Source organism: Juglans regia, chromosome 11, assembly GCF_001411555.2.
Source record: "Juglans regia cultivar Chandler chromosome 11, Walnut 2.0, whole genome shotgun sequence".
NCBI classification, from domain to species: domain Eukaryota; kingdom Viridiplantae; phylum Streptophyta; class Magnoliopsida; order Fagales; family Juglandaceae; genus Juglans; species Juglans regia.
In genome coordinates, this window is record NC_049911.1 from 27,679,741 (window position 1) to 27,748,407 (window position 68,667).

The 68,667-nt window shown below is 37.0% G+C and overlaps 9 protein-coding genes and 1 pseudogene across 9 annotated transcripts in view; 4 read left to right on the forward strand and 6 right to left on the reverse strand.

Moving 5' to 3' along the window:
- Nucleotides 1-3,367: 3,367 nt before the first annotated feature.
- Nucleotides 3,368-6,897, reverse strand: LOC109016026 (U-box domain-containing protein 15-like). The gene is made up of 4 exons (XM_035695514.1): nt 6,278-6,897; nt 6,044-6,160; nt 5,019-5,444; nt 3,368-4,777 (listed from the first exon to the last, which is right to left on the reverse strand). The coding sequence occupies exons 1-4, from the start codon at nt 6,626-6,628 to the stop codon at nt 3,722-3,724; spliced, it is 1,950 nt and encodes a 649-aa protein (XP_035551407.1). The 5' UTR covers nt 6,629-6,897; the 3' UTR covers nt 3,368-3,721.
- Nucleotides 6,898-8,658: 1,761 nt separating this feature from the next.
- LOC118343855 (cyclin-B2-4-like) lies at nt 8,659-17,847 on the forward strand. Its single transcript, XM_035683101.1, has 4 exons — nt 8,659-8,890; nt 9,122-9,180; nt 9,273-9,408; nt 17,487-17,847. Exons 2-4 carry the CDS (start codon nt 9,126-9,128, stop codon nt 17,530-17,532), a joined length of 237 nt encoding a protein of 78 aa, XP_035538994.1. The 5' UTR covers nt 8,659-8,890; nt 9,122-9,125; the 3' UTR covers nt 17,533-17,847.
- Nucleotides 17,848-27,348: 9,501 nt separating this feature from the next.
- Nucleotides 27,349-33,047, forward strand: LOC109002934 (BTB/POZ domain-containing protein At2g30600). Its single transcript, XM_018980861.2, has 12 exons — nt 27,349-28,210; nt 28,335-28,664; nt 29,304-29,534; nt 29,901-30,062; nt 30,600-30,812; nt 30,909-30,956; nt 31,073-31,131; nt 31,481-31,613; nt 31,751-31,825; nt 31,907-31,987; nt 32,525-32,593; nt 32,695-33,047. Exons 1-12 carry the CDS (start codon nt 27,413-27,415, stop codon nt 32,911-32,913), a joined length of 2,418 nt encoding a protein of 805 aa, XP_018836406.1. The 5' UTR covers nt 27,349-27,412; the 3' UTR covers nt 32,914-33,047.
- Nucleotides 33,048-33,130: 83 nt separating this feature from the next.
- On the reverse strand, nt 33,131-35,732 carry LOC109002935 (small nuclear ribonucleoprotein SmD3b). The gene is made up of 5 exons (XM_018980864.2): nt 35,471-35,732; nt 34,462-34,514; nt 34,277-34,343; nt 34,135-34,191; nt 33,131-33,558 (listed from the first exon to the last, which is right to left on the reverse strand). The coding sequence occupies exons 1-5, from the start codon at nt 35,627-35,629 to the stop codon at nt 33,496-33,498; spliced, it is 399 nt and encodes a 132-aa protein (XP_018836409.1). The 5' UTR covers nt 35,630-35,732; the 3' UTR covers nt 33,131-33,495.
- Nucleotides 35,733-36,858: 1,126 nt separating this feature from the next.
- On the forward strand, nt 36,859-43,992 carry LOC109002933 (1,4-alpha-glucan-branching enzyme 1, chloroplastic/amyloplastic-like). The gene is made up of 14 exons (XM_018980860.2): nt 36,859-36,990; nt 37,463-37,579; nt 37,771-37,981; nt 38,476-38,545; nt 38,640-38,909; nt 39,207-40,113; nt 40,599-40,715; nt 41,012-41,074; nt 41,307-41,414; nt 41,882-41,983; nt 42,441-42,508; nt 42,635-42,716; nt 42,836-42,952; nt 43,581-43,992. Exons 1-14 carry the CDS (start codon nt 36,925-36,927, stop codon nt 43,758-43,760), a joined length of 2,478 nt encoding a protein of 825 aa, XP_018836405.2. The 5' UTR covers nt 36,859-36,924; the 3' UTR covers nt 43,761-43,992.
- A 1,216-nt stretch (nt 43,993-45,208) lies between these two features.
- On the forward strand, nt 45,209-48,112 carry LOC109002931 (dolichol-phosphate mannosyltransferase subunit 1). The gene is made up of 8 exons (XM_018980858.2): nt 45,209-45,359; nt 45,530-45,629; nt 45,733-45,766; nt 45,840-45,916; nt 46,353-46,378; nt 46,480-46,644; nt 46,767-46,881; nt 47,774-48,112. The coding sequence occupies exons 1-8, from the start codon at nt 45,265-45,267 to the stop codon at nt 47,876-47,878; spliced, it is 717 nt and encodes a 238-aa protein (XP_018836403.1). The 5' UTR covers nt 45,209-45,264; the 3' UTR covers nt 47,879-48,112.
- Nucleotides 48,113-49,608: 1,496 nt separating this feature from the next.
- LOC109002930 lies at nt 49,609-50,394 on the reverse strand (annotated as a pseudogene).
- LOC109002929 (alkane hydroxylase MAH1-like) lies at nt 50,394-51,092 on the reverse strand. Its single transcript, XM_018980856.2, has one exon. It carries the CDS (start codon nt 51,076-51,078, stop codon nt 50,398-50,400), a length of 681 nt encoding a protein of 226 aa, XP_018836401.2. The 5' UTR covers nt 51,079-51,092; the 3' UTR covers nt 50,394-50,397.
- Nucleotides 51,093-54,083: 2,991 nt separating this feature from the next.
- LOC109016445 lies at nt 54,084-55,333 on the reverse strand. Its single transcript, XM_018998857.2, has 2 exons — nt 54,962-55,333; nt 54,084-54,871 (listed from the first exon to the last, which is right to left on the reverse strand). Exons 1-2 carry the CDS (start codon nt 55,059-55,061, stop codon nt 54,336-54,338), a joined length of 636 nt encoding a protein of 211 aa, XP_018854402.1. The 5' UTR covers nt 55,062-55,333; the 3' UTR covers nt 54,084-54,335.
- A 5,610-nt stretch (nt 55,334-60,943) lies between these two features.
- LOC109002927 (pre-rRNA-processing protein TSR1 homolog) overlaps nt 60,944-68,667 on the reverse strand; it is a 9,396-nt gene continuing 1,672 nt past the window's right edge. The window contains exons 5-22 of the mRNA XM_018980855.2: nt 68,646-68,667; nt 67,816-67,866; nt 67,575-67,715; nt 67,344-67,466; nt 67,114-67,191; nt 66,782-66,874; nt 66,588-66,710; nt 65,377-65,460; nt 64,854-64,952; nt 64,526-64,720; nt 63,896-63,971; nt 63,329-63,432; nt 62,989-63,248; nt 62,808-62,894; nt 62,503-62,733; nt 61,786-61,864; nt 61,603-61,666; nt 60,944-61,432 (exon numbers count right to left, since the gene is read on the reverse strand). The exon at nt 68,646-68,667 is cut by the window's right edge and continues 110 nt beyond it. Coding sequence (XP_018836400.1) covers nt 61,314-61,432; nt 61,603-61,666; nt 61,786-61,864; nt 62,503-62,733; nt 62,808-62,894; nt 62,989-63,248; nt 63,329-63,432; nt 63,896-63,971; nt 64,526-64,720; nt 64,854-64,952; nt 65,377-65,460; nt 66,588-66,710; nt 66,782-66,874; nt 67,114-67,191; nt 67,344-67,466; nt 67,575-67,715; nt 67,816-67,866; nt 68,646-68,667 — 2,029 coding nt within the window. The 3' untranslated portion in view covers nt 60,944-61,313. The remainder of the gene's footprint in view (nt 61,433-61,602; nt 61,667-61,785; nt 61,865-62,502; nt 62,734-62,807; nt 62,895-62,988; nt 63,249-63,328; nt 63,433-63,895; nt 63,972-64,525; nt 64,721-64,853; nt 64,953-65,376; nt 65,461-66,587; nt 66,711-66,781; nt 66,875-67,113; nt 67,192-67,343; nt 67,467-67,574; nt 67,716-67,815; nt 67,867-68,645) is intronic.

The window sequence follows — 68,667 nt, forward strand, 5'->3', positions numbered from 1 at the left end:
TTAAATATTTTAAAAAAAATAAAAAAATTAATTCACTAATAATTATTTCTTTAATTATTAAATAAAAATTAAAAAATTGAAAAAAAAAAATACAATCGATCAAGATTATCTGTCATTTTCCTTATCTTTACCCTTTGTGTTTGGGGTTGGAATAATTGAGCGGACCCCACTCAACTAGGAAACGTATTGGTTGGAGAGTGAAATAATTCACTAATGGACCCCACTACTGCTTTTTTATTTTATTTATTTTCGTTTCGCTAACCTGTCCCAAACGGCAGAAATAAATACTCTAAAAATCTCTTGACCAATGTACGACAAGATTCACAGCGTCAGTAACCTTATCCTGCCCAGAAGACAAAGTCCAACCTTATCCTTTGATTTTTTTTTTTTTTTGGTGTTAAAAATATGGAGCGGGTCCCACTTTTAGACACGTACTGCTTTATTCTGGATTTTGAGAGATTTGTGGAGATAATGGAGAGGGTGGGGATTGAACTTGAAGGGCTGCTTGCTTATCGGTTGATTTTGGTGGTTAGCTGGAATTTCAAACCACGTGACAATGAGCCACTTGACTGGGTTTCAAGGCCCACTTGCTACTGTCTAGGTCATAACCAGGACAAATCATTGAATCCTGACTCCACCGATTCTCGTTCGTCTGTTTTCTTTCATTTCTTTTTCATTTTCAATACCAATATCACTCTTACGTTTTTGTCTAGATTAGATTCTCTACATTATATTTGAAGTTAAACTGATTTTTAGTTTTGTTTTTTAAATTGATGAGTTCGATTAATACTTTTTAAATTAAAAAATAATATTTGTAAATTTTGCACACTCTTTTAATAAAATTGATAAATTTAGAATTTACGTTAAATTTTTTTAAAAAAAAAAAAATACATGAGACTTACACGTTTTAAAATTATATATAATATTATTAAGTTATAATCTCATTTTGAACACGTACACTTTACTATTAAAGGCCTAAAGGGGAAAAAAAGAAAATATAGAAAATGAGATAAGAATGCCATAATCACTTTACTATTATCCTAAAGATAATCTGATCATTTGAAGCACTAAAAATAGAGTATACAGAGTTTCAAATAGATGCCAAATATAGAATGGTTAAATTGATTTTCCGTTTAACATATATGGATTTAGGCGATTAAGGATGCCATAATCATTTGAAGTTAGGTTACGATGAGATGTGACATCTGGCAAGGCGTGTTTTGGGAATAATATAAGGATCCACATTCTATACAATGCTAAATTAAGGGTGATATTGCCAACATATTGAGTTCTATCACTGTCAATCAATTGAGATTAAATAAATAAGACTAATGTTATATGTAATTTTAGAATTTGTAAATTTAATGTATTTTATTTAGAAAAGAAAAGTGAGGTTTCACTATTAAAATATAATTTTTTTATATAATTTTCAAATATTCTTAAAGGAAATAAAAATTGTATAAATAGTTTTTTAATAAAAATAATAATAATTACAGTTGTGAGTGTGTGAGTGTCGCGTAATTATTTAAAAAGAAATAAATATATATTATTTATATAAAAAAATTAATTTTTTAATAATAAATTTTATTTTTTTAAAAATAACTATATAATAATTACGCACATGACAACTCATTTATTTAACCAATCTCGAATATTCTCGACTTATGCCATGTTAAGATGCTTTTTTTCGGTTGCCGAGTCTAATCCCATCTTCTTATTTATTTTAGAAAAATTCTATCCTTAAATCTCATACACTACACATTATTTTTTTTTAATTTCTTTAATTTTATTATCTTATCAAATGTGTGGTATATAAATTATGAATAGAATAATTTAATTATTTTAAGAATAATAAAAGCAAAAAAAACTTTAAAAAAAATAAAAAAAATTATAATATATGATATATAGACTTATGAATAATAATACTCCTTATTTTATGACAAGGAGAGTTGGCGCACACCATCTAGCTAGTGCACTACTTTGTACAGACAAATTTGTAGCTAGCTAGCTACTGTCCAAATAGATCGAGAAACTTGCGTCCACTTGATGAGGTGTAGGGCCATTAAGCGTCGTTTGTATTATTAATTTCATCTCAACTTATTTTAATTCATCTCATTTTATTATTATAATTTTTTTAAATTTCTATAAAAAAATATAATAAATAATTTAATTTTTTTATTTTAAAATAAAATTTTTCAAATTTCTATATAAAATATAATAAATAATTTAATTTTTATTCTATTATTTACAAACTATTTCAATTCATTTCAAAATCTAAACCACTCTTTAAAGTGCCTGCCTACCCGACCCTACCTGCACTTGTGCATGGGCTTGGGCCTCCAACATGTACATTGTCTGATTGCAGTAGATATGTAATAATAATGACCCAAGAAAACAACATGCGCCTCTTTGACAGCTTCGAGATTGAAATATCTAACACAAAACAGATCTCGTATCCTTACACCGCTGCTGTCAGCTGATTCTCCGAGTCCAGACAAATTATAATTTCACTAGCCCCTACTACTACGTACCAAAAGAAGTAACGTCATAGCTCGATAAAACTTGGCGACCTGAAGATGAGGGATTTCAATTCAAAAGCTTCCTTCGTGTCTAACGGGCAGGCAGTACTGTGCAGTGAACCTAGCGCTTTTCGTGGTTCTATGCCAATATAGTAAATGTTTCTTTTCTCCAACTCCTCGACACATCTGCTAAGGTCTTGAACAAGAGATAAATGGCGAGGTACCGAAAAAATTATAAGCAACAGCAAACATATATAGTACTCTGATCAGAACTGAAAAAGAAGTAGATAGAATAGATAACGTTCTAAACCAGCATCACTGGCCCATCAAGTACTGCTGCTTCAGAAGCTTCCGCAGATATGAAGGTTTCATTTCCACAGGCGTAGTGATTCTCTGAACCTCGGATGCAGTACTAACATAGAAACAGATGGGTCTACATGTGGGGACAAGGTAACAAGAAAAGCTGTAGGGACTGGTGAAAATGCAGGTACATGGGATCTCATGCATACTTCTGGGCTACGTCCGGCCGATAATATAAAATTGTTCTCAATTCTTTTTAAAAAAGATCAGTTTTCGTTAAAACGTCTCTTGAACTGTTGTTCTGTTGGTGCAAAACATTGCAGTTGTAGGAAAAGAATGTCGCTAGCTGTGAATTATGATGTGCAGGATGACAATCAATGATCTCGATATATTACGTACATCCATGAGAGATAACATGAGAGTAATTTGAAGGGAATGAATGGTACTCTGCTGTCAAACGGGAGGAGGATGTCTTGTGAATCCCTGAGCGATAATATAAAACATTGTTACACACGATTTTGTCAAATATAAGAAATGCTACAAAAATAAAAAAGATAATTGTTTGATGTATAAGACTATAAAAGTTCTTAAGCCTCGTTTGTTTATACGACTCATCTCATCTCACCTAATTATTATATATTTTAGGCCTCTTTACTTCATATACATCACACCCTGAATAACAAATGCGAACAGCAATCATTCAATATGAACAAGGACACTTTAATCAAAGAAAAGCAAAAAATCATCAAATTGGAAAAGAACTACTGTGACTTTACGGAATATGTTCAATCTTCTTATCACTTCATATACATAACACACTGAATAACAAATGCTCTCTGCAGGCATTCATATGAACATGGGTACTTCAATCAAATAAAAGCTAAATAACCACATTGGAGATTCTATGGAATTTGTTCACTCTTGCTTATCAGCTGTAAAAATGTGTTTGCTTTCCTTTGAGCTCTATTGGTTCCACTCTTTGCAACCTCTGTCAAGTGCTCATATACTCCAAACTGAAGTGCTGCCAATATGAAATAAGAATTGTTTGATCCCAACTCAAGAAGAACTGATGTTGCACACTCCTTGTTCTTGGGGGTTCCATCTCGGATGAATTCGACAAGAGTTTCAATAAATGAGAGTTCTCCTATCTCTTGTCTTCCATCCGGATGTGATGCAAGAAGTAAGAAAATGGAAAGGGCCTCATCAACCATGCCCAAGTTTGTGTCCTTGAGTAACTGGAGTAAGGAGGGCACAATGCCAGCACTAATGGCCCTGGCCTTATTTGCTTGGTTGAGAGATAAATTGAAAAGTGCAGTGACTGCATCTTTTTTCCCTCTAATTGTCCCATTCTGCAACAGATCTACCAGTGGTGGAATGCCACCTGCTAACCCCACAGTTACTTTATTCTCATCCAGCATTGATAAGCTAAACAAAGCTGCTGCAGAGTTCTCTCTAGCCTCAATATTTCCTTTCTGCAAGACTTCTATTATAGATGGAATGGCTCCTTTTCTAGATATGAGTTTCTTATTAGTCTCATCAATGGATAAATTCAACAGAGCTGTTACAGCATGTTCTTGAATTTTAGAATCTGGATAGGACAGGATATGCACTAACGGCGGGATTCCTCCACTCTTAGCAATTATAACTCTGTTCTCGGGATTCTCTTTTGAGAGCATACGGATCTTCTTTACAGCCTTTCTCTGCACTTCCAACAGATTAGAATATAGGCTTTCAACCAAAGACATGACTTCCTCTTTGAGTTGTGCTGAGGAGTCCTCCTGGCACTCACAAATGTCTTTCTTAGGAAGCTGAAAATTGTTCTTCTCGCACCACTGCAAGATCAGATTTTTAAGAGCATAATTTGGTGCTAGTGATAGGTGAACCAGAGTTTGCCTTGTCTTCGGACAGGTCCGATGGTTGGCGTCGAACCACTTCTGTATGCTCTCTCTCTCGTATGTCTTTGATTAATAGCCAGAGAAACAAGGGTACAAAAATAGAAAATAAATATTAATTTCCATAAAATAAAAAAAAAAATGAATTCAACTGAATACAGCCCTTTTCTTCCTATCTACTTGTGCCACTTACATTCCATGTTATTGTGACTTATTGAATACTATTGGTTAACTGGTAAATTAAAGTATTCTACTTGCCCAAACAAAGAAAATGCGAATACAAGGGGATTAAACACTTAGAGATTACCTGTCCACTTGCAACAATAACAGGATCCGTCATTATCTCAAGTGTGATCGGGCAAAGGAACTCGTGAGGGATAATCAAAGATGTGCACTTCTCAAGCATTTTAGGCATTACAGGATCTTCAAGAACATTTGTGACTTCCATGCCTGCAACTTGTTTGAATTTGTTAAGAAGATCAATGATCTTTTGGGTAGTCTCTGCATTTTGCCTTCCTCTTTCTCTAACGAGGTTCCTCACAGCTATTGTCTCTATCTTAAGGTCCTCAATGGTATGCAGCGCCAGTTTATTTGCTAATCGTTCTATTATGGCACTGTCAGCATTCCGGTCATCCGTTTTAGAAAACACCACCATCATATCCATTGCTAGTTCTATGTCCTGTGTATCCGTTCGCTTCCTTGCTCTTCTAAGTTGCACGCTCATTAGCTCAATCTGAACCACAGCATAAGCACAAGTTTTAGAAATTTGAAGTGAAGAACAATATTATCTCACACAATGTTAAAAGAACTGGCTTAGATTATATAAACTTATGATCTACATCATTGCAATCAAACTACTTTGTTAAATCTCTTCAAACCCTTTCATGTCTTTGTATCTCTCAATTACATTTCAGTTCCCAACATTGAAAGCCTGTAAGGGCCTACAGAAGAAAAACAGGGGAAAAGAAGAAAGAAAAACCTTGACAATGCAAATATTCTGAACAGATGATCCTACATACTTCGAATGATTTATGTAGTTTTTTCAAGATTTTAGCTAAAGTATTAATTCAAAACGCAAATAATAGAAAATAAATTAACTTTTTCTATGTAAAATACATTCCATTGCCTTGTACAGAGTTCAGAACAGACGACAGATGAGCTACTTTTAAAATCATAACTAGTAGCCTATAAGCTATATGGCTAATTCTTCGAGAAGACCAAAGGCTCATAATTTCTCACCAAGCCAACAAAGATAAGAACGAGATGCATGCTATTACTTGACAGAATATAATTTCATATTTGGAAAAAAAGGGCGATGCTGATAGAAAATACCTGCTCTTTCATTTCATCCGAGACCTCAAGCGCCTCGCTAGGGAAACCATCCAAAGCTTGACTAAATTTTTCATAGACGGCATAAAATTTGACTGTGACCGCCTCGCTTTCCAATGCCTAAATTGACAACAAACCAGAATATATGAAAAAAATAACAGGAGAGAAAAAGGATCCCAATTATCTTGTTTACACCTTCTATGAAAGAAGATTCTCAAAAAGTTTCAAAGTCCTAACCAGATAGATCTTGCTACCCTCATTGCAGGTTTTCAATAATTTCTTTGCCATGAGAAAAGCCTTCTTCAAATTGCACAACCAAGCAACACCAGCCTCCGGAAGCGGCTTTTCGAGGTCCCTGATCTCTTCAAAAAGCGGCAACAAGACCTTCATGCGCCTAACAATACCGCAGCATTCTTTCCTCTGCGTCCTTCGGTAATCTCCAAACCGAGCCACTGATTCAACCACCCCCACTAGTTCTTCAACCACATCCAACTTGTCCGGTTGGTTCGAAGCGCCAAGCACGTTACCTTCCTCTACAATTTCCACTACCCCTCCTTCTCCCTCCTTTCGCTTTGCATCCATTGTCATGGATCTACAGCCAATGGACAACCCGGAAAGCTAGGGTTTCTGGGGTTTTTATATCAAGTACTCTGCCACTGAAGTAGATGTTCTAATTATTTTCCTTCCTTTCTACCACAGCATAATAATGGCCGTGGTCAGGAAGGTTGAGGGAAAGAGAAACGAGAAGAGAAAGAAAACCCTAACCCTAATATCCAGTGTGTAATTACAGGGCAGCGGTGCTTCTTTGGTGGGTGGTAAAGAAGGTTTTCGCGGGCTTTTCGGGTTTCTGTTCTTTTCGTGAGGAAATGCTTTCCGCGGAGCCTAAAATAGAAACCAACTTTTTTGAAAGGTTGTTAGCTAGTCTCGTTCCAACGGCTAGATAGTTCTGAGTAAATATGAGGCACTGAATCGTTAAAATTATTAAAGGATAATCCCTCGACACGTGAGACCAGTGTTAAAAATATAATTCACATTATTAAATTTATTTCTTTTTGTTAGTTTAGATTTTTGAGCAGTTTTAAATTACTTAAATAAAATATTACTCCAAACTAACGTTCACACAACATTTTAATATCTTCAAATTTCGGTGATCTTGCAATGCTAGCTTCCAACATGGGTAAGATACTAATTTTGGCATCGCATGGATGTTGATATGAGATGAGATGAAAAATCTATAAATAGTAACGAAATAATTTATAAATAGTAATGAAAAATCTATAAATAATAATAAAATATTTTAACTCAAACCATTTCATTACTATTCACAAATTTCTTATCTCTTCTTATTCCCCAAACATAATAAAATATTTTAATTCAAACCATGCCATTATTATTCATAGATTTATTATCTCATCCAATTTCTCAAACATCTTCTATTATTAAACTAGTTAAATGTAAAAAAAAAAAAATTATATTATCAAGTCAGTATGTAGAATACAATTAATAAAGTGCTAAGTAGAATACTCAATGTGTAATATATATCTCATGACAAAGCATAAGAAAACTATGTTCTTCACTTAGCTTGTATAATTCATGTACTTAAAGCCTAGGCAAGTTTGGACATTATGAGAATTCTCGAAATTTCTCATAATTACATTCTCAAACATCACTCAAATATAAAACACATTTTAATTTCAAATCTTTCATTAATCACTATCTAATCATTATTCAAATCAAAAAATCAATACAACTTTTACAAACTTTAAAATAGAAATTATATTTAAATAATTTTTTAACTTTATAATATTTTTATTCAACTTTTTATCTCTGATAATTTTCTGAAATTTAAGAAAATAACTTCACTCAAACTATTTTACTATTATTAACAAAATCTTAAAGAATTCCAAGTGTTCAAAGATGCCATTTATATCCTTCCAACATGTTCACCCAGGCAAAATATTTGTTGTATCAAATATATGGTTCCAGCCAAGGAACATGGGGGAGTGGATGGAACTATTCAAAGAAGGCAGAGAGCTAGGCTTAATGCATGGGTTGACAAGTAGTTACATAGAATAACCAAATTATCTGCAACCATATGATCAGATGGATTGGGTTTTGTTTAATTAATTTGTGGAGTTGAAATCATGACCATTTGGAATTGCAATTTCAAGCATTGTGATTGTATTTAAGCAGGTGATCATGAAGATAATCCATAGAAAAAACAACACTTTGAAATCCCAAGTACTGCTAATGATTTCAACAATTTAATTACTCATGCATGCATGCATTTTGGTTCAATTAGAACTAATTTCTCCTCCCGGACGTGGAAATTATGGGCATGCAAATTAACAAAAGGATATATCGCTTTTTTTTTTTTTTGACATCCGATATATCGCTTTTATTACGATCCTACCGGCCTTAAATATGGTACTGATGTGTGAGGGTGATACGAAAGTTTGAAAGCACATGACATGCGAAGGTAGCCGTTAAGGCGGACACGTGACAACGCAACTTTTCATCTGGGAGATCCGACGGCAACGATTCACTAGCCGTTATATTTAAAAATGGTATAGAGGACCAATGTCCGGACATATCCGCTGTTTCGGTCACAATTTCCCTCATGCGGTTCGTCCCTTTTTCCTCTAAAAGTTATTTTTCCTTTGTATTAACCCTTAAAAAGCTGAAGGGAGAGGGGGAGGGAGAGAGAGAGAGAGAGATCCTTCCGTGTCTCAATGGAGTTTTCTGAATAGTCTCTCTCTGTTTTTTTTTTTTTTTGAGTTTCAAGAAAGATCGTATTACGGCCAGAAAGGTGTACCATGATCATGATTTGGGATGTCTTCTGCTGGAAAGGTAATCCGTGAAGTTCTTGGTCTTTGTTATTGGTGTTTGCAATTTATGACCTGGTTATTGCTTTTTATCTCAGTTCTTGAGCGGTTTCTTTTCCCTTTCTTTTATTTGGTTTTCGATCGAGGGGCTTCAGTGCTCTTTTTCCTAACTCTGCGATTGGTGATTGGCATTATGGTCTGTGATTGTGATTGGATTCTGATTTTTTGTTATGGTGATTGCTCTTTTTATTAATAGAGAAATGGTTGGATCAGACGAGAACAATTCGGGCGTGATCGGACTCTCAAATCTTCAAGGTACTTGACCCAGATTTGATTTTAAAATTTACAAGTTTACACTGGAAACCCTGGTTTGATTTGTTTTTGCGTTTTTAACATGTGGAAATTAGAAGTTGGATTTCGTGCTGGAGGTGGAAAATGGGGTTTGGGCGTTGGACACAACCGGCGAGCGCTGAGCAGCATTGACCGGAATATAGTAGGAGCGCCTTCTTATCCTTGTGCTGTCAACAAAAATGTCTTTTCAGAGTAGGTTCTCATTCCCTAATGCATTTATGGTTGCTGTGGAAAAACTCGAATAAATGTCGTCTTTTGGTTACTTTACATAGTCGATCAATTCAATTTAAGTAGGAATTAGATGGAGGGGTGTCCACGTGGGGCTGACCCCCTACTGCTTGTAACGTATGGCTTGCATTACTGTCGTTTCACAACACAATTGAAGGCTGGCCAGCCGTGCAGAAGAGGACCTCCTCAATTGTGTTTTTGGTACCATTTGAAAAATAAAAAAAGATTCTTTCTTTTTGTTCTCTCTTGATAAAATACTTAGACTGTAGATTGATTAAGTGTTACTCTAGTTCCATACTACGTAGTACACTTTCACCACTAAGAGAAAACGCTTGGAGTTTAGCAATCTGGAAAAATTTGTGGAGCAATTCTTTAAGCTGAGCTTGAGGTACTTTTCTGCTGTGCATTCTAACATTGGTACCAGAGACAGGTTTTTTTTTGAATTGCTTCCAGTTTATTTTTTTTTTCTCGCATATGCTTGAGATTTGTATGGTGTATTTTTTTTTCATCCTTTTTTTTTTATCTGTTTAAAAAAAAAAAGGGCGCACTAGGCGGTGTGCGCAGCACCATCGTGGTGCAGCGCGCACCACTGCGGTGCAGCGCCCACCAGCGAGGTGCTGTGCTCACCACAGAGGCGCTGCGCCCACCACCGCGGTGCAACGCGCACCACCGCGGTGCAACACCCACCAGCGAGGTGCTGCGCGCGCGCACCAGCGAGGTGCAGCGCGCTGCACGCACCAATGAGGTGGTCGGCAGCACCCTACTGCTTGGACCGATCACTTCCGCCGCCTGCGGTGCTGCGTGGGAGGCTCCAGGGCGTGTTGCTGTGGAACGGCTACTGTTCACGTGAACAGTAGCCGATGGAGGAAGAAGATGACCATTAGATCATCTGACTTCCATGGGCTTGGGCCTCATGGCCCGGCCCACACTCTTTTTTTCTTTTTATGTCTCGGGCTGGGCTTGGCCCAATGTTTTTTTTTGGGCCATTCGGCCCTTCAGTGTTTTTAAAAAAAAAAAAAGAAAACTGGGCAATTTTTTTTAAAAGCCCAACTTTATCAAGCCCATTTTTTTTTAACAAAAAATAAAAAGGAGGGGATGAAATTTGCATGACTAATATATGGTAAGATATATTGTTATATTACATGTGATTTTTTATTTAATGTTTTAGATTAAATTTGATCACATGTGAATATATAGTTATATTCATGCTATTTTTTTTATTCCATTATGTTATATTATATGTGATCTTTTATTTAATTTGTTATATAAATGTGATTACATGTATATATATGAATTGAACATGTGGATATGTGATTATTTTATCATCTATGAATGTTTATACATTAGTCTTTATTGATAAAATAGAAAAATTTTCACTAAATAAGTCTTAGTTAGAATTGTCAGTGTAAATGATAGACTGAAAAAGAAATTGCAGTGACTCCAGTAAGAACTGTAAATGCACTGTATAGCCAAAAGACCACAGTGACCCCAGTAAGAACTGTAAATGCACTGATGGAATAAGAAAAATGGACTGTAATGGTCTTATATGAACCATCTTTGTAAACTGGCCCAACAGGTTACTGTGGTTGGAGTAGCTGTCCTTGTAGACTGGCCCAAAAGGTTACTGCGATTTTAGTAGGTTATGTCTTTACATGTGACTAGGACTAGATGACTACTTAATATAGTGGGAGTATGGTTGAGATTTATGATTAATTCTCCCATATTTTTTTTTGAATTTGCGCGGGAATTAGGTTAGAAATTTAATAATTGGATATTGTGGCGCAAGAGATGATTCTGAAGCCTAGCGACTTTTCGATCTTGCGACATGTCTAAATTATTTTTTTTCTAACTTGGATGGACGCGACAGATTTCTTAGGTGTGCGTGTAGTAATATCCCTTCTTTGCGTATTGTAGTGAAATGACATCCAAGAGTATAGTTGCCGATTTAAACAAAGGGGAGAAATTGGATGGGGAGAACTACGACATTTGGCATCGCAAGATCCAATATGTTTTAGATGAGCAAGAGGTCTTGGAGGCCTTATCTCACTCCCTTACTCAGCTCGGGGAAGGGACCTCGGAACAATACAAAATAGATCAACTAGCCTATACTCAATGGGCTAAGAAAAGTCGGTGCGCGCGTGTAATAATGTTAAGCACTAGGTTGCGTGGGTTAACCATGAGGTTTGACTCCTATAAGATGCGCTCTGACCACACGATGAAGCAGCATCTTAGGGCTATGTCAACCATGATCCGCGAACTTAAGTCGGCAGGAAACAACCCGACTGATGAACAGCAAGTCCAGGCAGTGATAAGATCACTGCCGAATTCTTGGGAGAATATGAGCCAGAACCTGACGTATAACGAGAATATCAAAGACATTGATGATGTCACGCGTCACTTGGAATTGGAGGCTGAGCGCCTAGAGGCTGCCAAGCCCAATCACACGGCCTATGTGGCTGATTCTGGTTCGCGTAAGGCATCAAGGCCTAAGCACAAGAAGTCCAAGAATGGAGTGATCCGCGAACTTAAGTCGGCAGGAAACAACCTGACTGATGAACAGCAAGTCCAGGATCACTGCCGAATTCTTGGGAGACTTTGATGATGTCTCGCGTCACTTGGAATTGGAGGCTGAGCGCCTAGAGGCTGCCAAGCCCAATCACACGGCCTATGTGGCTGATTCTGGTTCGCGTAAGGCATCAAGGCCTAAGCACAAGAAGTCCAAGAATGGAGTAGTTGCTGGACAAATTAAGAAGGTGTCAGGAACTTCTCAGCGCAACAAGAGGGGCAAGCGCGGGAAGAACAAGTCGAAATTAGAGTGCTTCAACTGTGGAAAGAATGACCACTTCGCTCGTGACTGCACTGAGCCGAAGAAGGTACACTCTGACTTTTCTCGCATTGTTTTTGTAACTAGCCATGTGATGGTTGCTCACTCCTATCATGTGTGGACTGTTGATTCAGGAGCGACCGAACACATAGCGCGAGACAGAGTCGGATTTGTTGAGTATCGCCGGATTCCAGTTGGGAGTCGTGATATCAAGGTGGGGAATGGAGCTAGCGTGGAGGTATTGGGACTTGGTATCTACAAGCTGGACTTGGGGTGGCCGCACTCTTTTCCTTCACAATGTGCTATACGCTCCGGAGATCCGACGAAACTTACTTTCTATTTATGTTTCTTTTCATTTGGGCCATGTGTTTTATGGCAATGCTTTTCTTCAAGACGGTTTTATGATTTTGAATTTGGAGTATTCAAATATAAATGAGTCTATTGCTTTTCTTTCTACATCTGATAATTTGGATTCATATAAATGGCATGCTAGGCTTGGCCATATAGGGCAAGATAGAATGACTAGGTTAGCTAGAGAATGCCACATGTGAACATTGTCTAATGGGAAAAGCTAAGAGAAAACCGTTTGGAAAAGCCACAAGGGCATCTTTTCCACTGCAATTAGTCCACTCAGACATCTGTGGTCCAATGAGTGTGAGGGCAAGACACGGAGGTGTCTACTTCATCACATTTATAGATGATTTTTCACGTTACGGTCATGTCTACTTAATCTCCCATAAGTCTGAAGCATTGGAATGCTTTAGGCGATATCTAAGAATGGTTGAGAATCAGTTAGACAAGAGTTTAAAAGCTTTAAGAACTGACCGAGGACGAGAATATCTCTCTGAGCAATTTAAAACGCTCTGTGATGAAAAAGGAATCAAAAGACAGTTGACGATGCCGAGTACGCCGCAGCAAAATGGCGTGGCGGAAAGGAGAAATCGAACACTGCATGAGATGGTTAGGTCAATGATGACGCAAGCAAACCTACCAATTTCTTTTTGGGGGGATGATGCACTTTTGATTGCTACCTACATTCTTAACCGAGTGCCCTCCAAATTAGTAACTTCCACCCCATATGAACTATGGACCGGCGAGAAACCCAATTTGAGTAACTTGCGGCCATGGGGTTCAACGGGTTTTGTTCACAACCTTTCTCATAAGTATGGGAAGTTAGGCCCTAGAGGGAAGAAGTGTATCTTTATAAGGTACTCAGAACACTCTAAAGGGTATGTATTAATAGGTGAACAATCTGATGGAAGTGTGACTGAGATTGAGTCACGAGATGTGGATTTCATTGAAGATCAGTTTCCAAGTAGAGGTGAGGTTGATAGGAGTTTAGAACTTCATGAGATTGTGGAACAAGACCAAGGAATTTAGTTGAGAATGAGGAAGAAATTCTTCAAGCTCCTACAAATTATTTGAATCCGAGTGGGAGTACATCACTTGTCAATCAATCACAACAATCTCAGCCGCGTAGAAGCACATGTGAAAGTATTACCCGTCGTCGTTTTGAGATTGAAGGGGAAGCTTTTATGGTAGCTCCGCATGATGATGACGAGCATAGGACAATTTATGAGGCTCCTCTGAAGATGAGAGGATGAAAGCTCTTAATGATGAGATTGAGTCTATGAAGACTAACCAGGTCTAGGATCTGGTTGATCTACCAATAGGGCATAAGACTATTGGGAACAAATGGGTTCTTAAGGTCAAACGCAAGTCGGATGGATTAATAGATAAGTACAAAGCTCGCTTAGTGGTGAAAGGATATACCCAACAAGAAGGTATAGACTATGAGGAGACTTTTTCACCAGTGGTGAGGTTTGCCTCAATTCGCCTGATTCTAGATATAGTAGCAAACATGGATTTGGAACTCTACCAGATGGACGTTAAGACAGTATTTCTCAATGGAGAACTAGATGAGGAGATCTATATGGATCAACCAACGGGTTTTGTGGTCAAAGGTCAAGAGCGCAAAGTGTGCATGCTCAAACGATCTATATATGGCCTAAAGCAATCATCTAGACAAATGGTACCTCAGATTCCATCGAGCCATTCTCTCGAATGGGTTTACGATGATCACAGATGATCATTATGTTTATGTCAAAAGGTCTAAGAAGAGTTTCATTATGTTGTCATTATATGTTGACGACATACTACTAGCTGGAAATAATAAAGGGTTGATAGTCGCCACAAAAGAGTGGTTATCCTTCAATTTTGAGATGAAGGATATGGGTGAGGCAGAATACATTCTGGGAGTTAAGATCTACAGAGATCGCTCAAAGAGACTTTTGTGTTTGTCTCAACAGACTTACATAAAAAAAGTCCTCGAGCGCTTCCTAATGAATGGATGTAAACCCATTAACACCCCTGTTGCAAGGAGCGAGAACTTGTCTAAAGTGATGTGTCCTAAGACTCAAAAATAAAAAGAAAAGATGGCTCGTGTCCCTTATGCTAATGCTGTGGGTAGTCTGATGTACGCAATGATGTGTACTGGGCCTGACATATGCTATGCAGTTGGCTTAGTGAGTAGATTCCAATCAAACCCCGAACTAGCTCACTGGAAAGCGGTCAAAAGGATTATGCGATATCTCAAGGGAACTGCGGACTATGTGCTTTGCTATCAGGGTTCAGATTTGCAGCTAAGATGTTATAGTGATGCCGATTGGGGCAGCGACCTAGATGAGCGCAAATCAACCACTGGGTATGTCTTTCTGCTCAACCAAGGCGCCATTACATGGAGTAGCAAGAAACAATCCTGTATAGCGTTATCTACCATGGAGGCAGAATACATAGCATGTTCTGCAGCAGTTCAAGAAGCTGTTTGGTTACGGAGGTTCCTCAAGCATTTAGATATTGGCACGGATACATCAGATCCGGTGACAATATTCTGCGATAGCATGGCAGCTCTCGCATATATGCTAAGGACTCAAAGTATCATGGAAGAACCAAACACATAGATATCAGATATCACTACATCATAGACATGATAGCGCAAAAGTAAGTGGTTCTGAAACATCTTTCTACAAGTCGCATGGTTGCTGATCCCTTAACGAAGCCTATAGCAAGAGATGTCTTTGAGGCTCATGTTAGGAATCTAGGACTGCGTAGACTATAAATGTAATTTGTGTTTCAAATAACATAAAGATGTAACATTTCTTTTGGGATATTAATACAATATGATTCAGTTCTTGTCTTTATCGTATTGTTTTTAATACACACACAAGATATGTCAACAGGCTTAGATCGGCTCACTCACACGAGCGATCGCCTCTAGCGCTTAAGTAGCGAGTAGAGATGAGACATTGTGTCTCTAGGTACTTGTCCAAAGGGATAAGTTGGTTGACACAAAGTTATGTCGCCTTAGTGAGAGCTAAGATGAGGTCCATTGATAGGACTATGCATGGGTTACCCCACCATCCATGTAGCCTGTAGTAAGCCAGATGCGAGTTCCTCTTTGACGCCTTGGAGACTTGCAAATTGAGGAATTCGGGTTAGACGCTTAAGGAGCTGCTAGACTGAGGTCTGTACGGTGTTGATATAGACATATGCTCTTTAAGAAAGAGAAATCCACCGTAGCATGTGTTTCATACTATATGTGCTTATACGACCATATGAGTAAGTGAGTAAAATGTTTCCCTCTTTCTCACTGTGTGAGTCTCATTTCTTAAAAAATGTCCTTTACTTTTAACTATGTCACGAGATGGAGGTTGTGATGTTTGCTACTTTGGCATGCTGTCTATGACCATGATTAATACGGTCTAAAGAGGTATTGTTGGGAAAGCAGTTCGACCAAAATTGAGTGATATGAGTGTAAAGGGAAGACTATTCAATATCGTATCTTCGATAGTGTTTGCTGACGTCATACAAATGACGCTACATCTCGGTAGCGGCTAAAGGTTGTGAACACATTGAAATATTTGGAGGTAGTCAAGCATTGTTCTGAGTTTTTAAACTCAAGAGGGTTCGAAAATGCTTGATCTTGATGCGATCGAATAAGTCTAGGACATGACCAGACACGTTAGGGATGTTACTATGCTGGTCTTCTCTGGGAGAGATTTGGTGTATGTACTCCCTCCTTTCTACAGATGTGCTTGGTGGTCGCACAACCTATTTATTTGTATGAACAAGATTGAGAACATTAGAGAGATGCTGACCTAGGGTCATGCCCAATGTGTGCGAGTGGGAGATATTAGATGGAGGGGCGCCCACGTTGGCCTTGGCCTTGGCCAGTCGTGCAGAGGAGGACTATATACCTCCTCAATTGTGTTTTTGGCACCATCTGAAAAATAGAAAAAAACTCTGTTTCTTTTTGTTCTCTCTTGATAAAATACTTAGGCTGTGGATTGATTAAGTGTTACTCTAGTTCCATACTACGTAGTACACTTTCACCACTAAGAGAAAACGCTTGGAGTTTAGCAATCTGGAAAAACTTGTGGAGCAATTCTTTAAGCTGAGCTTGAGGTACTTTTCCATTATGCATTCTAACAGTAGGAAAAATTGATGCATTACTCTAAGTTTGCAATAAAAGTTTGCAATAAAAGATCGTAGAATATAAAAACATGAAGTACTTCAAGACAAAGAAACTTAAATAAGACGATCTGCTTGGTCACCAGAAAAGATGCTGATCGCAATAAGAAACCCCCAATTCCGGCACATCGGCCAATTACAACATAAAGCTTAGTTATCCTCTTTAAAATGTATCTTAAAGTAAAAAGTGTTGAGCATATGGAGTCTAGCTGCTCGAGCGAACACAAGTCAGAGAGTTCGCTCAAAGATATCTCGACAGACTGCTCGAGCAAAGATAAGTCCGAGAGTTCGCTCGACACCGCTCGACACATGGCTCGAGTGAACACAAGTCAGAGAGTTCGCTCGAAGAGCCGCTCGACACATGGCTCGAGCAGTTGCGGAAAACAGGTTCGCTCGATGCGGGCTCGACACGCCGCTCGAGCGAACTTCACTAATTCTGTTTTGATTAGGGTTTCCGCCGCATGTCATATATATGATGTTGTTATTCTGGCTTGTACTGTGTAGAGTGAACAGTAGCCGTCCAAAACAATTGTATTGTGATTCCTCAAGAAATAAAAAATCCTCTGCAACTCCCGTGGATGTAGGCAATTTGCCGAACCACGTAAATATTGTGTCGTGTGTGATTGGTTGTTTTTTCCTGTGTTTGAATTTACTTTTTGTCATTGTTTTTCACAACAATTGGTATCAGAGCCAGGTTTGGGTCTGAGAATAAACGATGGCTGGAGAGGAAGTGAAGGTATCGGGGATCGAGAAGTTTGATGGCATGGATCATGGATACTGGAGGATGCAGATAGAGGATTACCTCTATGGGAAGAGACTTCATCTTCCATTATTGGGGATTAAGTCGGACTGCATGTCAGTTGCTGATTGGACCCTGTTGGATCGACAGGTTCTGGGGGTTATTCGTCTAACCCTGTCGAGATCCGTTACACACAACGTCATCAAGGAGAAGACGACTGCGGATCTCATAGTGGTTTTGTGAGGTATGTATGAAAAGCCATAAGCAAATAACAAGGTACATCTGATGAAAAAGTTATTTAATTTGAAGATGACAGATGGTACGTCTGTTGCACAACATCTGAATGATTTTAATACTATTACAAATCAATTGTTGTCTATTGAAATTGAATTTGATGATGAGATACGTGCACTGATACTATTGACATCACTGCCAAATAGTTAGGAAGCCATGAGAATGGCTGTCAGTAATTCTGCCGGTAAGTCAAAGTTGAAATATGATGATATCCGTGATTTGATTTTGGCCGAGGAGGTACGTAGGAGAGATTCCGGCGAAATCTCAGGTTCGAGTTCAGCACTGAATGTTGACTCTCGGGGAAGAGCACAAGATAGGAACTCAAATAGAGGTAAATCAAAATCAAAGAACAGGGGCAAGAGCAAGTCAAAGCTTGGTCAGCAGCCAACTTGCTGGAATTGTGGCAAAGGTGGCCACATAAAGAAAAATTGCAGAAATACCAAGAAGATCGAGAATGATTGTGCTAATGTGGTAACTGAAGAAGTACATGATGCACTATTACTTGCAGTTCATAGTCCAGTTGATGACTGGATACTTAATTCAGGGGCTTCATTCCATACATCTTCCCATCGGGAGATTATGCAGAACTATGTTGTAGGCGATTTTGGGAAGGTGTATTTGGCTGATGGCTGATGGAGAGGCTTTTAATGTAATAGGGATGAGAGACATTGACATTACACTCCCTAACAAGAACAAATGGACCTTGTAGAAGGTCAGACACATTCCTGAGTTGAAGAAGAATCTCATTTCTGTGGGGCAACTTGATGATTGTGGCCATTCAGTAGTGTTTTCAGATAGCACATGGAAGGTCACCAAAGGGGCATTGGTATTAGATCGTGGTAAGAAAACTGATACATTTTACATGACTACTGGTTTGAATAACACTATTGCTACTACCGTTGCAGAGAGCACAATAGATTTGTGGCATTGCAGGCTTGGCCATATGAGTCAGAAAGGCATGAAATAACTTCTGTCTAGAGGCAAGCTACCAGAACTGAAGTCAGTTGATCTCAGTATGTGTGAGAGTTGCATTATATGGAAACAAAAAAATGTTAGTTTCTTAAAGAGTGGCAGAACACTAAAGTTAGGGAGATTAGATCTTGTGCACACTGATGTGTGGGGACCTTCCCCAGTTGCATCCCTTGGAGGTAGGCCTGCTACCCGCATGGTGCGGGGCGGGGGGTGCCCTTCCCCGCACCCCGCCCCGGTGCCGGGGGGTGGGGGAAAAACCCCCATCCGCCCCGCCCCCCGCCATTATATTAAAAAAAATTTTTTTGATCTAGTAATATTTTTTTAGACCAAAAAAATATTTTTTTAGACCAAAATTATAATAAATTAAAATTTATAAATATAAAAAAATTTAAACTCATTAGAGTTAGATTTTGGATTGATTTGGCCTCCTAGGCCAATCCTTATATAGGAGACCAAGGCAATACAATAGTCATCCTTAAGTAATGTGGGACTTAGTAAAAAACAATCCAATGACTTGAATATAATTTTAAGTCTTTTATAAATTGTGTATATCTATATACAATATATTTATTTAATATATATAAATAAATTTTTTTTTTAATGTGGGGCGGGGGCGGGGCGAGGCCCCGCTGGGGTCATCCCGCCCCCCGCCCCCGCATGGGCGGAGCGGGTTAGCCCTCCCGCCCATGCGGGGGCGGGGCGGAAGCCGGGCGGGGCTGCGGGGGCGGGGCCTAAAACCTAAACCCAAACCTAAAACCTAAACCCTCAATCCTTAACCCAAAACCCTAAAAGCCTAAACCATAAAGCCTAAGACCTAACCCTAAACGCTAAAACCTAAAACCTTAAACCCTAAAACCTAAATCCGCTAACCCTTAAACCCCTAAAACCCTTAAACCCTATTCCTCTGAACTCCTAAACCCTAACCCTAAACCCTTAAACCCTAACCCTAAACCACTAATACCTAAACCCCTAATACCTAAACCTAAACCGTAAACTCTATGTTTCTTATGGGATAATTAACTTCTGAGGAATTGATTAACTCTTTTTGGTGGGGAGCTAATTAACTTCTTGTAGTGGGAGTTAATTAGCTACTTGCAACTTCCCCCACCCATGTTCAAATGGATTATGAGGTTATTCATTTACTAATATATCTCTCACTTGTCCACAATGGGTGCTGCCCATTGAAAATCTCTTCCCGATCTCTCAACCAATTATCCCTCCTACAAAAAATGAAGCGTGCGACTCAGATAAGGCAAATGGTAAGAGTAACTATATTAAGTTACCATCTAACTAACATAGTAGATCACTCGTGCCACAGACTGTTTGTGGTAGGATCCTTAATCACTGACGAGTTTATAACTAATTATCGACTTCGTATTATAATATATCGTCAAAATGACGTAATCGTACGAGCTATGAGTCATAAAATAACACTCATTGTCAACTCAATTAGACTAGACCGATCCCTAGATATATTCAACAAAATCGTATTATTCATGACCCTGAGATAACATGATAAAGTAGTGATATCAGGTTTTCATCTCATGACATGGTTCAATGGTATGGGAATTGATTGATTTATTGATCAATTAGAGCTCACATAGTAACGGAGCAGGAACCCATCTCTTACTCTTGAAGTCGCATTTCTTATGACTCTAGCGCTTATCTAAGATCTCACATTTTGCTTTAATCAGGTTTCAAAATACTTCATGTACGACACTTGTACGACTCTTGTAAGTTTCTTCTTGGCTACCAAACTAAGGCTTCTTTAAATTTATCTTAATTGCTCTCAAAGTACCAAAAAATATTTACTTGCTCTCTTTCGAAGCGCTAAAGTAATCAATGTTGCAGGGAGGTAAGTGTTGAACAGCTGAGTAGCCGGTCTGCTCTTCGCCATGACGGGGGACTGGGGTCGAGGTAAGTTGTCGGGCAGTCGAGAGATTGGACCTGCTCTCCCACGTGAGGGAGGGAGCCACCTGCCCACCTATTAACTCTCACGATAAGGTATGTTGCCGAACAGTTTGTGATTGGATTCGCTCCCGCCCGTTGACACCGAATGTAAGTACTGGGTCAGGCTGGTGCTGGTCCCACTCTTCATCATGGTGGAGGTCGGGGTAAGTTTCCGAGTAACCGAGAGGCTGAACCTGCTCTACGTCGCGGGAGGAATAAGATGACCTCATCCTTTAGGGCCTCGCAGAGAGGTAAGTTATCGAATAGTTTGGGACTAGAATGCTCCCACTTGTTAACGCTTGTGAGGAAGGTAAATATCGGGCAGCCGGGGGCAGGCCCAATCTCCACCGTGAGAGGGATAAGCAGCCTTTTAGGCTCAATCCATCCCTTTGGCTAGGCGAGACATAATTTATTCTTGAAAAGCAACACTTTCCATTAATAGAGTTTAGTTATAAAATTTTTAACAATAAAACTTTTGTAGATGCTCGATGTTTCAGGGGTGTGCAACTCATTCCCTTGGGAGTCTCAGAGCTAGTAAGAGCTCGGGCGGTTGTTGGCGGTGACCATGTAGGGGCCTTCCCACTAAGAGCCTAGTTTCCCTTCATCTCGAGTGGTCATCTCTGTCTATTTTAGCACGAGATCCCTTGTCTTGAATGTCCTTGGGCGTACCCATTTCCACATCGTTTCGGTCTCCTCTTGTTAATGATTGTCCGTACTTTTGCTTCAAGCTTGACCTCCTCCAACAAGTCAAGCTACTCTTCTAGTCGTTTGTTGTTGGAGTTTTGCTTTAAGTGTTGCACCTTATAGGTAGGAATCCCGACTTAGATCGGTGGCATCGACTCATGTTCGTAAGTGAGAGTGAAAGATGTTTCTCTCGTCGGGGTCCTCACCGTGATTTGATATGCCCATAAAACTTCAGGGAGTTCCTCTGCCCAGGTGCCCTTTCTGTCGTTGAGCTTCTTTTCGAGTATTCACATCAGTGTCTTGTTGGTCGCCTCCACCTGCCTGTTGGACTAATGATGTCCTAGAGATGAGTATCGAAATTTGATCCCCAGTTCTCGGCACCAATCTTGGTAGTGGTCAGAGTCAAATTGTCTTCCATTATTCGATATGATGATACGAGAGATGCCAAATCTGTAAATTACAGTCTTCCATAAGAAACATGTGATGTTGTTCCATGATTATTGTCAACGCCTCGATCTCTACCCCACTTAGTGAAGTTGTCCACCGCTACTACTACAAATCTTACCCCTCATTGGCCCTTAGGAAATGACCCACTAGGTCAATTCCCCACTGAGCGAAGGGTCGTAGTGATGTGATCGACATCAGTTCCTCCGGTTGGCAATGAGGCACTTTGGAGTATATTTCCTATATTTTCGCATGTACTCCTTGGCATCCTGGAGGGCGCGAGGCTAGTAGTATCTCGCCTTAATTACTTTGTCTGCCACCTTTCCCCTAGAGTGGTCGTCGCAGATTCCCTCGTGTACTCCTGTTAACACGTATTGGGCCTCTTCGAATGAGACGTACCTCATGAGAGGTGTGGAGTACCCCCTTCTATACAGGATGCCCTCGAGTAGAGTGTAACATGCTGCTCTGTTTCTGATCTTTCTAGCTTCCCATTTGTTGTCGGGTAACTCGTTGGCATCTATGTACTTGATAATATTTAACACCCATTCTAGAGCTCCCGGCTTTACTTCTACAATTTCAATTCTCACGACGGGTATCTCGACAGTCCTGATCACCGTTTTTTCTGGCAAAAGAGAATCTTCTTGCCCAGATGTTGCTCACGCCAACTTATCTGTCTGCCTTCTGATTCTCGGCACTTGTTTGATCTAAAAGTATCTAAAGTGTCCACGTTCGCCTTCTATCAGTGTTAGATACTTTTTCAATTTCTCGCTTTTCATAGCGAACTCCCCTCATACTTAATTGAGCACACTACTTGAGAATCAGCACGCACCTTTACTTCTTTGACGCCCATAGAATTTCCCGAAGATTACACCGAAGGCACACTTCGTGGGGTTTAGTTTCATCTAGTACTGCCTCAATACTGTAAAGGCTTCACATAGGTTGTCGAGGTGTTGCTTGGGAGCTCTACTTTTGACCAACAAATCATCGACGTAGACCTTCATGTTTCTTCCGATTTGACCAGCAAATCATCGACATAGACCTTCATGTTTCTTCCGATTCGATTCTTGAACATGCGGTTGACCAGATGCTAGTAGGTGGCCCCCTATGTGTTTTAATCCAAACGGCATGGCAGAGTAGCAGTATAATCCCCGATTCAGTGAAGTCAATACACATTCTCCATTTTCCATTTTGTTTTTTTACTAACACCACATTGGACAACCAGTTCGAATAATGTGTCTCATGCATGAAGCCCACCTTGAGTAATCAGTCGACTTCTATGGAGATGGCGGTATTCTTCTTAGTGCTGAAGTTTCAATGTTTCTACCTTACTCCCTTGGCTTTTGGATCCGTGCTCAAGTGGTGCTACTTGATCTCTGGGTCGATTCTAGGCATGTCCTCATGATTCCAGGCGAATACATCTTGGTGTTCCGTGAGGAGGAGCTGTTTGTTAGGGACCCCGGTCTAGTCCCTAAACATTGTGTTGTCCTTGCCTTGGTTCTCCTTGTGATGACCGAATGTCTTAGCCTTCTTGTTTGGTCTTTGAGCAATAGTGACACGTATGATAAGGTTCCTAGGTCGATGAAGGTATGATGTTTAGTAATAGAATGATGATGATGATGAGTTCGAGTGATCTAAGTGATGATTATGAGTGTTTGATGCAATGTGGACGGCTTGAAGGTTGCCCTTGATGTTGGGGCTACTTGGATGATGATTAGGGTTGGTATTGTGAAGTGTAGCTAGGATTTTGTGTGGTGGCTAAGGATGATTTTGAGATTGAGAATAGTTGGCTTAGGGTTGGAGTGTAGGATGAGTTGCTAAGGTTTGAGAATGATGTGGAAGAGTGAGGTTAGGGTTTGGTGGCTAGGATTGGTCAACTTTGGGGAGTGGTTAATGTGATACCTAAATTGTAGGATCAAATATGGAAAGTGGTTCAGTTTTGGCAATAGGAAGAAGGTCTTGGTTAACTAGATGAATTGAAGGATTTGAGAGATTTAAAGGATTGAGTGATCTTAGGAAGTGAGAGATTTGAGGGATTTGATATGGTAGATGAGATTTGAATATGGCAAGAGGATGAAAGTCTTTGGTTGAATTGAGAGATTCTAGGAATGAAGGGATTTTAGGGATTGAGTGATTCTAGGGAAGTTCATATAATTAAAGGATGTGATTGAGATGAGTCAACTTTTCTAAAATTAAGGAAGTTGCCAAGTGGGGCTCTTGAAGGATGACTAGGGCTTATGAAAGATAAATGTTTCGGTTAGGGTTTACGGAGATGATGGAGGTTAGGTATGGTAAGTGGCTATTATGGAAATATGGAGACAAGGAGATTTCGGCTAGGTCAAGGGAGGATTGGATGAAGGGTAAATATGAGATATGACCGAATATGGAAAGTAGGGTAAACAATGAGGTGGGCGTGGGAAGTGTTTGGGAGATGAGAAAATGTAAGACAATGTATGAACAATGGAAATATTTATGAACACGTAGAAAATTGTATGAACAAAGGATGAATGAACTCAACAAAGGAATATAAAGACTCTTTTTGGTTTATATGGATATTTTGATATGCAAGAAAGTATACATGAACAAGTTAGGAAATTTAAGAACAATGATAGATAATTGAATGGAACAAAAGAAATACTCATAAGATTGATAGATAAGCGATTCAACAACTATTCACAAATTGCAAGGTGATGAATCAAATATAGATAAATGGACAACACTTATTCATGAATTGCAAGATGATGATCCTCTACTAGGGATTCACGAATGTCATCCAAGTAACCCAAGTGCCAAGCACCGAAAAGGTGATCTCAATAACAAATAATCTGCCCACTTAGGAAATTTTTCTTAAGGTGTAAACTAAGGCGCTAATGGTCCTATTTATAGAGATTACAAAGTGGAAACCGTAATAGGTCCTTTGATAAATAAAATAAATAAGTGATAGTGGTGTGGAGCCCATGGGGAGCCACGTCATTGGCCCTTGGTGGCCTAAGCTGGCCCTTGGCATGGGCCATGGGCATGCTGTGCATGTGGTTGGCATGGCCCAGGCATGGGCGTGGGGCTGCCTGTTGGTGCTGCCCACTAGTGCATGGCTGACATGGCCCATGCAAGTGTTAAAATGTTTAATGAGATTAAAAATATATGAAGAAAAGCAAAAAAAAAAAAAAAGAGGATTACATGTCTCGGGACCTATAATGTGATGTAGGATTGATAGGGAGTTTCTGGACGTAGCACTACCCTAGGTTTTATGTTTGGATAATGATTAAATAAAAATATTGAAGATTTGAACTTAAAAAATGTTTTGTATTTGAGTAATATTTGGGAAGGAAATTATGAGAAATTTTGAAAATATTTGAGAATATCTTGTTATCCAAACAATACGTAAGTATCTTATAATTTTGTGAATAGTAGTAAAATACTTTAGGAAAAATATTTTATTGAGTTATGGGGAATGATAGAGAAAAAGTTAAATAAAAATATTATAAAGTTATAAAATTATTTGAATATAACTTTTTAATATAGTTTTTATTTTAAAATTTATAAAATTGTGTTGATTTTTATGTTTTATTTTAAAATTTAAAAAAGTTGTATTAATATTTATGTTTGAATAATAATTATGTAATAAGTAGATAAAAAAATAAAAAATAAAAAATAAAAAATATTCTATATTTAAATGATATTTAAAAATTAAATTATCAAAATTTTGAGAGTCGAAACACACGGTGAAAAGTTAAAACAATCTAGATTCTCAACCTTTAAGGAAAATTTGTAGAGTACACAAGCTAGCTTGTTTTTGCATGTGGAGCCCACGTGCTGAAAAGTTGGCATGATCTTTGAGGTAGACAAGCACTGTCATACGTGTAATTATTGGAGTTGCGGTCAATGCGGTGTCATGAAAGAGTTACGTTTCAAAGAGGTATTGTTGTGGTTGATTAAAATAATTATTTTATATTAAAATAATAATTTATTAATTATAATATTTAAATAATATATAAAATTGATTGTATATAAAATTTTTTATCTTGATCATATATGATTTAGGTCTAGTTCGAATACAAACTCTTCTAATTTATTTTAATTTAATTTATTTAATTATTATAATTATTTTAAATTTTTAAATTTTAAAATAAAATATAGTAAATAATTTAATTTTAAAATTTGAAAATAATAATAATATTAAAAAATAATATTTTAATCAGATTTTATTTAATTTTTAATTTTCGTCTAAATCTCCTCACCAAAATATTGAGGAGCGAGAAATAAGGCAAGGGATGGATTCTAGGCTAGCTCGATTAATTTGCGACCATTCCAAGAAGATGAACTCTGAGTTTTTGTGACGTTATTCCCCCCAGTTAACTAAAAAAGGAAGGGATTATGGGAATGAGTATTGCTATTTATAAGTTTATACATTACACATTATAATTTTTTTTATTTTTTTAAATTTTTTTAAAGGTTTTTTTGATTTTATTTTTCTTAAAATAATTAAATTATTTTACTCATAATTTATATACTACATATTAAAAAAAAAAATTAAAAAAATCATAAAAAAGATACTACGTGATATACTTAAAAATATAATTTTTCTATGGGAATAGGAAAATCCCAAAGGTTGAGTCCAAAAAAATCTCACTTCATGCTTCTATCTATGCCCAGCTGCCACGCACTATCTGCCACGTTTCACTCACCATATGTCAGTCAGACCCTTTCATGGCCAGAGGTCGATTTCTGAAGAAAGTCCACTCATCGCGCATCCTACCCCAAATGCCAACCTTCCAAATTACCACTATTTTTATCAATAGCAACCCACTTATGCATAATTGTTCTCCAATTTGTAAAAATATCCGTGTTTGTGCACTTGTCCTGGCTCTTATTCTGGCTCCCCTGACAGACAGAGATGGCCCTCATGAATCTTTAATCAGGTAAGAGAAGTACCCGCCACGGAAAACAAAGTTCCCATTTTTTTACGCCATTTTGAGGTGGGTTTTGATCCATACCTGATTTCCTCCCCCACCTATTGCCATCAGCACTCATAGCTTTTCTTTGTCATTTCTGTATTTCTGGTGGCCTTGTATGAAGTTTTTCTTTGTAGATATTTTTGTACCAGTCGTGTACCTGGATAAGAATGTGGTGTAGGATTGATAGCGAGTTTCTGAGTGATTCTTGTCGTTAACGTGGTTTAGATCTTTTTGTGTCAAGTTGGGAGGTTTCTAGCGATTTCTGGGTTATCCGTAGATAGCGATGTTTTTAACTTCCCCAAATAATTTATGTCAGTTTCTTACAGTAACGGTTATGGTCGAATTTTAGCGCAATTTTCACAATCTTGTGCGTTTGGGGGGGATTTTCACATGAGCCAGTTGTCTTAGAATCTAAGATGTTTGTCTTGTTGCTCTAATAAAAATCTGTCCTTTTCTTTCTTTCTCCTTCAGATAGTCGTGTCTCTCTCAGTATGTAAGGTTCCTATTGATATTGTTGAGTTCTCCAGTTTATAAGTGCCTCGGGAGCGTAAAAATATTGGGTTATTTGCACAAGGAAGAATGATCGAAATGAAAGAGAAGAAATTCCTCACTGTGGCACCCTTCGAATGTGCCTGGAGAAAGGATTTGAAGTTTCGGGAAGCCGGCCGGGGCTGTGTAGCTTTTGAAGCTTTTGCTCACAACGATGTTACCCTGGTGTTCCGGGAGAATGTGGGAAGCCAGCACTACCATTACAAAAGAGATAATAGTCCTCACTATACAATCATATTAGGTAGTCACAGGAATAAGAGGTTGAAAATTGAGGTAGATGGGAAAACTGTGGTTGATGTGGCGGGTGTTGGGCTTTGCTGTTCTTCGGCGTTTCAAAGCTATTGGATCAGTATCTATGATGGGTTGATTAGTATTGGCAAGGGAAGATACCCTTTTCAGAATCTTGTCTTTCAATGGCTAGATTCGAACCCGAATTGTAGTGTTCGGTATATTGGGCTTAGTAGCTGGGATAAACATGTTGGATACAGAAATGTGAATGTATTGCCGTTAACGCACAATCATATATCTTTGTGGAAGCATGTGGATTGTGGTGAAGTAGAAGGTGAGGAGGATGGGGAAGAAGAACTTAAAGATGAATTTATGGGCTATGCGAACTGGGGTCTTGAGAATTTTCTTGAGAGTTGGGAGTTATCTGATATGGTTTTCATTATTGGTACAGAGGAAAGGCCTGTACCTGCTCACAAGGCTATCTTGGTAGCATCTAGTAATTGGCCTTTGAGTTCGTCTGAAGATGTTGTCCGGCTGCGTGATGTAACTTATCCAGTTCTCCATGCACTCCTTCAATATATCTACACAGGCCAGACCCAGGTACATTAATTTTCTAAATTTCGATTACTTTACTTTCCAGTCTCTCAAATATGGCAATTGTAAGTTTGTAACTTTGTTTTGGAGACTTATACAATAACAATGGTCGGGTCTATGTTTAATGCAGATTCCAGAGTCACAACTTGGTCCCCTGAGGGCCTTGGGCTTGCATTTTGAAGTGATACCATTAGTGAAACAGTGTGAAGAGACCATGGAAAGGTTTAAACTAAATAAAAAGTTGTTTGACTCAGGAAAGAGCGTAGTATTATCATATCCAAGCAATCGGCCCCACTGTTGTGCAACCTTCCCCTCTGGACTTCCAGTAATTGTGCAAAAGCTCAAACAATTGCTCTTAACGGGAAAATACAGTGATGTGAACATCAATATCGAGGGTCATGGTCTTGTTGCCCAGCCACATAAAATTGTTCTTAGTTTATGGAGTTTTCCATTTGCAAAGGTGAGCCAAATTCATTCTTGTGTGACTCCCTCGCCCCTTTCATGACATAAAAGGACATTTTATGATGAAAAGTTCCGACCTTCAATAATTGCAATCTTCCTGTAGTCTAGCAATTCCCTTATGAACAGGGACAGCTAGTATTTTCTGTCTGGTGAACTGGATTCGTATGAAATAAATAATTTTAAATGGGTTAGATATTTTTTGTGCTTCAATTGTAAAAAAAAAAATGTACCAATTGAAATTGTGTAATAATCTTTCTGAGCCCCATAATTATCTTTTATTTAATGCTTGTAAAATTCAAAATTGTTTTGGCTCGTGTACGTTCCAATAAATTTACGACAAACCACAGATAATCCTTATGTATCTTAAATGGGGCAAAAATGTGAATTTTCTTTCAAATTCTAATCTCTTTGGTCGAACAATGCTGGTAATCTGCTTGTGTCCATATCCAGTGCACAGGTGGTTAACAGAAACTACTCGAAAAGTGTGGCATATAGATTTAACAGAGTAACAAGTTTTTCTTTATGCACGTCTTTTGAAAGATGACATTTTAATAGTTCATTGCTCCTTGTGCATCTGGTTGGTTTTTCTTTTACCGATTCACATGATTCGCTATTAAACAAAAAGTTGAACTGGCAGATGTTCACTAATGGAATGAGTGAAACCATGTCCTCAGAGGTTTCGTTAAGGGATGTGTTACCAGAAGCATTCAAAGCTATGCTCGAGTTCATGTATAGCGGTGAACTTGACATGGAGGCAATCATGGGTTCTGCTTCCTTATTACTCCAACTTCTACTTTTGTCCGATCAATTTGGAGTTACTCTTCTCCATCAGGAATGCTGCAAAACACTTTTAGAATGCCTTTCGGAGGTAGATTGGTAACCCTTATCTTGCCTCATAATTTAGTTTTCTGATAGTGGTTAAAATCATCGTTTTTGTCTGTTATTATTACAGTAAGTTACTTCAATGACTAGAAGTCAAAGACGGACAAGTGACTTGCAGTTCCAGACTTCTGAAAAAAAAAAAGAGAGAAGAGATCCGCTTTGTGTGAATGAGTTATTAATATTGATACCTCTCATGTACATATTACATGCAGGGATGGAGTTCTCCTAGTGGAAGAAGGTCATACAACGAGTTTTTCTATTATGCACAAGTTTAATGGACGAGGAAGCAGACAGTTTTGGCAAAGTAATTGGACTGTTGCTTTTTCAAGCTAACCATTGAACTTTGTTGCAGGACTCAGTATGTCCAATTCTCGAAGTGGTTACATCGATACCATCATGTAAACTTATCGAAGAAACATGCCAGAGGAAATTTGCAATGCACTTTGATTACTGTACAACCGCAAGCATTGATTTTGTCTTACTAGATGAGACAATTTTTCGCAATATCATTCAGGTTGGTTCTCACTTTTCATGTCTCTTCTTAGTTTTGAGATTGGCGTTCTAGGATTAAGATAGCTAGATAAGAGCAGATATACTCTCTCCTTGGAAGAAAAGTGCGCCAATAACCAAAAAAATAGAAAAGGACAATGTTCTACAAATGGAGTATGGTTCCAGCTTGATGAGTGGTATAATGGTCAGTTTGGTAACTTGAGTGTATTGGACCGAAGTGCGTTTGTCACACAAGTATACCATGTTGGTTAGTTGTTGGAGAAAATGCTGAGAATGTTCTCAAGTATCTTGATCGCAATTTAGATGTTTGGACCCATTTATTTCGGATTTTGAGATAGACTACCATTGCTTGGAGTTGAGAAAGGAAAATTCTCCATCTTAAGCTAAAATCACAAGTACAAAGTAGATATAAGAATACTCATGAATCATTTTCTTTCTGATAGTTTGGGCAGCCTGGTAATAATTATCTTAAAAACTCTATATCTGTACTTCTGAAAAGTCAATTGTTAATATTGTGTACTCTACATTGTGGGTATTACAGCATCCAGATTTGACAGTCACTTCTGAAGAAAAAGTTCTCAATGCAATCTTAATGTGGGGCTTGAAAGCAAAGGAATTGTATGGATGGGAGATGGTGGATGAGCTGATTATAACTTCAGCCCCTAAACAGCTTTTTGGGGAAAGGCTTCAGTCAGTTCAGGATCTGTTGCCATTTGTGCGATTTCTGTTACTTCCGCATGCTTTGCTTAAGAAGGTATTAATGCCCCTTGATATAAAGATTTATCCGCCAGGGTACTGAATGTTTCTGTTCATTATTTTTACTTCATCTGTATTTGTAATGATTTTTCAGTTGGAGAAGAGCAGCATTAGCAGGCATATATATAATTTTGATAATCTTGTAAGTTATTTTTTTTTTTTTTTTTTTTTTTTTTTTTTTTTTTTACTATTTGCACTATTTGGTGAGCATATGGAACTTTTGTTTCCTACTGATTTTCTTCAATGCTAATGTCACAGGTGAAGGAGGCTATCTATTGCGTAGAATATAGATTGGCCAGGCCAGAAGATGGTCAAAAGTAAGTAAAAAAAGTATACATTGTTTGTGTTATTGATGGTTTCTGATCTCTGGATGCAAGGGGCTTCCCTAATGGCTTAAGTTGTTACTTTTATCTAAGATAGATCCATAAAGCATGATGACAATACTTTATTTGGCTGCCAAGGACAATGAATTTGGCTAAGATTCCTACCTATGAAAATAATGAATTTGGCTAGTATTCTACACTTTTAAAGAGCATTTAGTTGACATTGTCTTTTGTATTATGTCGTTCTGTAAGCCAGAGCCGGAATGCATAACAATGAGTCTGGCTAATGTCCTTTCTGTAGATCTTCAAATACAAGTTAGCTGACACAGTCTTCCTTTTGCAGTGTGAGATTTCAACATCGGCAATCTAGTTATAAGGAGCTCCAATACATCTGTGATGGAGACAGCAATGGAGTTTTGTACTTTGCAGGCACATCATATGGGGAACATCAGTGGGTAAATCCCGTTCTGTCCAAGGTAAAAATTCTTAATTCTTCTTTCTTTCCTGTCATTTTCTTGTTCTTCTTCCCCAGTTTTTTCCTCATATCAAGATCTTGATGTCATCAATCATTTTTAACACAGCTTCCAATCCCTTGTGAATTTGAATTTTTCAGAGAATCACTGTCACGGCCAGCAGTCCCCCTTCAAGATATACTGATCCCAAGGTTTTGGTCTCAAGAACTTATCAGGTATAATGAATGGAAAATTTTTTAGAAGTTTGCACCATAAGCTTCTCTAAACGGTAACTGAAAAGTATTTCCCTATGTAAGGGAACGTCTTTTGCTGGGCCTCGCATGGAAGATGGACATAAATGTGCATGGTGGGCAGTGGACATTGGTGAAGAACATCAGGTTTCATTCTCTTTTCTTACTATGGTGATCTTCTTATGATGTAACAAAATATAACTGGTGTTCTTCACACCAAGTTTCCTCTCCCAGGCAATAAAAGAATGTCATTATCACTAAAGCAACATGCTTTTAATAGCATATAAAAATTGAGCATCCGCTTTGTTTGGGCCTTGTTAGATGATGGTGTCATGCCCACAATTCCATGAACTCAATTAAGCTTATGCGACCCCCAGTTTGGGCTGATTCTTTTCTTGATTAGCGAAGGTCCTGTCTTTGAGTTTCATGCCCATAAAAATTTAGAATAGGGAATGGAAGCTCATACTCAGGAAGTAAGAGGATATTGGGAGAAGTAAAGAAACTAGCTGAATAAAATCAAATCAAATACTACAATTTGATTAGGGTGGCACAAGATGGCAGTTGTAGAGAGATTGTCGATCTAAGTTATGGTTTTTCCTGCAACTCCTTCATTTCATCAGGGTGTACAAGATGCTTTTAATTATTTCTCTTATTTTATCCTGATGCAAGAGGTTATTGATGCAGCTTATGTGCAACTACTACACTTTGAGACAGGATGGGTCAAGGGCTTTTATGAGATCTTGGAATCTCCAGGTACAGGCGCCATCTCCCGGATATTGGATCAATTTTTCTTCTGAAACGGTAATGCGGGTGAAATATTTACAGAAATGTCTTTCTCATGGATATATTTTCAGGGCTCTCCGGATGGGAAGACTTGGACAAACTTGGGAGTACATGAGAATGAGCAAACAGTGTGCAAAGCTGGTCAGTTTGCATCATGGCCTGTGGTTGGACCAAATGCTCTCCTACCCTTTAGATTCTTTAGGGTTATTCTGACCAGCCCCACCACTGATGTTACAAACCCCTGGAACTTCTGCATTTGCTTCTTAGAACTTTATGGTTATTTCCACTAGTTTCACGGGAATTACGTGCCTCTCTGGCTTCTGTATCATACCGTGTAATATCCGCCCCCCCCTCCCCCAATCGTGTACATTTGCTTTGGTTGTGCGAATAAAGCAAGAATAAACTCTCACGGCATTTTATTTAAGCCAGAACCGTGACGGTTAGGTGAAAAGACAATAAATATGCTTCAGGTCAGCAAGTAGAAAAAAATTTATTTGCAACGAATAATTTGGTCACAGACTTGCATTTTTTTTTCCTTCTCTTGTTAAATATTTTCGATAAGATAGATACAGTATCACAGACTTGCATATATGTAAGCAGTACACGATAACTGATAAAACATAGATAAAAAAAGAAAAAGAAAAAGAAAAAGTGACTATAACAAATTTGGCATAACATAGATGCATACGTAAGAGAAGTCCAAGGTTCAGAAATATTGTCTCCCATGTTTTTTTCTACCTAACCAAAAAGGCTCACTCTTTTACATAAATTTTGGGGATATCGAGAGCAGGATCCAAAAGCTTCCGAAGGCAACTAACTGCGAGTCAATCGATGCTCTAGAATGGAGAGGTTAGAAACCATTCAGGGGTTGATTACCTCCGAACGGGTGGTACAATGCCCCTACCAGGTGCTGCTCCACGTCCAGCAGCCTGAGCCTGCAGGACAAAATAATAATAATAATAATGCAAGTCAGGACACTTCCAACTCATTAAGGAAAGAAGCACGTCATGCATACCAACGAAATAAGATTTCAAAGTATTTTTTGCTGCTCAGGCAGGCAAAGAAGCAGCCAAGCAGCAATCAAAGATGAAAAAGAATAAACATTTCTCACGCAGCATTCTACATTTTTTACGGGTAAAAGAAATTTCATTAATGCAAATGAAACGCAACATTATAAATTTATGACGGGTTTCTCCCAATTTTCTCATGCGTGACAAATTACACTGAATTATTTTTTCTATGACAAGACAATGAATTATCTTCGCTTCATTCAAGTTCTAAAATACAGCTGCAACTCAGTATCTCAAATCATACTTGTAAAGATGTTATTGGAGACATGCTATTTGTAAGCCTTTTAATGAAACATAAATTCATCATTCCTTGACCAATAATTTGATGGCATGCCAGAAGATGACGAGAGGACGACGATGAAAATGCGTATGGGTGTTATTTTTCACGTTATTGACCAAAAAGAATAATGCTTAAACGCACCAAAAATAGAAGAGTTTTACCTTAGCCCGCATAGCAACTGCTCTACCCCTGCCAACTCCAAGTGCCGCACCCTTACCCTTTAACAAGTTCAGAAAACATGTCAGAAAAAGTAAAGCAATGTAGAATTCATAAGTATCTAATTACTTCAAAACAGAACGGTACCTTGATCCTGGCATCCAGACGCTTGAACATTGGAGCATTCTTCAGCATGTCCGGTATGACCATAAACCTGTTAAAATTTCGAATCATTAAAAAAAAATTCCAGTAAGCTAGCAACAAGCACAAAAATGTGACTTGAGAAACATAAAATTTAAATCGTCTTATAAAACAACAAATGATTCGGATACCTGACTTTGCTGCCTCGAATAAAGACATGCTCAAGTTGTGAGACCTTCCCATCCTGTGGATGAGTCAATAAGAATGAGCAACCATTGGAAATAGAACAAGAGTATAAACAAGAGAAATAATTTATCTCAAAAACCATTTAAGTTATAAGGAATAACTGAATTAGAACCAAAAACCCATTATTTGATTTTATACTCTTGGTCTCCAAAAAAAGCTCAAATATATGTACATAAAACTGGCATCAACCTACTTCTATGCCAATATTTGTGGTAATGAGGAGAATCGCATGAAAAGTATACAGGCAAGTGACAGCATTGGCTGCCCCAGCTTTTCCACAATTGTAATTTAATATCTTGATATATACATATATATATTCTCATTTCATATATATACATATATAGTTATTACCTTCCCTACCTGCTTGTGTCCAAGTATCCCTCTCTATTTTTGTCAACCATGGTTTCCTATTAGAAAATAAATTTAAGCAGATTATAAGGTATAGAGATTGATCTAAATGAGGTGGGAAAATAACTTATTGTCTCAAATTAAACAGTGAACGATATATGCACGTATTCTAAAGGGTACCGTCCATGTATTTAGGGGAAGCTATAATCTCTTTGATAACTCAAATTTATAATCTGAGAAGCGAAGAGTATGACCTTATGAAATTAGGAGGACATGAGCTAGTTTAAAGTGTGAAGATAGACGAGCCACTTGCTGCCAAACCATCGCGCCATTTTATTGTTCCATATAAACACCATGCTCCCCAAGCATAAAGTATTTAGACGATTTCGACTCAGCTTTTTTATTTTTTGGACGATCACGACTCTAAACTAACCCAGAATTTCTGGAGTAAGTATATTCAAACCAATCATTCAAAGACTAAGGGGCCTAAAATGTTCTCATTAAAGCATTTTGACCTACCACAGAGCACAACGTCTTCGTGAAGCATAGCTTTCTGAACCACCAAACAGTAGGGTTCAAGAGAAAAAAAATCTAGGGTTTGGGTACCTTAGCAGTGTAGGTAATGTTCTCGAGCTGGCAGTTCCAGTTGTCCTCGCACTCGATCATGCTACCTCTGTAGAGCTCTCCGCTCTTGAGCTCCACCGTCACCACGTGCCCGGAGGCCTCGTGTAGTAGCTTCACCGGTATCCCCAAGCTCCTGCTCATCCTGCCTCTCTCTCTCTCTCTCTCTCTCTCGTCCGCTGGCTCTGTGCAAAACCCTAATTAACCCCCAAACCCTTGGCCCTTTTTCACTCCGGAATCAATTGAATTTAAATTTATAGCGCTGTTGACTCGTTGAGTGTTGGCCTCGCAACAACGGTAAGGGGTATTTTTATAATTTTGTAAAGTTTGTGGTGGCATTCTTGGTATGCAAGTATCTGTACATGTACTTGTGGATTTACTGTGCAACTACAGCCACTACAGGTTATTTTCGTTTCTTAAAGCAATGAAAAGCTGAGGGTTATCGTCTCAATAAGTCTCAGCACTTTTTACGGCAGTTTTACATAAGTTACACCTCTTTCCCTTCTCTTCCTTCTGCAATCCTATTTTTGATTTTATAAAGCTTTTACAGTACACCTTTGAGTCTTGACTCCTGGAGACTGGAGAGGCCAAGGAGGCCCCACGCTATCCATGACGTGGATGCGTGAAGAAGTCAAGGTGACACCCAATAAGCATCGCCGCAAATACACGCCAATCGCAACCACCGCATTACTCTCATAAATTCAAAATATTGTTTCACTAATTGCGCCCTCGTGCATTGCATGACATGGTGATTACGTTAGATATTTATGTTTTGAGAAATAAATGAAAATTATTATTATCTCGAAAAATAAAAATACTTTAATCATAAATAAATTTATCAAAATAAATTTATAAATTAATATAGATTAATCTAATAAATTATATTATAAATTTATTTTTTTATCGTATTATATAAAATGACGTTAATTTAAAATTTTATTTTTATAAAATATCTTATTATGTCTGTAGTATAAAGAAAAAAAATTTGGTAGATTGTTCAGAGTCGTCCGATTGCCATGACTCTTCTCTAAACGTGGCAACGTATAATAGACGCGGGATCAGGATGTTTCATAAAAATAATGATGAGGGTGATAATAAATAAACAATAGTAAGTATTATATAATTATTTTAAAAAATATATAAAAATATAAAATTTATGTTAAAAAATAATATTACGACGGTCAGTGCGTTGTCACGTGGAGCATATCCTTTACTTATTGGTGTGTTCTATTCCTTGTCATATCGGAAGTGAAAGAAAAGAACAAAGTAGAAAAAGCGTCGCAATCAATCTACAACGTATAGGACTGCGGGTCCCGATCCAACGGACCAACGGCCCAGATGTTGCCGATTGACACCACCCGCTATGATTGTCGGTCTTTAAAAATTCAATTTGAGCAAGCAGAACGAACTGAGGTGTTCACTTGGAGTCGAGGAAGACGATGGGCTCTCTAGGTTTTCTCCACTCACCTGCTCTTGGGTCTATACCACTTCATTCCTCAAGCAAGGTTTGCAGTTTGCTTAATATTTTGTCATAAAATTTTGGGTCGTTTTGTTTTCGAAGCTGCAAAATGAGTGATAAGAATTCTGTGATCTGGTATGTACTGGCGCGATCTTTTCATGCTGAAATTAGCTTTGTTTTTTTTCTAATTATTATGCATGCTTAATTTGGAAATGATCAGTCTAACTAACAATGTCTCTTTTGTCATATATGATGCAAGTGCATTGCTTTTCTGCAGATTGGCTGCCTGTTGTTTACGTATTTGATATTTGACAAAATTTGAATTACGGGTTCTTTTAGTTTTGTTATGATCTAGTTTGATATAAATTTGATTTAACCAGGGTTCCAGAATTTTAATGCAATTCAGTGTTGTTGTTTTCTTGCCTATTAGTTTACCTTCCGCAAGTGCCTGCACGTGCATGTCTTTCAATAGCTCAAAAATATTTTGGATCGATCACTTATTGCGATTGTTTTGACAGCCTTCAAGAAAGAACCAACACATTGTCAAACAGCTAGTTAGAGCCGCCAATGGGTCTCAAAAATTGCTTGAACGCCAAACCTTCCTTTTTGCATCAAGAATTGCAATACACAGGAGGGTATGTTTGACATTCCAATCATTGATTGTTTTTATTTATCGGGGCATAGTATTTCTCATATTTGAAAGAAGTTTGACACTTTGGGATTTGTGCTTGCCATTTTTTCAGTAAACATAGAGGTTAAGATATTTTTTCCTGTCAACTATTATTTGTGAGTATAAAAGCTGTGAGTGTTGCATTTTCTTTTCTAGGTGCAGCACGGTTCCACGATCTCAGCTCTTGTAACTGATGACAGCTCGACAATGACATCAACTGAGGAAGACACAGACAAGATTTATATCCTGGGCATTGATCCAGGCCTGGAATCATTTAGCGACCACTTTGGATATAGAATGAAGAGATATGTCGATCAGAAGGCACTTCTTGAGAAACATGAAGGAGGTCTCGAGGAATTTTCACGAGGTTATTAGCTTTTATGAGATGTGAAAGTTCCTCACTTTCCACTTTATTTTTCCATTTGTGCGTGGCGAGTTGTTAAGAAGCACTAAAAAAATCTGTATTTAACATTTCAGGTGCCTGTAATAAATAAATTACTCTATGCCAAAGGCCTATGGCCTGATTGGCATAAATCCCCAGCCTCCAAAATAGAGGTCTTGGGTTTGAAACCCCCCCTCCCCAAATGTATCAAAAAAAATAAATTACTCTATTTACAAGTGCCTAAAATAAATAATTCTGCTCCAAATTGGATTGATATGTATTTTTTCACATACAATAAAAAACATCATGTTGAGTGCATCAGTTCTTTTTCTTGCTTCCTTTTTCGTTTAATTGATTATCTATTGGCCTCTATTAGGTTCATATCCTTTCAAGGTTCAGCAACTTAGCAAATTCTTTTACCTGCTTAGTAGTTTCGTCTTCAGTGTAAAACCTCACTGTTTGCTTCATTCATTCTGTAGGTTATCTTAAGTTTGGATTTAACAGAGAAGAAGATGGAATTGTGTACCGTGAGTGGGCTCCTGCTGCTCAGTGAGTTTGTGAAGTTTCAAGTATAAAGTGATTATCTTTGCTGGCTATTGTGTAGATCAATTGTTTCTTAGAAGTTATATTTCCTATAATGCAGAGAAGCACAACTCGTTGGGGACTTTAATGGATGGAATGGTGCCAACCACAAAATGGAAAAGAATCAATTTGGTGTTTGGAGTATCAGACTCCCTGATTCTGGTGGAAACCCAGCAATTCCCCACAATTCAAGAGTCAAGTTCCGATTCCAGCATGGTAATGGAGTTTGGGTTGATCGCATCCCTGCTTGGATTAAACATGCCACTGTTGACCCTACAAGATTTGGAGCACCATATGATGGTGTGTATTGGGATCCACCTCCTTCAGAAAGGTGCAAACACTTAAACCCAATTTGGATGAAGTGAATATTATTGATAGAGAAACAGGAGAAAGAAATAGCTTTGGGGCTAATGCCATCATAACAGGCATGATTTTTTAGTTCCTTAATCCATCAAAAATTTATGATGGTTATAATGGGGAAAAAACCTTCAACAGTTTTTTAGGACCTCTCTACCATTGCTTGGCCTAGTTTCATTTAAATAAGGGAGCTATTGTACCATGATGCCTTAAATTTTATCTACATGAGACTCAGCAGGATTGTTGAACTTTTCTTCCATTTATCGTGCAGGTATCAGTTTATGCATCCCCGTCCTCCAAAACCCAAAGCCCCACGAATATATGAAGCTCATGTCGGAATGAGTAGCTCAGAACCCCGCATTAATTCATATAGAGAATTTGCTGATGAGATTCTGCCTCGTATTCGAGCAAATAACTATAACACAGTCCAGTTGATGGCTGTGATGGAGCACTCCTATTATGCATCATTTGGGTATCATGTTACAAACTTTTTCGCTGTAAGCAGTAGATCCGGGACTCCAGAGGACCTGAAGTATTTAATTGATAAGGCCCATAGCTTAGGCCTACGAGTATTGATGGATATCATTCACAGTCATACAAGTAACAATGCGACTGATGGCCTCAATGGCTTTGATGTTGGCCAAAGCTCACAGGAGTCCTACTTCCACAATGGAGATCGTGGTTACCATAAGTTATGGGATAGCAGGCTCTTTAACTATGCCAATTGGGAAGTACTTCGCTTCCTTTTATCCAACTTACAGTGGTGGCTTGAAGAGTTTAGATTTGATGGCTTTAGATTCGATGGAGTAACTTCAATGTTGTATCATCACCATGGAATAGATATGGCATTTACGGGGAATTATAACGAGTATTTTAGTGAGGCAACAGATGTCGATGCTGTTGTTTATCTGATGCTGGCAAACACTCTGATTCATAATATTTTGCCTGATGCAACTGTCATAGCTGAAGATGTTTCTGGTATGCCAGGGCTTGGTCGACCTGTCTCTGAGGGGGGAATTGGTTTTGATTACCGCCTGGCAATGGCCATTCCTGACAAGTGGATTGATTACTTGAAGAACAAATCAGATGAAGATTGGTCGATGAAGGAAATATCCCAGAGTTTGACGAATAGAAGATACACTGAGATGTGTATAGCTTATGCTGAAAGCCATGATCAGGTATGAGATTTTGTTTTAGTTGTGTAGTTCTTAATCAACATTTTCTGTCTTCCAACCTTCCAACAAGGTAAACGAGAGAAAATAAAGGAGACAGAAACAGTGTAGTCTTCATGTTTTGTTCTCTCTCCAATTTTACCCTTGTCCTCAATAAGGAAATTAAACTTTTCATCCACAAACTACCACCTTTTAGTGTTCCCTGAAAACTTCTTAAAGTTTCAATTTGCACCATAAACCACCTATAATTTCAATTTGTACACTCGGTTTACATTGAACTGTTAAGATTGTGCCATGCAGCCAATTTTTCATTGATCTTAGAGGTCACATCTTATCTGAGGGTGCAAATTGCAAAATATTTATAGTTTAGGATGAAAATTGAAAGTTTTGGTGACTTGAGGTGCAATATAAAAAACAAATTTTAGTTTGTAGGTGAAAATATAATTTTGCCATTGTATTTTTTCCAATATTGATAAGCTTTACTGGTGCAGGCCATTGTAGGGGACAAGACAATAGCATTTCTCCTAATGGATAAAGAAATGTATTCTGGCATGTCATGCTTAACCGAGGCTTCTCCTACTGTTGAGCGAGGGCTTGCACTTCACAAGGTATGTTCATTGCAGCTTGCGTTACTGCTTTCTTGGGTTGTGGTATCTTTGACAGCTCAACTGGCTGATGTCTCTACTTTCTTTCCTTTTATGAATGCGGTTCTGGCTTTATCCCCAACTATAGGCCTTACAACTCATTTTTGCCCGCTTCAGAGGACTAAATAGTAACGATAGCCATTTCATGCATTGATTGTGGCATTGATTTACACACTGGAACCAGATGAAAGCTAATTCCAGTGAAAATGTCTTTTGATCAATTTTAATTTTTCTGTTATTGTTATATTTATCTTTTACAGATGGTACATTTTATAACTATGGCACTAGGAGGTGAGGGCTACCTTAATTTCATGGGGAACGAGGTAAGCACACTAGCCTGCACTCAAGATTGCTGCATGGTATCAGCGTGTATCCAGTCCTAGATATATTCTGACAGTATATTTTGGATTTTGGATTTGATGAACTCCAAGATTTCAAATACTTTATGAAAATATATTTAAAATTACATTAGCAAGTAAAGAAGATTTTTTAAAGTTGTCTGTGTTTGCATAGATTGTCTTATTTTTATGTTATTTTTTAAACATTATTGTATAGTATGGTCATCCTGAATGGATTGACTTCCCAAGAGAAGGCAATGAGTGGAGCTATGAAAAATGCAGACGGCAATGGAACCTAGTGGATACAGAGCACTTGAGATATCGGGTATAGAATCAAATCTTTGTTGGTTGAGCAACTCAATTTTTTTTTTTTAATGAGCCCTTCACTTGACCCTACTGTACAACATGACTTTGGTAAAGTATGGCTAGCACACATTCCTAACTCGTGTCAAATCTCAGAAAGAATGCAAATTCATCAGTAGAACAGATTCTCACACCCAGCACCAATACCCAAGTTCATGTAATGGAATGTTACAAATTTTGTCTAACCCACTTCCATCCCACACAATTTCCTAGTGTTTAAGTGTTGCGCTTTCCTGCAAACTTCCATTTTATGACCACATCTTTAACACTTCTTAGGTCATTAGTTTAAGTAATATGGAATGTCTTGTATAATACATGTCATGGTTAATATGTACAACATTCCCGTTTACAGAGGAGTATATCTCTGTTTTTGTTTCCATGTGATAGGTTTTAACACCATCTTTTTCTCTTTCCTCCGGACCTTTACAGTTCCTGAATGCATTTGACAGAGCTATGAATTTACTTGATGATAAGTTTTCATTTCTGGAGTCAACAAAACAGATTGTGAGCAGCACAGATGAAGAAGACAAGGTATAGATGTTCCCAATGATCATTAGGATTTGTTATGCTATCTTACCATAAACTATAGTGTTGTTTTCAAATTTCCCTTGGAATTTAAACAACTTGAGTAATTAATGCACCATGATAATGCACAAATCCAGATTGGCTAATTGTTATCTGATAGCTCCTGATCCGGTAGAAAATAATAAATTGGTAATTAAGGGTGGCATTTAAGCTTATGTCTCTTCATCACATTTTATTGGACTAAGAAAGGGGAGCATTTGATGAGATTTTTGCATTGATTTAAAAGATTGCTAAAAATTATTCTCAGCTTTTCATTTACTTGGTGGTTTAGCTGTTTCAGTTCTTTCATGAGGGGGAATAACAAGAACACATTCTTATTGTTTGAAGTTTATTTTATAGCCCCGATCATTTCATTTGGAAATTCTTCACTATTACACAATTGCATGATTTTATCATGCTACAGGTTATCGTCTTTGAGCGTGGAGATCTGGTTTTTGTGTTCAATTTTCATCCAGAGAATACATATGATGGGTACGTTGTATATAGTTCTGTGTTGTTTGCACGTGGAATGTGGCCTTGTACGCGAATAGCAGCATGCCAAGTTTTTTTATTCAGTGCTTGATTCTCCGAGTGACGTGCGTGATCTTGAACAAACAGGTACAAAGTTGGGTGCGACTTGCCTGGGAAGTATAGAGTTGCACTAGATAGTGATGCTCGGGAATTTGGTGGACATGGAAGAGTAAGGAACACCTTTTACATAGTCAAGCATGCATTTTTTGGCGAAAGTTGTCTTTGACAGTGTATCTATTTCACCGATTGTCATTGATCTCTTTGCTGACTTGATGATTTCTTTGGCAGGTGGGCCATCTTGTTGACCATTTCACATCTCCTGAAGGGATCCCCGGAGTGCCAGATACGAATTTCAATAATCGTCCCAATTCCTTCAAAGTACTCTCACCACCTCGTACATGTGTGGTATGGTTTACCCTTTTGGTCTTCCTAGTTCCTAGTGTTGGTATTTCTGGTCGTCATTCATTTCTTCTTACCATAAAAAAATATAATTATAATGAAATAATATGGTGATTGCAAAATCAAGATCTCCGCACATTGCTTAATACCCGAGTTGATAATTGGTGTTGAAAACTAATTTGAGCCATCAGCCCAACTGGTGTTAGCCTTGTATGTCTGGCATTTTGGAAATCAAATCCCCAGAACTATGATTTAGGCCTGGTTTGATTTCTCAAATCTTTCATACTATTTCATCTCATCTCAATATCCAAACACTAATCAAACACAAATATTTTTCAATTTCAACTTTTGAACGTTATCATCTAATTATTACAACTTTTTCAAACTTGCAAATAAAACACAAAAAACAATTTAACTTTTTCAAATCTCAAAACTAAAATTATATTATAAACTTCTTTCAACTTTATAATTTTTTTTTCAACTTTTTATCTATTCTTTCCCAAAACCTCATAAAGCATTTTAATTCAAATCATTTTACTACTATTTGTAAATTATCTCACTACTATTTACAAATTTTTCATCTCATCTATGAAACCAAACTAAGTTTGCTAAGTCTTTATTATATCTGCAAAAGGTTTATTATAGAGTGGAAGAAAGTGAAGAAGAAAGCAATGCTGCTAATTTGGTGGACCTGACTGAGAAATCAGCAGCGGAGGTTGTGGCTAAGCAGGAAAGTTTTGAAGCGGCTGCTCCTGTGGAAGATGAGAATCCCATTACAAGCAAGGTAAAAGGCTTGGAAGCAGCAGAGACCTGAGAAGCGACATCAAATGACTAACCATCAGTTCGTTTGTCAATAGTTTCAATGCCGGAAAGTTGGTACAACTTGTGTGGATAAATAAAAGGATCTGAATTTGGGCTCTCTATATTTCCTTTATATAGGTATGGCCTGCTTGTGAGTTGTATATATACGTGAAGAAAAGATATTGCGGAATGTAATATAATTATCATAAATGGGGAATGTAGTCCCTTGTGCTTTCGCAGAGCAATCATTGTTTTTTTAGCCGGTGACAAATCCTTCTTTTCCCAAAAAAAAAATGTCATCTGTTTAATTTATTGGATGATTTATTATTTTAAAATGTTGATTTTTAACCGAAGTATTATTATTTTTAATCCCGCCAACTGATGTGTTACATTTGAGTGACTTTTCATTAAAATGATTAATCTATTAAGTTATTTAAAATATGAGTTTTGTTATTCATCATTTTTATACATTATATTTTTTTTATTTTTTATTTTTTTTAAATTAATTAAATTATTCTATTTATTATTTACATACTATATATTTAGTAAGAAAAAAAAAATGTCGCGTGTAGTATATGAAAATGAAGAATAGAATTTTCTTATAATATATCGAGACTGAATTGGTACAGACTGGAATGCAATCAATGACTGAAAATTCAACGTGAAAAGTTGGTGGTACTTTTTTTTTTCCTACAAAAAGATTCTTATAATATTAATAAGAAAAAAATACACAAGACATTCATTATATATGTCAGAGCTTTTGTTACCCAGTTGCCTACATTATAAATTACATTTGTTTTAATTTTTTTTATTATTAATAATTTAATTAAGTTTTTTTATTTATCATTTTTACACTATATACTTTTAAAGAAAAAAATAAAATGATAAAAAAATCAAAATAAATATGTGATGTAAAAATACTGAGTATAATTTTTTAAAATTTTATAGATGTGTCTAATAAATTAGCAGAATTGAGATAAACAAGTTTGACTGTTTGACCCATATGATTAAGAATATAATATTTAGAGAAAGAGTAATACTACATATAGTCGTGGAGTGCGCAAGCGTCGTGCAGTCGCTTTGAAAAAGAGTAGATCCGCAATTAAAAAAATAATTTTCTTAATATGTGAGTCTCATATTTATTCATTTTTTTTTAACGTAATTGCGCGGCGTATGTAAACTCACGACTGTAACTATAATTTCTCTTAGAGAAATGCTTTAGCAGTTTTTATAAAAATAAATTTACAAAATGAATTGACTTAACGTGATAATTTATTTTTGTGAATTTTTTGTTTAGTGTAACACCTCTTTAATGTTTGTTGGGTGATTAGTAATTACAGCAGCCAGCCTAACTCATTTCAAAGCAAAAATGGGCTCGGATCAAAAGCTTTACAGCAGGGTTAGGGTTTTAGCCCACTTCGATGTTGCTCTACGGAATAGAGACAGACTTTACGAAGTCAATTTAAGAAATCAGATTCAGAAAGAAACAGAAACAGAAACAGAAACAGAAACAGAGAATGGAAGACAAGAACAAGTACAGCATAATCATACCGACTTACAACGAGCGCCTCAACATCGCTCTCATCGTCTACCTCGTCTTCAAGCATCTCCGGTACGCCCACCTCGTCTTGTGATCCTAGGATTCTTCGACAATTTTCTGTTCCTTTTTTGTTGCGCCTGCTTTTTTTTAAGGGATCTGATTTTAGGATGACTTTTCGTGATTTTGTATCTGATATCATGTTCCTGTAATGGGTTTCTTGTGCAAATTTATGACTGTTTTAGGGATGTCGATTTCGAAATAATTGTTGTGGACGATGGGAGTCCTGATGGGACTCAAGAAATCGTAAAACAATTGCAGCAAGTGTATGGGGAAGATCGCATTGTAAGCGCCATAATATTAAAATTTGTATATGAACTTCTTCTCTGATCAGTTTTTACGCTTATTTCTGACTTTTAACAATGAACCATTATTTTTGTTGATTCAGCTGTTGAGAGCTAGACCCAAGAAGCTTGGGTTAGGTATGCTGTTATTAATTTTGTTTTAATGAAATAATTACGAGAAACTTGCTTTTTATGCATAATCAAATTTCAGGAACTGCTTACTCTCATGGCGTGAAGCATGCATCTGGAAATTTTGTTGTGATCATGGATGCTGATCTATCGCACCATGTGAGTATGTTTTAGGGATGTGGATGATAAGTTGGTGCAGTGTCAGAGTCTGAAATGGGAATGCATCTATGTTATTGTGCATGCTATTCTGCCATTTTTTAAAAAAGTTTTCTTGTGTTGGCAACTAGGAAAGCAACCCGCTTACTTCTAGTATCTTTAACTGGGTTTTGCTTTGATTTTCCTTTTCTGTAACCATCTAGTATTTTGTTCATGTGGTTATCCGAAGTAAAGTCAAAATAAAAATAATAGTAGCCTCTAGACCCTGTAACTACATCCCAATTGATTTTTTTGGGGGCTTCCGTCTTCCATGTTATAGATCCTAAGTTTCGGGGTAGTTGCTAACTCTGCTTATCGGATACATTTATTGCATTATTGTATTCCTTTTGGCATCAGATATAGTTTTCTTTGTCTAATCTTTTTGCTTCTTGTCAAACAGCCAAAGTACTTGCCGAGTTTCATCAAGTAAGGAAATTTTCAGTCATTTATTTTCTACTTCCCTATGCTTAGGATGCATAGTTTGAGGAAAACCTTCTGACTTCTTTTTACATGACATATTTATTAAGGAAGCAGTTGGAGACTGGTGCAAGTATAGTTACTGGAACGCGCTATGTTAAAGATGGCGGTGTACATGGATGGAACCTTATGCGCAAGCTAACGAGTAGGGGGGCAAATGTTCTTGCACAAACACTTCTATGGCCCGGTGTATCAGACTTGACTGGATCCTTCCGGTACACAAACTATAGTATTAAGCTATTTAAGTGTTTGCTCAGAAGATTGAAAAACAAGATATCTATTCAATTATTTGAAGCTTGCAAAATTTTGAAACTTACATTACTTGGATCATTTGAAGGCTTTACAGGAAGTCTGTTCTTGAAGATCTCATTAGCTCCTGTGTTAGCAAGGGATATGTCTTTCAAATGGAGATGATTGTTCGGGCTTCTAGAAAAGGTTACCATATTGAAGAGGTAAGGCCATATACTTGTCTTATCATGGTTTAGAAATCGATGGACTTTTGATACACATGCAGTTGTGAATCTTGATCCTAACCAAAAGCAGCCTTTTGCTTTCTAACCAATCTCTCTCTCTCTCTCTCTCTCTCTCTCTCCCTCTCTCCCTCTCTCTCTCTCTCTCTCTCCCTCTCTCTCTCTCTCTCTATATATATATATATGCCAAGATCTCCTTGATTAAGTCCTTGTAAAAGGGATTGACTCTTCCACTGCCTTTGCACCTCTCCCCATGACTGATTTGCTAAGTTAGTTAGACTCAATCTCATTTGCAATATAAACATCCTACCATTATGAATCTATGAACGTAAGTGATCAACAGGGGTGAAAAGAAATACTTATGGATAGTAAAAGAAAAGGTTGAAATTTTTGGAGTTGAAAGAGCTTGTTAGTCCTCATGATTGTTTGCTCTTGTTTTAATTTAATCTTATATAGAGAAGTCATTATACGACGATTGTGTGTATCCATCTGCTCTTTTATTGTTGTCTTCCCTTAATGTACCCTGGTTCAGCATCAGCAATAAACAGTCAGATATTGATTCTGTAGTTTTGCTTGTCTGACCATGTTGTATTCTCTCTCTTCCCAAACACCCTTCTTTATGGAGGGATTCTAGCATTGGAGTTATGGTAGCTTATAACTTAATACTACACTTGAAGATCTTGTGGACTGTATGATGCGTGAACTGTATAGATTTAAGCTAGTTGTGCAGAATCTGACTTAAAAGCAGTTTGAATACTTGCTATAATTTAGTTCCTGCTTTGTGTGATTGGATTCACTCTTATGTGTAGTTTCTAAGTGTTCTTAGAAAATATCTACATTATATAGTTGATTTGAATCTTGTGCTTGTCTACAGGTCCCAATTACATTTGTTGATAGAGTATATGGAAGTTCAAAGCTTGGAGGATCTGAAATTGTAGAATATCTAAAAGGTCTTGTATATTTGTTGGTAACCACATAAAATGAAGCTGAATGGCAAGTCAGTGATCATTTTTCTTTTTCCTTTTGTGCACGACTCATGTAAGGTTTTTAGTTCTAATACTATCTTTTTGTTTATAAATTTTGATGGGTTTCGATGATACAAACAATTATGATTCTGAATTGAGTCTAGGAATTAATGTTATCACATGAGTTATATGTATAGTACACTCTTATTTTACTTTCATCCTAATATGCCGATGTGGCCTTGTCTATCATCCTATGGACCAGTTCTTTTTGTTTTAAGGGCTGCATATGTCTTGAGATAGGAATAGGATGTAGCATTTTTTTTTAATCACATTGGCTCTTACGTCTATGTTTTGCGTTCACTTATGGCAGTTCAAGTTGTGTGGTGAAGAATTAGTTTTACATTCACCGATGTCTATTTTTTTCATAATTTTAGTTTGTTTCAAAGTTACCTAGAATCCGGATTATATATGCAAGGGATTACTTTTTTATTTATTTATATGTATGCAAGGGAATACAGGAACAGATTAGTGTTAAACCACTTTCCCTGCACCGTGGAACATTATGAGTAGGCTTATATGCAGTTTAACCCGATTGTTTCATCGGTTTCAAGTTAGTATAAACATACTCCTAGCCTGGCTCTGCCAAAAACCTCAGTGTACATTAGAATATTGGAACGCGATTTGTCAGTGTTGTAACGAATTGTGGCACCTCTGTTCCTTGGTTACAGTCTGGTTTTCGCCGATAATATCGTAAAGATGAACGTTGGCTATATTACTTTGTCTCAAGACTCGATAATTTCTACTCAATATGCCTAGATTTTGAAGCCAGAAGAACTAGGATGTAGGTTGGTCTGATTCTATGCAAAACTCGCATGCATGCATGGTCTGTGAGTTAAGATGATTTCGCTGACCGCCTACTGATTTGTTCGATAACGTGTTATCAACGTCGAAATGATTCTCTTCACGTAGGTTCTGATAGTCCATCCGACTGGCAAGAATTTTATCTAATTAGGGAATTTCAGAGTCAGTCATGTAACAATAATCTCTTATATATCTTGTTTGACAAGTAGATTCTCAATGATTAAAATTCCTTAGTTTCGGAGAGAAGAATGTAACAAGACAATTATTTTTGTACGACTTTGTTTTAAATGGAGGACATTTTTGTAAAACATAGTATCGTTATTTATCAAATATATCCTCCATTTAAAACATAGTTATAAAATAGTTTAATCCAACAAGATTAAAGGTTAGATAATATATGACAATTTATGATTTTCTATAATTCCATGTCCTTAACATTTTCTGCCACTCGGATATATAAATAATAAAGAATAAATATGGATAGAAGTTATTATTTGTAGCATTTATTTTATACACATGATGTGACATCATCTAGACTACACATCTCCTCAAGTGAATATTAGAAAAAATCAATTAGAAGCAGTCACGCAGTGAGTGTAAAGTGTGCACTGTTATAGTGACTTCTCTCTAGCATTATTCTAAAAAACAAAAAACTGCTTAGGCTTTCTTCAAATCGAATTTGAATCTAGTTTGCAGCAAAAACCATTTATCCACCCGAAAAATGATTCGTACAAAATTTCAAATACAAATCGCATAAATTTTTATAAAAAAAGTAAATTTTACTTTAAAAATTTATAAAAAAAAAAAAAACTATTTCTAATTAACGAGATCTACCTTTTATTTATAAAAGAGGTTACAGAAGCTTGTAATTAACGTTACTCTAATGAAAATGCTACATGTAATCATTATTACACAACCCAACACTTTGACCTGTCGATTGAGCACTTCTTTTGTTGACCCTAACTTTTAAACCATGTTTCATATCAAGTACAACAGAAACACCCGGCGAAACAGGATGGCCTTCAACAACTTGAATGTGATAATTCCATATGACGGCGGTTGCAACCATTTTCATTTGAATGAAAGCCATGGCCTTACCCAAACAACTTCTCGGGCCTCCACCAAACGCTGAGAACTTGTAAGATGGCACAGATATGATTCCTCCTTGCTCTGAGATCCATCTCTACGGCCTGTATTGCAAGCAATCTTCACCCCATATTTCCTCCATTCTCCCCATTGCGTATAGACAGATTATAATCTTTGTACTCGGACCGACATGGTGGCCGCTCGGAAGAACATCTGGTCCAACTGCGGTTCGAGGATCGAAAGCCACCACTGGATACAGTCGTAGCGCCTCGCATAAGGCTGCATGGAGATAAACCTGTCTATCCAGATCTTTTATACCAAAACACCCCCACTTTTTGTCATCTTTCACCAAAATAATCTCTTTCATCTCGTCCAGAATCTTTGTTTCTACAGATGGGTGCGTTGCAAGAAGCCATAGAAACCAAGTGAGAGCCATACCCATGGTGTCGCTGCCTGCCGCCATGAGATTGAAGGCAGTGTCCCTTAAAAATTTGCTCGTGGACCCTCCCATGCGTGATCCTTCTTTATCTTCGAGCATCAAATAAGCTGTCAATAAGTTGAATTCCGCTTCCTCCCATCGGTTTCTTCATCGGCTTAGTTCTTCTCGCTTTGATGAGATGCATTGGTACAAGAATCCATCGAAGGTTTCCCAAGCAGCTTTTCTCAGCTTCTTCTCTTGCCCGAGTTGAAGCCATCTCTGAAACTTCCAACACCATTTTGGCAAGATATGTCGGTATATGGTTGCCTCTTCTATCTCATCGAAAGCCTTTGCATGCTTACATTTTGGGAAGTCGACGGAAAGGGAAACTGGATCTAACCCCAAAACCATTAAGCAACTGTTGTCGAATGTGAATCGCTTAAAAACTTCTTGCAGATCCACCTCAATCTCTAACTTGGAGATGTGATCGAGAAACGGAATTAAGCCGTCCACCACCTTTCCTCGAACAACTTTCTCCACAAACAGCTCAAAATTGCTGTTTTTTACAATAGAATGCATCGTCTTTCTCTGGAACGTCCACCAATCTGAATCAGAGTTGATAATCCCATCTCCCAAAGGCTCCAAAATCTCTCGAATCTCAGACCCTTTTTCGTAGTTGAAAAAGTTTTTGCTCAGAATGTGGTGGACGTTCATGGGATCGCTGGTGATGATGAAGTCCATGCCAGCAAACCAAGGGCCCTTTACCTCGACAGTGCCACCATAATGTTTTAGAACCCGGTCTATGCTCTCGTACATATGAAATACATTGCGAAGAAGCCCCGGAACCATTCCTAGAACAGGCCAGTTTGTGATGGGTGAGCTTTTGTTACGTACTTTCCAATGGCCAAGAAAAAGGAAACAGAGAAGTCCCAGAAGCATTACCGAGTACCCAAGTATTGCCATTGGAGGTACTGTATGCATGTATGTAGTTGTGTGGATCGAGTTGTAAGGTTGATCAGATCGTGGTGGCCAGGTGGGTTTTCAAAGCAAGGAAGCCATCTGGCATGTAATATATGTGTGTGTGTCGCCTCCCCCGAGTAGATCGAGTATAAGCAATTTTCAGGTTTATTACTAGATCTTCTGGAGATCAAGCATGCTTAATGACCGACAGAATTTCAAGTGATCAGGGGCGGCTCAAAGGCAAGGCGACTAAGGTAATTGCCTAAGAGCAGTCTCGTTGAATTAGCCTAAGTTAGAGGATATTTTTTATAAATGTAAGAAAAATTTAATTTTTGGTTATTTTATTCACATAAATTTCTATATTGAAATAACTATTTTTTTATTATATAATAATAAATAATTAATAATTTTAAAAATATTTAATTTTTTTAACTATTAATTTATTTTATTTTATTATATTTTAATATTCTATTTATTATATATTAATTAATAATTATATTTTTATTAAATTAATATATTACTAACTCAAACTAATATAGCATGACCAAAGTCAAGTCATGGCCTGCATGTGGCACGAGCCATGGTGCAGCCGAGGTTGGGCCATGGTCTGCTCGTGGCATGGGTCGTGGTGTAGCCACGGCTGAGCCACGACCCATCATGGGTTCAAGGTGCCATGGCTCAGTCATAATCGAGGCAAATCTCGACCTTGGTTGAGCTATAAAGTCCTACAACTTGACACGTCCCCACCAACTCTTAAGATGCGGCTATTCAATCACTCATATTTTATCTCTAGCACCTTTTCTTTAGGATTCTTGTCACTTTCACCCAAATAGACTTTTAACGTGTGTAGGTAGGAGTCTAGGACTTTTTACCAAGCAAGAGTTTCAACACGAGAGGATTTTTGACCAGCTAAGACTTTTCAACCAACTAGGACTTTTCAAAGACATGGAGATTGGAAGCAGTGGTGGAGGGAGAGAGACCCAGTTTTCGGGGATAGTTTTTGGAGGTTAAGAAAAAATCATTTTTCTTTTGGTGCTCTCACGGAGAATTAAAGTTTGAGTAAAGTCTACAACATAAATTGGTTGGTAAAAATATTTTTATTATCTTTCAATTTATAAATTAAGTTTTATTATTTAAGATTCTAGAATTTAATTATCTATTTGACTTGGATACATTAATTTTGAGACAATTATATTAAATCTTGCTATGATTTGATTTTATTGAGTTATAAAATTATGAATATGTAATTGTGACTTAAATAGGTTTTCATGCCATTGATATGATATTTTGTTACACTATTATTTGTGAACATAGTGTCATCTTTAGATCTGATATTTATTTTTATGTATGAAAACTGTGGTTTGTAAGTGGAGAGTAGATTCTAGAGTTAAATTTGAGAAATTAGATGAGTATTTTGTCATATCTTTCAATTATGAATTTAATGTTATAATTATTAATTGTGTATATAGTTTAGATTGAAAAAGTCAAAGTATTGGATCTGGTTGATAGAAACTCAAAACTTTGCTTGCATTTTTATTCATGTCTTAATCTCATTTTAATTACGTGTTTTAAGTAGATTTTAAAATACTTTTCAAATTTCTGTCATCTTGTTATCTATCTTTTCCTTTAAGTTTGCATTCTTGTAGTGTTTTTTTTGACTCTTTGTGTATCAACACTTTGAACTATATTATAACATTGCATAGTAATTTAGGTGTAATCAAGATTCGTCCCCAAATGTAGTACCAAGCCCAAAACTTTGATGGGTAAAAGTTGTATGCTTTGTCAATGGGCCAAATTTAATCAAATGGCTAGTTCAATTTTTTTTTCAAGAACGATGTAACTACAACTTTTTTGCGACTGATTTTGCAATAAATTAAGAGAAACACTATTTCCACAGAAATTTTCTACCGAATTGTGTTTTTATTTTTTACTTTTATTTATTGATTAAGAAAATATTTTATAATAATTTTATAAATTTTTTTTAAATGTTTAAAATGATTGAAAAATGTGTGAAAATAAAATAAGAGAAAAATAAAAAAATAATTTACACTATTCGGCACCTATTGTGTATCGAATTTTCGGTAGGCGTAGCAACGCTCATAAATTAATATGGAAAAAGGCTACTTAGTCCCTCAATATTATTATTCAAAGTTATTGCTAGAGTATTTTAATTTTTTTATTTAGTGATTAAGAAAGTAAACTATTAGTAAAATTGTATATTTTTTTAATATTTTCTTAATAATTAAGACTGTTAAAAAAATATTAAAAAAATAAATTAAGAAAACACCAAAATTCAACTAGCGGTACGTCCAACGTTTACCAGCTAGCACCTTCCATTAATATAAGCATGAAACTTAAATTAAAAATGAATTTCGATTTTACAAAACTAGTAATTATTTAATAGAACGAGTTAATAGAAAATTGTAGGACAAATCTTTGACTTACAGTAAACTTAGTACGTTTGGATATATAAATACTCTCAACTCATTTGATTTTATTTCATTATTATAATTTTTTTAAATTTTTATATAAAATATAATAAATAATTCAATCTTTTTTAATTTTAAAATAATAATAATATTAAAAAATATTATTTTATTCAATTTATATAAAATAATATTATTTCATCAAACTATCCAAACGAGTACTTAATTTCCATCTCTCCTCCTATGCAGCATGTATGGATCAAGAAACATGTCAAGTCCTTCTGCAGTTCTGCTATTAAGTGGGTTGCCTGAAAAGCCTGTTAGGATCTTTAGTGATGGAGGACAGATTTAGGGGGTGGAAAGAAAGAAAAAATATGGCCGTGAAGTTTCCGAGTTAGATGGCTTCGTAGTTTGTACAACAATTCAACAAGCATAGCAGAAAATATGATAACCAAAGGAGACCCGTAATAAATAAAGATCGAAATGCATCCATATTTACGTCTGACTAACTACATTTCTTTGTCAGATTGAAACATCAATCATTTCAAGGCTGACATGCAATCACCGACATAGAACGTTTACTGGAAATCCATGAACAAAGAAAACAGATTCAAATTCCATATACAACAAGAAACAAAAAGAAATAAATTCAGTTTCTTTCAGAAATTATAAGGCAAATCAACCAGAGAACTTCCTTAAACATCCATAGTTCTTTGAAACTCAGTCTCTACGAACCCTTCGAACCACGGCTTTTGGCTTTGCACCAAGCAGTACGGTAGATTTCCCTGAAGTCGCAGGAAGAGGACGAGGGGGCTTCTTATTCTCTTTCATCGTACTTCTTAGCATATACCTCGGAGTTGGAGTCTCGCTCTTCTCCACAGTGTAAGCCGCTGAGACCGATTTCCTCATGCTCTCAAACTTTTTCGTACTACTGATCCTTTTCGCAGACTCCACCGAGACACCGAGATTGTACGCGGTCTTTTTCTCAACTCCTGTGTCTTTCTTCTTCCGCCTCAGCCTCTCGTTCCTTCTAGCGGAGTACTCCTCGTAAAACCGACCCCTCTCAAACAGAGAGCTGGAATCGGCACTCAAAGAATTAGAAACCCCAGCATCGTCCGAAACTCCTTTGCCAAATTCATCGCGTACCATTCTCGCTAGATCACGCAAGTCGCACGAGATCGAGCGGTATTCAGGTCGAAGATCCGATTCTCCATTGTCCCAAAAACGGTTCGGTCTTTCAGATTTTGTCAAAGAGCCTGTAAAAAGATGGTAAGGCGCACATAAGTTAAATAACTCTAAAACAAACAGAGTGCGTGCGATTTTGATAGATGTTTGTGTAGACCCACCTGGTGGGGTTTGCAGAGAAGATGAGTTCGATCGAAGAACTCGACGTGGTCGAAGTCGTATCGGCGATTTAGGGAGCGGCGGCTTGCGATCTGACTTCATTCTTGGTACGGAACAAACAGACGGAGTTCAAAATTCAAAAGAAAACTGCAAAGGGAGAAAGAAGAGAGCTTCAGAGAAGAGCGATGAGAGAGAGAGAGAGCGCTTTGCGTTCAGTATAGGTTTTGTTGCAAATGCCTAATGGCCCTTTTTACTCTCACTCGTCTCTCAATCGTCTTTGACTCTTTATTCGTCTTTTTTTTGGGGGGGAGAGAGGGAGGAGCGTCGTTTTGAATTCGAAGAGAGATTCAGGGGAGAGGGAGGAGCGGCAGTTTAGGGGAGCCGTCTCCAACGGTCATATTCTTAATCGGACAGACTGTAATTTTTTTTTTTTTTTTTTTTTCGTATCTGCAGATGGAGCAGTTATTTTAAACTCTGAATATAATTTAATTTATTGAATTAAAATTTTAAAATTTATTATTCAAATCTTATTATGCTAAGTGAATGGTGTATGGTATAAAAATTTTTAAATAAAATAATTCACGTAGATACAACAATAGACAACAACTTAAATGCAGGTAATTTTATAAAAAAAATAAAAAAATAAATAAATAATAGAGGCACATTTCCGTATTCTTTACTGGAAAATGTGAGTTATAATTTATAAAAGAGTTGTACACAAAGGTATATGTGTACGTCTTTGGGTCAGATAGCAACTCGGATCTTCATTTGGGCTTGGACCTGCACACACGAAGAAGAAGACTGGGGGAGAGTGGCCTTGGTAAGGCTGGGGAGTCTTCGTTACTTACATTAGTGTCTTTCATTGGAAATTTATAAATAATTGAGAGAGAGTTTAGAGAGCCTTTTTGGTACGTGAGGGTTGTTATTTACATTAGGAGTCTGGGGGACAGATCGTGCCTACTCTCATGTGGTCCATATCCTTTCTACAATTTTACTGTTCCCTCTGTCAAAGTTTTTTAATGCGATGTGGTTTCTATGACTGCGTTATTAATGCGGTGTGGCTTCCTGACTTACATTATTCTGCAGATATCTTAGTAGTCTATCGATATCCTCTTGTTAAAAGATCGATGGCTCCCCTTACATCCTGTCCGCCCAGTATCACAGGTCCTTATGAGTGGGGCGCCGCAGGGGAGGCTTCAAGTCGACGTGTCCCAACAACCGCTATTGCTAATTTGCCCCGTGTATGGGTTGCTTCACAAGCAAGTTTGGTGCTTGGGCCGAGTGTTCCATGCAGGCCCACTCACCCCATTCTAGCGCCAGGGAGGGAGGGTACCTCTTGGGCTTGGACGCCTACCCATTAATCTTTCTTGGGTACCCCATGGGCTTATGGGGAAAGTGAAAAATTCCCTTACATGTTGATTTCTTTTTAGAGAAACTCTATTTGTCGTTTCCGAATGGGGATTGTGTGCGCAACCCATTTAATGAAACGATGTGTTTCATTAAACGGCATCGTTTTGAGGAATAACATACCACTGTCAATTCTTTCTCCCTTCCTCAGAGTGAGACTTCGTTTTCCCCTACCTCAACGAGACCCATTTGATCCCTTCGTCCTATGCCATTACCGAAGCGAAATGGACAACGTCCACACATCTCCAAGAAGATCCAACTTCGACATTGAGCAATATTGGGAAACTGATTCTCCCTCGCTGTCACACCGCCATTGATTCTCCATGCAACATGAAACTGACCTCGGCCCACCGAAAAATTACTCGTTTGATAAAAGAACAAGTTTGTGAAGAAAATGATGATCAAGATCATGCATTTATATCTAGGAATTAGTTTCCTGCATTTCATTGATTGGAAGATGATGACGAGGATAAGGAAGTGATGGAACTTCCAACCATATGTGTTGCCCCTTGATCAATGGGTCTGAACATATAAAGAGATTGACGTTTTTTAATTATTTTGCATTATTGTACAACTTGACAACTTGTTACGATTTGAAGGTTTTGGTTGAAAAAATAGAGGTGATACACAATAATCATATTGTTTACGTATTGTACTTGTACTGCATATACTTCGAATAATTTATTATTGTAAACAAAACTGTCAAAGTTTCTACAAATTAAAGACGCTTCCAAAATCCACGAGTATTGCCTCAACTTGGATTAATGTATTGGTACTCAATCGATGCCGACAGTGGTGGAGGAGAAATTCAAGTCGATGGCAGCGAAGTAGACAGATTTCGGGAATAATCAAAACGAAACTATGAGACCCATCAGAGAGATTTATGAGAAAGCTAGCAATGGTGGAAGAGGCCAACGGTGGTGGAGGACTCGACCACTACTATTCCGTCGGACAGGGATTGAAGAAAGGAGGGAAGAAAAATTTTCAGTTGATTTCTTAAGAAAAATTCGCTCATTGACGGAAGATACACATCAGTGGCATTATTGTAATTCAAAAAGCTCTTGATGACAAAAGTGTCCACGCTTGCGTGGGCAGTCCCCGTAAAGGCCTGCACGTAGATTGACTCTTATCTTAATCAATTAGTCACTGTTCAAATTAGGAATAATTTCGCGTTTAATTTTATTTTATTCAAATACTATATATATATATATATATATTAAAGAAACGCTCGTACTTACTTGTCAATTGTCATTATCTGAGCTCACCCTTAATTTGGCTATGTATTATTGAGAGTCACACTGTTTTCTTCCAACCCAATCCCCAGATTTCCTTGGATACTCTTTTAACTGTACTACAGCTTCCTGGTGGTTCTCTAATGACGATAACGTCTGTTAATTTGGCTTTCTGTCATTTGCTTGTTTGAAGCCTTATCCTTAATTTTTTTAGCGTAACAAATCATTCACGTGTAAAATTTATTTTATTTGTCTATCTTTCTTTTATTTTACGTTTTTAAGTTTAGATCAAGAAGATAAGATGGATGATTTAGAAAAATTCATGCCATAGGAGATCTCTATGTTTTAGAGTTATGCACGATAATGACAAGATGTACCTAACATATACAACATTCTATGGCATGTTGCTAGCTTAATTACCCTGTCAATTGGGGGGTTGGGATGTACTTAGAGCAATAATAGAAATTGCTAGAGAGAAAGATAAAGGACAATCATACAACTAAATCGATTTTAAATCCGAGAAGTTAATGCGCAATCAACTTTTGTAATAAGGTTTGGAAAAGAAAAATCATAAACACATCACTTTTTACAACATTTTACATAACAATATTTTAAAAGGAATGTTATTTTTGTAAACTAACTTGTAAAAGTAACATCATTTTATCAAAATACCTTTATTTTACAATATGTATTGTGAAATATGTTGTGTGGATATCAGTACTCTAAACTTGGGCCTCAGCAACATCAACAATCCTTGGATAAGATTCTAATGGGAGACAGAGGGAGGGGGAGAGAGAGAGAGAGAGAGAGAGAGACTTACCAAAAGACCGGCGGAAAGAGAGACGACGACAGAAGTTGAAGGCTAGGGTTTCAACATGGTTTGGTGCGAGGAAGAGAGAGAAGGCAAAAAGATAAGAGAGAAGAGAGATCTTGTGCACGCGCGTGAGGGGGGTGGGAGTTCATAGTTTTTTTTTTAATATAATCCAGATACCTGATTTTAAACCTAGTACCCGGGTATCATAATTGTAATCGGTTTGCATAGATCTGATTTTCGGTGATGCGGGTTCCGGATCAGATTTTTTCCTGACACGTAATCGAGATCTGGTTATCCGGGTTTCAAGCTGGACTGAAAAAATACCCAACCCAGTTGAACAGGCCTAGAACCTACAACCATAAAGGCCCACTGACCAAGAGACAAAAGCTCGTGCAACAATGACCAAAGGGCCAATAGCCACAATGCACTAGTACAGGATTTAAATCCAGCTGTCATTAACAAATTAATGATGTAACAAGACAAGATGATATCCGGCGTGATATCTGCACATGACACTCATCTAGGGTATTATTTTCTTATGGCATAATGGCTAATTTAGGATCCTAACAACCCGCAATTTAGTAAAGATAAGAGAAGGTCAAGGTATGAGATAAGCCTCTTCATCACACATCCAACCATATAAATAAATATCAAAGAACACGTCTAAGGTAGGGTTTGAACTCTCTAAAATTTTAAATATTCTCCACACTTTATATTGACTTAGGCATTAGAAGTGTTTCCAACCACACCGAGCCACTCTCATCTTCTTGTTGCATATTATTGGAAGTTGTTAAGCAGATATACAAAACACGTCCATAACAGCATACATGTCACCTGAGTGTAAATATACTATACGGAGGAATGATGGTAAAGTCTTTTGTACTAGTATACTAGCATGTTCTTAAATGGACGAGCAAAAGGGATTGTCAAAAATGATAGACAAGATTGAAGATTGATGAAAAATTTAACTTATTTTTTTACTTAAAATAATTAATATTGTCTATTCATTTTTTAAACAGAAATTTTAGGAGGACGTAAACCAAACCAAATCCAATCAACAAAAATAGTGGTACAAGTCTCATTCTTCAGTGATTGGATGGTCAGTCTTCTTTGATTAATTTTCATTACCCAGCTGGCACATAGGTTTTGTTCTCATCCATTGAGCTAAATGCGCCCAATGTCACTTCAAATTTTTTTTTTATTTTTTATTTTTAATAATTGTGGCCATTGTTTCTAACAAGAGAATAGAACTGTGTCGATGCAATAATTTGATCATATTCCTAATTATTTTTTCCAAAAAAAAAATTCTTCATGTCAAGTGAAATCAAGAGTACTCATTTAATACAAAATGTGGAATAAAATAGGAATGAAAATTCTCCATTTAAAGTGATCCGCATGACAGAAAGGATACTTATCTTTTTAAATGAGGTGCCCTACAAACTAAGCAATTGATTATGGTAAAAAGAATATTTGTATTGTCATTAGACTGCACTAACTTACAACAATCTATGTTTTCGTAGATGAAATAAAATGAGTTAAAATAAAAATTAAAAATTAAATAAAATATTGTTAGAATATATTTTTTTAATATTATTTTTATTTTGAGATTTGAAAAAAAATTGAATTATTTATTTTATGTTGTGTGAAAATTTGAAAAAGTTGTAATGATTAAATAATGTGATATGAGATGAGAAGTTTTGTAAAAGTGAACGATGCCTAAATGACTATTTTTTTCCACCAATAAAGAATAAATGGCCAGTTCATGTTAAATATTTTAAAATGAAACAATAATATTAGGATCTTCGATTTTCTTGAATTCACAATAATAAAATAATAACAGTTAGAAAACGTACATTCCTCCATTATAGTTTGATAGAAAATCTGATCTGAATATGAGAAAATGATCACCCTTATAACTTTATCTTCAAGTATCTCTCGATGGCTAGATGCACAATTATGTTATAAGTGAGAACCCTTTAATTCTTCAGTGCTATTTATAGATTTTTTGTCATCATGAAATTTAGAGACATTTGTGTCCCACTATGACTAAATTTAGAGGTATTATTGTCTCATTGTAACTCATTAATTAAATGATAATATTTGAACTAGTCTAAACTCATTAGGATATAAATGTGTGAGATATTGAGTTTTAATAAAACCCTAACATTCTCCAATTTAGCCCATACATTCATAAAATAATATTTTTCTTACATAGATTTATTACAAAAAAATTAACCATACCTTTTATTTTCAGAAAATTTTCCTAATTCAAAATACATTACATGAATTTCTTAATATTAATGTCTAAATCAGTTACCAATGCGAGTCATGACAATACTCTGTTTTATAACCAACAAATTTCATTTCATATACCACAACACTAATAACTTAATTTAATATGATCTTTAATTAGGATAATTAAGACAATCCTGCAATGCCTTAAGTTTCAATTCATGTCTATTTTAGGCAAAAGTTGAGTTTGAATTTGACTATTCCAATGAGAGTGCTCTTCGTCAGCAAAGTTGCCAATCAAAAGCAACAGTCTAACAGGGCTGGTTGACTTAAAATTCTCAGTATACGAAATAATGAACCAGCCAAACAAAAGGCAGCAAACACCTCTCTCTCAGGCTGCATTTTTTTTAGAAGCAACCTTTTCGCTATAAATTTTAAGTTGTCTACTACCATATGACATCAAAGAATATATGTTAAAGGTAAAGAAAAAAATAATAACACAGAAAGTCGGATGAAAAAAAAGAACCCCACATGTGACATGTTCTCAACAGCATGTAGCTTGCCAAAAAACATAAGTTAGTATTGACAATCTGAACCAGAGCTTCATTCCCATCACCAGCTTGGCTTTCCGCCGTCAACCATACAGGATTGAGCCACAGCCACGGTTGATCAAGCATCAAGAATTGGGAAGCAACGGTCTGGCCACTTGGGATATGCACGCTTATACAAGCTCATGCACACCGTGTCATGTTGTTGAAGGCCGCCATTGAAAACACACTTCATAGCCCCTGAAGGGAAGGGGGGAAAAAAAAGTAGAGAATTAGTACAACAGTCTCATGCACACCATGTCATGCTGCTTATGCATGCAGCAGCCTTAACTCTGCAACATATCAACCATAGTGAGTTTAGGATAGATTCCTTTCTAAAAGATGTATCTTGTTCAGAATGAGCACCATACCATGTGTACCAACAGGTTCTTTAATACGTCCACGACGACCACATTTGGTCCACACTTCCACAGGCTGCAATAATGACATTCATCATCAACAATCCAATCATGACGAATGTAGACTGAGACTCCAAAACTTCTACCTCAAAGAAAGAGCTAAAATGATAAATACTTGCAATGAGATTCTTTTACCTTGAACCATCTAACATCCTCTGGGTGATGAAACATATATCTTACAGTAGCTTTTAATTTTGATACTCTTTGTGGGTAACTGCATCAGAAACAGCTTAAGCTTTAAATAAGAACATCTATAAACCATTTACATTTGTACCTTGAAATTAACCCAAAATACATTTCATAAACTGCTTTGATAAACCACAAATATTTAGAAGACATGATAAAAAGAAACCAGGAGGAATAAAATGCCCGGCACAACGTTAGCTACATGCAAAAATTTTAAAAAGTTGCAGCATTTATGTGTAAATATAGAGATCAGTTTATTGAAAGAAAAAAACACGTCAATCTCATCACCGCATGTCCAAACCAAAACCAGAGTGCATGAGTTATATTAATCGCACTACTATTGCGTTTGTAATTTTCTCATGCAAATGTACATCATATTCGATTAATCATGAATGTATTGATATAGCAGAGTTAGGGTCTTTTCTGCACCTTTGCACTTATGCAGAGTATATACTAGAAAAAGAAAAAGAAAAAGAAAAGAAAGCTCAGAGTAATGTTGAAAAAAAGTGGGGGCCATCAATATGAATGTGATAGACGTATTTGCTGTTATAGAATATTCTCTAGAGTCTAGCTAGTGTTACCAACGTAGGTGTGCTATAGTTTCCCTGGAAGGGGAAGCCTAACAACAAACTGTGAGCTTGAGAAAGAGCAAAGAATAGATCATACCCAGTTAAAATAATCTTCTTCAGTATTATCTTGTCTGGGTCAATGCTTCTCAAAGAACCAACAGCAGCAACAGAAGGTGCAGAACCAGCTTCTCCGCTCTTCAGGACTATTAAGGGAAGAGAAGGAAAAGAAATTGGGGCATAAATAGACGCCAAAGAAAAACGCCCTGCATGAAGAAACCGTTCCATCTTGTGCTTGTCTGAGTTAATGTTGTCAGTAGAAAATATAGGCCTGCAAAGCGACAGGAAATGACCTCAAAACTGGCAATCAATATATGCTAGAATGAACAGGATTATAAACACTACCTGGCAACAAATTGGCGAAAACCAACATGGAAGACAAGTTCCTCTTTGGCTTTAATAGGAGCACTGTATGTGTCATGTTTCTTTATGCTGCAAAACATAGAAGACTCGTGAAACCATGACAAAGCGGAGCAATAATCCAGAAACAGAGAATGGAGAAAGGAGACAGCTAAATAGAAGATACCTGAAGTGGAGGACAGACATCTTGGACTCATGCTGCAAGAGACCACTTGCTACAACAGGCACTGTCTTTCCTAGCAAGCATAATTTGCAAGCAACAGCATTTGGTATGTCCTTTATATGCAGCCTTATATATGAGCTAGCTGGTACACAGTCATCCCTGTTCTCTTGCTCCATATCTAAAGCATTAGCAAGAACATGTCTTTGTGTTCTAGCAAAATTATCAAATGCAAAAATTCTCGCATATTCTGGAGGTAGAGATTCCTGATTTCATTCAAAAGAACTTTAGGGGAGCTCTGATATTCAAAGATGATGTAGATTTCAAAGAAGAACAAGAACTTTACTTTTGGGTCCCAGGAAGAAGTCCTAAAGGACTTGAGGCCTCTATACTTTGCAAAGCGTTTTCTAGCTGGAATATCTAATGGTGTATCCACTTCATCAGGATATTCTGAAAGATAACAAATCATTGAAAAAAAAAAGGCATATCAGCAACTAGAACAAGCTAATTTCAAAGGAAGTTTGTTTCAATTATCCAGTACACTAATATCTCATTCACCTTAAGCAAGTCCACAACCATCCTACGCTAGACGTGTTTATAGGAGTGCACATTAGTCTATTGCTTTGCAACAGTGAGTGACGCCTATATTATCCCCTAATTTCCTTCTCATCTTTATTTTTGCTTCACCTTATCTACATGGTTATCTTTTTTTTTTTTCCAAAAATAGAAGAATAGCGCCCGGGGGGCGGGGGGGGAGGGATGGGGTGTTGAATATAAGTGGGAAAATTCAATTCCCAAAAGTAATCCAATCACTTAAAGCATTTGCACCCTATCCACTGCACATTCTGTTTGCCATAGGGTGAGAATTGACCACAAATGATTTTAAGGCTTCATGGTCAGGAGAAAGATCTACCCTCATCTTCGGCATGTGCATTTTTAATCCTTTGAATCTCATCCTCTATCTGTTCTCTTGTCAAGTTCTCGCCATCCTGCATCACAAAAGAGAGCATTTGACAGGTTGAGCACCTTCAATAACTTATTTATTTATTGATAAGTAATTTATTTATTAGATAAATATTATCAATAAAAAAAATTAAGATTGTTGTAGGAAGTTTTACATTGCATAAAGTAATGTGGACTACGACGGTCCACAACAATTTTTTTTATGGTAACATGGTCCACAACAATACCGCTTGCCTTTTTTGTAGATTTGACTAATTCTAGCTACCCTACCCTTAAACTCGGCGTCCCCCTTTATATACCCTGCCAGTGTAGGGTTTGTGCCCCTAGAAGGTAGAAGTTTATCATAATCATCATAGGAAGGTTTAAACTATATCAGGAAATACCTATTCGTGCTTTATGCGATGGCAAGATTCAGTGATTTCATGATTCAGACAGCCCTTTATCTTTTATTTAATTTTTGCTGGAGAAGATAGAAAAAATGGTTGACTTAATCCTGTTAAGTGGTTAACTTAATTAGCACAGGCAGTCTACCCTGAAACTCAAATGATGCTAAATACATCTATAGCATGCTAAAACCCACCATCATCATTGAATCAACATCAGTTTCTTCATCAGAGTCCTTCAAGTTCAAGAAAGATCTATCGTCATCAAGGTTTAAATTCTTAGCACCATCTTGATTGGGAAAATCACCCTCTTCTTCGTCCAATACCATCCCATCATCGGCTTCATTACTATATGAATCTTCTTCATCTGAATCATCAACAATCCAAGCAGCCTGCAATATATAATAAAGCCTATTTATCACAATCATGCGAAGTACATACCTAGCAAATGAAGATGTTATAAACATAGGAGAATGAAAAGACAAGCTTTAAGATATATTGACGTTAACAGCATTGAATGCATACCTGGTATTCTGAAGTGCCTGGAGGAAGAGCCCTCTTTCTCAACCTTTTTTGTCTTTGATTTCTATCAGCCTCAGCCATTTCAGCCTCTGTTGGCCATGTCTGACAGACAAGAACCATGTTATCAATGGCGATTATACCAAGGAAGTTTCATCATTTCACAAATAAGGGAAACTAAGCACAACTGAGCATCATCCTTTAAGAGGAAGAGGGACAAGGGAACACACACTCATCAAGACACAAAACCTTCAGGAACTCGGCACTGCCACTTTAATTTCAATCTAAAAGCTGAAAGCTAAAACATAATAAAGCACCTAAGAACAAATGTAGAACTTAAAACTCGATCTCATATACGTATAGGATTAAATTGAAACAATAGGCTTGACAACAAAGCTGAAAATAATGGTGTAAAGTAAGAATTGACCAAACACCAAGTACAAAACATAGTTTATCAGGTGCTGACTTGCAAGGTTACTAGGTGTGATTATAATCGACAGATCAACAGTTCGATATTTATGCAAGTTACCTGCTCTCCAGCAAGAGGATCGGGAACATTTTCGACAAGTAAAGGCTCTTGCTTTAAGGGATCGGAAGCCAACGACCGAATTACCTGAAATAGTTCAAATAGAATAAAAATAAAATGGGCATATCAGACAGATAAAAATGTTAATTAATGCCAAAAGTAAGGGCCAGTTGTCAACAAATAAAAATGTTACATGAATAATTGACAAAGAAAATACATTACATTAATCACCATTGCAGTTGTAAGACATTCAAAATAAATGACAAACATGCACAACTTACTGCATCTCACTTTTCCTACTTGCAGTAATTGCATAAAAAGAAACTACATATACAACATAGCATCCCTTCTGTTTTGGCTTCCTCAATATGGGATACTTAGAGCAATTTAAATTTGGTTTTGTATCACATTTCTTTTGCCCAATGCATTACTAAGCTGTAATCAACTTCCAGCTGTATAGCAGTCTCTTAAAAACTGGTATCATGAAATTAAGCATATACTATAGTCTATGTATGATTGAAATGAAAAGACAACACCAGTATTCTGATGCTGACTCTGACTGAAAAGTAGAGGGAGTATTGAGAAAGACGTGATAATTTAAAAAATAACCCATCCAATAGAGGCAGCATTGAGAAAGAAAAACAGATCTACTTCTAAAATAAGCCCCAGACTCAGTTCAAAAAGCAGAAAAACAGATCTACTTCTAAAATAAGCCCAAGACTCAATTAAAAAAGCAACATCAACATCATGATTTAGCTACAACAGTTAAATTGAAGAACTCAAAGCTCCCTATATTTAATTAAATATTATGTATTATAAATGAATTAGAAAAATAAATAATTATGACAATTGGTGAACAGAAAATAAAATCCAATTTATTTTGGGATAAGCATTAATAATAACTCTAATTTCATATGAAAGATCTCTAGATAAAAGCTTCAGAATCTCTCTCTTGATCCTTTATCCTTGCTGTCTTCCCACCCATATGATAATTATCACGCACAAACTTATCAAAAAAATGATAACATCATTAGGCACAATACCCTGCAAACGATCCAACTTAGTCTCTTGCTCCATTCATACACCCTCCTTATCTCTAGTATCATATCGTAGTAGTAATAATGCATCAGACCCTCCAGTGACTAAGAAGATAAATCATGCTCAATTTAACCACATTACCCTTTTCAGCTTATGTCAAAGTAAAATTGCAATACCTCTGTATCATGCACTTCATCTGAGTCCATGATGTCCCGCTCTTTTCTTGGATTTAGAGGAAATGGGTCCTTAAGAATTTCGATTTTACTCAACTGGTAATCCCCCGCACCAGAAATATGAACCTGTGGTGAACGGAAATAAGACGACCGCCTAAAAAAAGGAACCAGATGTAAGCAAATGGTTGAACTAATACCAGCTGATTCACAGAGAGGCTATGAGCACGCAGGTAGCCTGTGATGATAAGGGTGCATTTCTCCATATTGCAATCACCAACCGTCATATCAACCTACAATGCGTCAACAAACACAAGAATCAATCATAAAAGAATGTGATATGAATCAAAGAACATAAATCTTTCTTCTAACTTCTTATTTGTCTTTCCTTTTTGATTGGTGTGTGGTTACTCCTAAACAACAAATAAATACTAAACCATCTAAGACAACTTTAGCCTTTTTTTGGTCCATATTGAGGCTACCACTAACTGAAAAAAACTGTTAGTAAAACCATGTAGAAATAAATGGGCACCATTTGAGCCATGACGTAAGGTCGTTGATTTCGCCAGTGAGGGGCCATCAGCCTCTGTTCCTTGAAAAGCCACATAAACTGCAAAATAACAAAACAGAAACAAGTTACAGACCAAGGGAAACAGTATGACAGAAATCGTGTGAAACATAATCTGATGCCATCTATTGCTTGTATTATTAGAACCTTGGCACCGATAATGGAAGCTCTAGGTAAATAATCTAGACAGCTACCTTGTGCAATTCATCCTTTGTATCTGCAGGGTAGAACTTACAATCCTCAGGAAACTCTGAAGCAAGACTAGCCATACACATCTTCTTTGAATCATGTCTCCTTTTCAGCTCAGAAGGCAAGTCCTATGGGACAAAAAGCAGAACAATTATTTTTTTACATCAATTCATGGGGAAAATAATTTTAATTACAAAATTTTCAACACCATTCAGAGAATATTGACAAAAACATACACGAATGAAGACAACGGTGCTTGGAAAACCAAGAGATCTAAACACAGAGAGGCACTGATTTCCAAATGAATCAATATAGCAAGAACTGCTTTCTTCACATGAAGAGCTCGCTGAGGCCACAAACGCAATCAGATCAGCTACCTATCATTCAAACAGGATCGATGAATTAAAGAACAAAGAAATGAAACTAGGGCACCAAAAAACCATGAAAGTACGAAAAACATTCAGGCACTGAACATACCTTAGCCATTTCCATACATGATAGCAAATCCCCATGAGGTGCTTTCAATACCTAGGACATTTTACTTGGGTTAGATATTTAGGTCTCGTTTGTTTTTGCAAATGAGATGAGTTGAGATAAAAGTTGAAAGTTGAATAAAATATTGTTAGAATATATTTATTTAATATTATTTTTGTTTTGAAATTTGAAAAAGTCGAATTGTTTATTTTATTTTGTATGGAAATTTGGAAAAATTGTAATGATTAGATGAGATGAGATGAAAAGTTTTGTGAAAGTGAATGAGGCCTTAAACTTCATTCAGGTACAGCAGTCATCCTTTAACCTTTAACAGAAAATAATCAGATCAACATTAAGTGGCACAAATTATCATCCTTCAAAAGGTCAAAAGACAATATAACCATGGTCCACAAAGTGTTAATTCTTGATCATGAAATACCTTGGTCTCAAGAGGAAACCATAAATTTAAATTAAATGCATGAAAAAATAATGTACATAACTCCAAATATTATTACATGCATACAGCATCTGGGTAAAACAATACGTCCAATCTACAATATAAACATCAAAACATTTTGGCAACAAAGATTATTTCTACTTGGATCTAATTAATATTTGCAATTAAAGACAACGCAACCAAAAGCTCTTGAACAAAGCAAAGGGATCGAATTTAACAAACTAAGAAAACTTGAGTCTTTTTCTTGAAACAATAAACAATGCATAATACATGAAAGAGTTAACCAACTAATGGGAGTGGAAAAAACAAAACTTGTTCAACACCTATCAACGAAAAGCAACCTTCTTCCAACATTTTCATGTACAAAATTTCTTACTGTTGTTCTCAGCTTATACTCA

What these genes read in the sequence shown, in the direction of transcription:
- LOC109016026 (XM_035695514.1), bottom strand. Translation starts at nt 6,628, where the DNA reads ATGACAATGGATGCAAAGCGAAAGGAGGGAGAAGGAGGGGTAGTGGAA. An exon ending in AGGGTAGCAAGATCTATCTG is followed by an intron (nt 6,161 to 6,277) that starts GTTAGGACTTTG and finishes TTGTCAATTTAG; the next exon opens with GCATTGGAAAGCGAGGCGGT. An exon ending in CGGATGAAATGAAAGAGCAG is followed by an intron (nt 5,445 to 6,043) that starts GTATTTTCTATC and finishes GCTGTGGTTCAG; the next exon opens with ATTGAGCTAATGAGCGTGCA.
- LOC118343855 (XM_035683101.1), top strand. Translation starts at nt 9,126, where the DNA reads ATGGTTGGATCAGACGAGAACAATTCGGGCGTGATCGGACTCTCAAAT. An exon ending in CGGACTCTCAAATCTTCAAG is followed by an intron (nt 9,181 to 9,272) that starts GTACTTGACCCA and finishes TGTGGAAATTAG; the next exon opens with AAGTTGGATTTCGTGCTGGA. An exon ending in AACAAAAATGTCTTTTCAGA is followed by an intron (nt 9,409 to 17,486) that starts GTAGGTTCTCAT and finishes AATTGGTATCAG; the next exon opens with AGCCAGGTTTGGGTCTGAGA.
- LOC109002934 (XM_018980861.2), top strand. Translation starts at nt 27,413, where the DNA reads ATGATCGAAATGAAAGAGAAGAAATTCCTCACTGTGGCACCCTTCGAA. An exon ending in TTTTAGAATGCCTTTCGGAG is followed by an intron (nt 29,535 to 29,900) that starts GTAGATTGGTAA and finishes ACTTTGTTGCAG; the next exon opens with GACTCAGTATGTCCAATTCT. An exon ending in CGCATGCTTTGCTTAAGAAG is followed by an intron (nt 30,813 to 30,908) that starts GTATTAATGCCC and finishes ATGATTTTTCAG; the next exon opens with TTGGAGAAGAGCAGCATTAG.
- LOC109002935 (XM_018980864.2), bottom strand. Translation starts at nt 35,629, where the DNA reads ATGAGCAGGAGCTTGGGGATACCGGTGAAGCTACTACACGAGGCCTCC. An exon ending in ATTCGAGGCAGCAAAGTCAG is followed by an intron (nt 34,344 to 34,461) that starts GTATCCGAATCA and finishes AAATTTTAACAG; the next exon opens with GTTTATGGTCATACCGGACA. An exon ending in GTCTGGATGCCAGGATCAAG is followed by an intron (nt 34,192 to 34,276) that starts GTACCGTTCTGT and finishes AACTTGTTAAAG; the next exon opens with GGTAAGGGTGCGGCACTTGG.
- LOC109002933 (XM_018980860.2), top strand. Translation starts at nt 36,925, where the DNA reads ATGGGCTCTCTAGGTTTTCTCCACTCACCTGCTCTTGGGTCTATACCA. An exon ending in GAATTGCAATACACAGGAGG is followed by an intron (nt 37,580 to 37,770) that starts GTATGTTTGACA and finishes TTTCTTTTCTAG; the next exon opens with GTGCAGCACGGTTCCACGAT. An exon ending in ATGCTGAAAGCCATGATCAG is followed by an intron (nt 40,114 to 40,598) that starts GTATGAGATTTT and finishes TTACTGGTGCAG; the next exon opens with GCCATTGTAGGGGACAAGAC.
- LOC109002931 (XM_018980858.2), top strand. Translation starts at nt 45,265, where the DNA reads ATGGAAGACAAGAACAAGTACAGCATAATCATACCGACTTACAACGAG. An exon ending in TGTATGGGGAAGATCGCATT is followed by an intron (nt 45,630 to 45,732) that starts GTAAGCGCCATA and finishes TTGTTGATTCAG; the next exon opens with CTGTTGAGAGCTAGACCCAA. An exon ending in TACTTGCCGAGTTTCATCAA is followed by an intron (nt 46,379 to 46,479) that starts GTAAGGAAATTT and finishes ATATTTATTAAG; the next exon opens with GAAGCAGTTGGAGACTGGTG.
- LOC109002929 (XM_018980856.2), bottom strand. Translation starts at nt 51,078, where the DNA reads ATGGTTCCGGGGCTTCTTCGCAATGTATTTCATATGTACGAGAGCATA.
- LOC109016445 (XM_018998857.2), bottom strand. Translation starts at nt 55,061, where the DNA reads ATGAAGTCAGATCGCAAGCCGCCGCTCCCTAAATCGCCGATACGACTT. An exon ending in TTCTCTGCAAACCCCACCAG is followed by an intron (nt 54,872 to 54,961) that starts GTGGGTCTACAC and finishes ATCTTTTTACAG; the next exon opens with GCTCTTTGACAAAATCTGAA.